The 72,089-nt window shown below is 33.9% G+C and overlaps 4 protein-coding genes, 1 long non-coding RNA gene and 2 pseudogenes across 10 annotated transcripts; 5 read left to right on the top strand and 2 right to left on the bottom strand.

Annotated features, from left to right (window-relative positions):
* Positions 1 to 13,850: 13,850 nt before the first annotated feature.
* LOC107935437 (disease resistance RPP13-like protein 4) lies at positions 13,851 to 17,229 on the top strand (annotated as a pseudogene).
* A 370-nt stretch (positions 17,230 to 17,599) lies between these two features.
* Positions 17,600 to 20,421, top strand: LOC107935421 (thioredoxin domain-containing protein PLP3B). 3 transcript variants are annotated; one of them, XM_016868031.2, is made up of 9 exons: positions 17,600 to 17,805; positions 17,925 to 18,018; positions 18,581 to 18,652; positions 18,751 to 18,798; positions 18,905 to 19,047; positions 19,188 to 19,260; positions 19,375 to 19,436; positions 19,739 to 19,836; positions 19,912 to 20,421. In XM_016868031.2, exons 2-9 carry the CDS (start codon positions 17,935 to 17,937, stop codon positions 20,016 to 20,018), a joined length of 687 nt encoding a protein of 228 aa, XP_016723520.1. In that variant the 5' UTR covers positions 17,600 to 17,805; positions 17,925 to 17,934; the 3' UTR covers positions 20,019 to 20,421. The 3 variants fall into 3 exon arrangements, 2 of the variants coding, with proteins under 2 accessions (XP_016723520.1, XP_040939933.1); XR_001694212.2 differs by lacking the exon at positions 19,375 to 19,436 and adding an exon at positions 19,437 to 19,543 and having other exon boundaries at positions 17,658 to 17,805; positions 19,188 to 19,329; positions 19,912 to 20,015; XM_041083999.1 differs by lacking the exons at positions 17,600 to 17,805; positions 17,925 to 18,018 and having other exon boundaries at positions 18,578 to 18,652; positions 18,729 to 18,798.
* A 5,577-nt stretch (positions 20,422 to 25,998) lies between these two features.
* Positions 25,999 to 28,624, bottom strand: LOC107935403 (transcription factor bHLH110). 4 transcript variants are annotated; one of them, XR_001694208.2, is made up of 7 exons: positions 28,105 to 28,624; positions 27,287 to 27,887; positions 26,956 to 27,096; positions 26,792 to 26,863; positions 26,585 to 26,654; positions 26,429 to 26,488; positions 25,999 to 26,317 (listed from the first exon to the last, which is right to left on the bottom strand). XR_001694208.2 is itself a non-coding variant. In XM_016868007.2 (7 exons), the coding sequence occupies exons 1-7, from the start codon at positions 28,230 to 28,232 to the stop codon at positions 26,201 to 26,203; spliced, it is 1,185 nt and encodes a 394-aa protein (XP_016723496.1). In that variant the 5' UTR covers positions 28,233 to 28,624; the 3' UTR covers positions 25,999 to 26,200. The 4 variants fall into 4 exon arrangements, 2 of the variants coding, with proteins under 2 accessions (XP_016723496.1, XP_016723504.1); XR_001694209.2 differs by having other exon boundaries at positions 26,792 to 26,857; XM_016868007.2 differs by having other exon boundaries at positions 26,585 to 26,650.
* A 3,030-nt stretch (positions 28,625 to 31,654) lies between these two features.
* LOC121211320 (uncharacterized) lies at positions 31,655 to 36,231 on the top strand. The gene is made up of 4 exons (XR_005906624.1): positions 31,655 to 31,942; positions 32,026 to 35,024; positions 35,119 to 35,200; positions 35,296 to 36,231. It is a non-coding gene; the product is annotated as an uncharacterized lncRNA (long non-coding RNA).
* Positions 36,232 to 49,118: 12,887 nt separating this feature from the next.
* LOC107935394 (mitogen-activated protein kinase 7-like) lies at positions 49,119 to 51,529 on the top strand (annotated as a pseudogene).
* Positions 51,530 to 52,477: 948 nt separating this feature from the next.
* LOC107935378 (bZIP transcription factor 11) lies at positions 52,478 to 53,825 on the top strand. The gene has a single exon (XM_016867974.2). The coding sequence runs from the start codon at positions 53,145 to 53,147 to the stop codon at positions 53,640 to 53,642; it is 498 nt and encodes a 165-aa protein (XP_016723463.1). The 5' UTR covers positions 52,478 to 53,144; the 3' UTR covers positions 53,643 to 53,825.
* Positions 53,826 to 53,917: 92 nt separating this feature from the next.
* LOC107935362 (uncharacterized) lies at positions 53,918 to 59,938 on the bottom strand. The gene is made up of 13 exons (XM_016867954.2): positions 59,700 to 59,938; positions 59,413 to 59,571; positions 59,061 to 59,312; positions 58,849 to 58,968; positions 58,502 to 58,582; positions 57,997 to 58,092; positions 57,682 to 57,777; positions 57,179 to 57,232; positions 56,878 to 57,081; positions 56,237 to 56,362; positions 55,845 to 55,910; positions 55,407 to 55,706; positions 53,918 to 54,614 (listed from the first exon to the last, which is right to left on the bottom strand). Exons 1-13 carry the CDS (start codon positions 59,760 to 59,762, stop codon positions 54,138 to 54,140), a joined length of 2,094 nt encoding a protein of 697 aa, XP_016723443.2. The 5' UTR covers positions 59,763 to 59,938; the 3' UTR covers positions 53,918 to 54,137.
* Positions 59,939 to 72,089: the final 12,151 nt, after the last annotated feature.

The raw sequence follows: 72,089 nt of genomic DNA, 5'->3' as shown, positions 1-72,089 counted from the left end.
ATTTAATAAGATATGATGTGGCCATGATATGTCTTAAACTCAAACGGTAAGTTCATAAGTGTTTGGACTTGGAAATTTAAGAGCAAATTGTAATAATTTGCTTTGGACAGCAGCAGTAACGTGATTTTAGAAAATCACTATAAATTGTTGGTGTGGAATTATAGGCTGAATAAAATATGTAATCAAAGCTTAATTAGTCTAGTTTCTTATAAAAGAGACCGTGGAAGCAAAGAAATTTCCTATAAAGAGATATTTAAAGTTGTGTGGGATAGTGTCAGAATGACTCCGAAATCCCCTGTTCTATTTTTGGAAAATCATTATAAATTTTAAAAAAATGGTTATAAGATAATATTTATATGCTTAGACTCCTTAATGAGTCTAGTTTCAAATGAAATCAAATAGAACACATTATGAATTCTGTACAATGAAAAATTTGATTCGTAGTGAAGAGTGGTCAGATTAGTCAAACAGTGAAACAGGGGAAAACTTTAAGAAAAATCTGGTATTTATTGGCCAAACCTAAAATTCTGGAAATTTTATGGATGGAAGATATACGAGTCTATATTCAGGGAAAATTAACAGCAAGTGATTTGGAGTTTTGTAGCTCCAGTTATAAATAATTTAGTGACTATTGCTCAGGAAAATAGCTCGTAGTGAATATGTGATTTTGTTGTAAACATGGATAAAACTTGTTTTAGTTGCTCATAAGCTATTGATTAAACCCATACGTGAATTCTAAATCGTGATATTGTAAAACGATATATGAGTGTTAGACGGATCTTTGATATTAAAATTTGTGAAATTGTAAGTTTATGAGTATTCGAATATGAAATGATAGTATGGCATGAAATTGAATTATTCATTGGAAAATGATTGATGTAGATTCGGCCAAGACAAAGTGTATACATGATAGTATATGTGGTATGTGAAGTATATTTGGATAATTGTCATGTGAATACATGAAAATTTATATTTTGATTTAAGATTTTATGTGATGAATGTGAATGTGTATATATGAGATAAGGCCGAATGGCCAATGTGATGAATGTGAACATGCATATATGTGATAAGGCCGAATGGCCAATGTGATGAATATGAACATGCATATATGTGGTAAAGCCGAATGGCTAATGTGAAATATGTATGAGATATGCATATATGTGGTAAAGCCGAATGGTCAATGTGAAATATATATATGAGATATGTATATGTGGTAAAGCCGAATGGCTAGTGTGAAACATGTAGGCGATGTGCGTATATTGTGGCCGAACGACCAATGTGAAAGGTGTGTATTATTAGATATTTGATGAGGCAAATGAATTACAAAAATGATAGTCGATGTGAATGTTGTAACATGTGATTAAATGTACATGAAACTTGGAAATATATTCTGGGTAAGACCCGATGACTACGTGTGGAGATTATGTCCGGGTAAGACCCGATAACTTCGTGTGGAGATTTTGTCTGAGCTAAAGGTCTCGCCAATAATCCGAGTAGAGGTTAAAGCTATAAGACTTCGTAATAAGAATTGCTTATAAATATATTCAATGCGAAAGGTTAAACAGGTATGTACTCCAAGTTTATATGTGAGCTTGATTTGAACTAAATCATAAGGTAGTTATGTGATGCATACGAGAGCAATCTATGAGACTATTCCTATGATTATGTGACATCGGATCAGTGTGAGAGGTTATGTGAAATCATACAATATATTTATGTCACATGAGCTCACTTTTATGTGAAAGTTTATCTGTCTATTGTATATGATGAGATGTGCATATTCGGTAAAGGGATGGTATGCCCGAAGGAGGAGTGAAATAAAATATACGAACAACTATGTTATAATTTGATTGTTATCTGTTGACACTGCTTAAAACTTACTAAGCATTGTAATGCTTACTCCGTTTACTCTGTTTCCTCTGTTTTATAGATCTCATTGCGAAGCTACAGGCTCGGGGATCGTCAGCAACTAGTCACACTATCACTATCCACCGCTTGTTACTATTATGTTTAGAATTATTTTATGGCATGTATAGGATAGACTAGTGACGGAAGAATATTTTTGGTTAATGTATATAAGCCATGCGAAAATGGCATCTTTTGAATGTTTACTTAGTGAAGTTTAAATTTCACCTCTGGTTGTGCTTAGTACTTATTTAAATGAACGATCTTTATTTCAAGAAAAAGTTCAAAATTTTACTGTTCTGACATGAGTTACAAGTCCGGTAATGCCCTTTACCTCTTCTGGCGACGGTTACGGGATAGGGGTGTTACAATTATCCCTTGCATGTAAGTCGATGTTGATTATATTTTTAGCAATTTTTATGTTTTTGAGATCGTTGTAGCTTACTTTAACTAACTCAGAGACTAATTTGCAAAATTGTTAAATGTTTAGAATTTTTTCATGGATGAATTTGTGATGTTTTTGAAGTTTGGTGATATATTATTAAGCTTTGTAGTTAAATAGGATTATTTTGTAAGGTGATTTTGATTAATTTTTAGTTAAAGGGTTAAATTGATATAATATTAAATTAAATATAAAATATTTGTGAACTTTTAATAAATATGGGCTGTTTTGGTACATTCCTACCACTTTTAATGAAGTAATTCAGAGTACTGAAGAAAAAAAATGTAGAGGATTTCCATGAATGAAAAAATGAAGTCCCTTCATACGAATCAGACTTGGAAGCTAGGAAGAAAAAGAAGACAATTGGGTGCAAGTGAGTGTTTGCAAAGAAAGAAAGATTTCATGACCAAGATGAAATGTGCTACAAAGCAAGATTGGTAGTGAAAGGTTATGCCTAAAAGGAGGAAATTGATTACAATGAGGTATGCTTTGCAGTTGTGAAACATTCCTCCATTAGAATTTTATTGGCTTTGGTGGCACAGTTAGATTTGGAACTAGGTTAGTTGGATGTAAAAACTACTTTTTTTACATGGAAACTATAACACCCAGTTTTGACGGATCTCGAGTTAGGCGGGTAACCTGAAAGTAGTTTGAGTGGCGAAGTCCTATCTGTCCAATAGATGCTTTCGGCGTATGGGTCAGACGCATAGTTGATGTTGGAGTATTATGTAAGGATTGTTCTATGAATGTGGTAAGTTGTAAAGAAGAAGAGATTGATAAGAATGATAAGGATTTTTGGGTAAATTTGGTTATCAAAGTACACCCACTTTATTGGGATATCAAGTTAGTTACGTACTAACGAGGTAGTTAGAGGTTTTGAAGCTTAATTTGGTAAGTCAATTAAGTCTCTTTCTTTATAATTTTGATGTTTTTGGAGTCCTAGAGACAAATATGACTTGATGTAAGTGGAAATTTTGAAAGTTAGAAGATTTTTAGACATGTTGAACAAATTGTTGAATTAGGGATTTAATTGAAAAAATATCAAGTTAGAATTGATTAAGGGATTAAATTGTAAAGGAAGTTATAAGTTTTATGTTTGAGGGACTAAATTGAAATAAACTTGAAACTAGGGTTTTACCATGGATGTCTAATGTTTAAGGTGAATATGATAGGAAATTGAATAGTAATGAAGTATGAATTGAGTGATAAAAGTAAAAGTGTTAATTAAGATTATATTGAAAATTGAGGTTTGAATTGAATAGAAATTTAATTATTTATTGTGAATTGTTATTATATTAATAATATAAATTGTTTAATTTCTGTAGCTAACGTAGTACCGGAAACATCGACAAAGAAAGGAAAAGAGAAAGTTAACAGGGAGTAATCCCAAAAATTTACGGTTTGTATTTCTATAAACCAAACTTAATAATTATTTTTGCATTCATTATATATATGGTAAGTGGTATAGAGGTAAGTATTGTTATTATTGTATTGAATTTATTTGAGTTGTGAATATCTAAACTGAAATGTATATTGATTGTTATCTAAAAATTAAAGTGAAATGAATACCCTACTAATTGTGTCGGGCTAGGTTGGATATTATTGGCATGGCATAGGATTGGAAGTGTACGGGAATACTTTGACCATGGGTTGATGAGGCACTAATAGTGCCATACTGTTACTTTGACTTGGTGTTGATGAGGCACCTCATGTGTCTTACTGTTTCTGTTACTTCGGTTTAATCCGATGAGGTACTATGTACAGTACTGCTACTGTTTACTTCGGCAAAGCCGATGAGGCACAATGTGCCATACTGGTGTGATGGTTGGATCCGTGTATTCGCCAAAGTCTGAATTATGTTAATAGGGGTAAATTTACTTTATTGGACAACTGAATGACTGTGCTACTGTACTGAAAATCCACTGTTATTGATTGAAATATTATTGAACTGAATGTTTCATTGAGAAAAAACTTTGAATATGAGTAGTGCTATTAGATTTGAAGTTAATAGCTTAAATGTATTTTATGTTAATAATGATTTAAGTGTTGGTTTATAGAAATACCACTGAGTGTATACTCAGCATACCATTTGTTTCCGTGCACAGGTTAGGTACGAAAGCGACTAAAAACTCAGCATCCAAGCCAAGCCCAAACTCAAATACTTGGTGACGAATTTCATTTTGAGAAATGGCATGTACCTAGGTTGTCTTTTGGAAGTCATTTTGAATGTGAATGTTAACAATGTAAGAATGATAATTGTTAACTCATGTATGCAAAGATTATGTTTATGATATGGTCAATTACATAGTTTAATTTGAATTGATTCAATTAGTACCAAAGTACACTGTCTGGAAGTTTTATGTTAAACACTTACTAATACACTAGAGTTGGATCGTAACATTGATAATTTTAATGTGAAATGGATGTATTTATTCATGTTTTGGATTGGTTTAAAGATTGAATTTTAAGTTGCTTGTTATTAAAGTTTGTAACGTTGGTAAACTTGGACTATAAAGTTTATTTTGAGTCCACACGGCCTGGCACATGGACGTATGATCAGACTGTGTGAGACACACGGCCTTTACACGGGCATGTGAGCAGGTTGTGTGTCCCCTATATCTAAAATAATGTAAACAGAATGCTCAGGAATGGCCACACATGCAGAGACATGGGCGTGTGTCTTAGCCGTGTGTAGTACACGGCCACAGCACACGAGCATGTGCCTGGCCATGTGAAAACTGCACTAGGTTCAAATTGAAATTAAATCCACAAGGGCTAAGCACACGGGCGTGTGTCTTGGCCGCATAAAACTAGTTTGTTCATAAGCAACAAGTTAGAGAAGTACACGGGTGGAGGACACGGGTGTGTCCTAGCCATGTGAGTCACACGGGGTGACAACACAGGCGTGTCTCTAAACCACATGAGCGTGTGGTATTTTTCATTAAGAGAAACCTTAGGAATTTTACGAAAAAGTTTATAAGCTTCTGATTGGGTTCCAATTTGTTCTTGATATATTCCATGGGCCTTGAATGTACACAAAAAAAGGGTTAATAAGATATATTACTAAACTATACAATATTTAATTTTTTATGATTCGTGTTATAAACTATAGTGATCGGTAATACTCCGTAATCCTTTTTCGATAATGGAAAAGGGTTAGAGGGTGTTACAATAAAGGTCTAAAATAATTAGGAAATTTCACCAAATAGGTAGTAAGCACATAGGTTAGGGTAATATTCAGTTACAAAAAGAAGAAGATAAATAGCACCTAGTGACTTTGTCGATAATGACAACTAAACGAGAAGTGGGATCCATTAAGAAGAGAAATGGAAGCTATGAAATCAATTTTGGTTGTGGTGGTGGATCTGCGAATGAGATCTAAGAGAAGAAGCGTAGATAAGTAGAAGCAGTGAACTCCACCGTTGCCAACCAGGATGGTATTGATTAGATATCAACAATAACAAACTTGAATCCTAACTGAAAGTAGTGAATCCTTGAAAGAAGAAAAAAAAGAAGGAAAAGAAAAAGAAAAAAAAGAAGGAAGGATAATGGTCGGGTGAGAAGGGCTATCATTGAATGAGTAGGGTAAAGGTGAGAGCAAAAATTGAAAAGAATAAAAAAAATCCTATTCAATACCTATTCAGTGGAGAGGGAAGGGAATGGTTATGCAGCCTCTTTCCTGAATAGGAACGAAATCAATGTAGACCGTAATAGAAATTATAACCAACCAAACATTAGTTTGATGGTGGGCCCATTGAATTGGGCTGTAACCTATTCCTATTCCTCCCAACCAAACATGCCCTTAGTGCAATTTGATTCATTAACTGCATCAGAGTTGTGAACTTGAATCTGTGAGCTCTTGTACTATATGTCAGGAACATAGGTTTGTTACCTGTGTTGAAGCTACGAGCTTTTAGAATATCACCTAGAGCGTAGGTCCACTAACTGTGTTGGAGCTACGAGCTCTTAGAATACCAGTTGGGAGCGTAAGTCTGCTAGTTGTTTTTAGATATTGCAATCATAAATTGGCAAACCTTTACAACATCAGCTGGGAGCGTAGGTCTGCTAGTTATGTTGGAGCTGCGAGCTTAACTCTGTAAGCTTTTAGAATATCAGTCAGAAGCATAGGTCTACTAGCTATTTTTGGAGGTTCTGATCATAAAGCAACAAACCTTTACATCATTAGCTAGGAGCGTAGGTTCGCTAGCTATTTTTAGAGGTTGCGATCATAAACTGACAGACCTTTATATAATACCAAGTACAAATGTTTATAAGGAAAAAAACATTTTATTCAAAGAGTAAGAAATTACACATAGTATTTTTTGAGGTGGGGGCATTCCATGTTAGTGGAAGAACCGTGCCCTCTATCTTTGCTAGCTTATACACTCCATAGTCAATCATTTCTTTGACCTTATATGACTCTTCCCAACTCGGAGCCATTTTCCCTTACTACGAAGCTGGAAAACTAGCCTCAATATTTCTTAGGACAAGATTGCGTACTTGGAACTATTTATTCTTAACCTTAGAGTTGTAGTAGCAAGTTACTTGCTGAGCACATGTTGCATTCTTAATTTTTGGTACTTCTCTGGATTCATCTACCAGATCAAGGTTGAGCCTGATAGCCTCTTGGTTGGCACCCTCATCAAAATGTATGGTTCTGTACGATCGTATGCCAATATCAGCGGGAATTACTGCCTCTATGCCATAAACAAGGGAAAAAGTTATTTCTCCTATCATGGTATAAGGCGAAGTTCACAAAGCCCACAAATTCCTGGTAACTCCTCCAACCAAGCTCCTTTGGCCTTACCAACTTTTTTTCAGGGCTGTTAAAATTTTTTTGTTTATCGCTTCTAACTAACCATTCATTTGTGGCATTTTAACTAAACTCTGAGCCAAAGCTATCTGGAGATCAGTACAAAATTTTTTAAATTTTCCTTGGAACTGTGTGCCATTGTCTGTAATTATTAAGCGAGGTACATAAAACCTGTAAACAATTGACTTCCAGAGGAAAGATTTCATTTGTTTCTCTGTAATGGTTGCTAAAGCTTCAGCTTCAATCCACTTAGTGAAATAATCCATAGCCACCACTATAAACTTCTTCTGTGCCGTGGCTACTGGAAATGGACCAAGGATATAAATTCCCTGGGTCGAGAATGGCCAGGGGCTTGACATAACCTGAAGAGGCTTCACTAACTGTCGTTGTACATTGGCCTATCTCTGGCAAGAGTCACGTGTGCAAACCAACTGATGTGCATCCTTTTGAACTGTAGGCTAGTAATACCCTTGTCTGAAAATTTTCTAGGCAAGTAGCTTTCCTCCCAAAGGATTACTGCAGATACCCTAATAAATTTCTCACATCACGTACTCAGCCTCAGATGGTGATAGGTATCACAATAGTGCATGTGAAAACCCCTTTCTATATAGTACACCTTCTAAAAATGTATACCTAAAAAATGTAGGACAAAAAAAATTAGTTTAATTTACCATGTAATTGAATGATTCAACAACTATCTATACATTGTTCAGACATCTAATTTACCTATTAGGAATTTTTCAGATATTTGAAGTTTGTGATAATGACATACCTTATAGCTTTGCGTTGTAGCTTAGCAATCTTCTTCTTATCCAGATTACCATGTATGTCCTGGAGTGTGCAAACTTGGGAGTCATCCATGTCTCCTCCTAATCTATGCACAAAACTTGTGCCATATTATAACTTGGGGTATCCTTGTGCTCAAGCAGGTTTTTCCCTCTTTGCTCAATGACAACAGAGGATGCTAGTTTGGATAAAGCATTTGCACATGTGTTGCCACTCCTTAAGAGTTGTTTTATGTAGACTTTATCAAATCCTGTGAGCAATTGGGTTGCAACTGAATGATTTTTTTCAGCACTGTTTCTTTTACGTAGTACTCACCATTCATTTACTTCGCCACCAGCTGTGAATCTATGTGGATGAACAGATCCTTCACTGCTAGTTGGTGTGCTAGCTGAAATCCTGATATTAAAACTTCATATTCTGTAATGTTGTTGAATGTTTGAAACCCAAAAGATAGTCTATACTGCCACTCATTGCTATTAGGATCAATCAGAAGTACTCTTGCTCCCAACCCAGCCTTGGTTGTGGAACCGTCAACATAAACAAGCTAGCTTTTTGAACTATCATTTGTATGTACACCCTTCTGAGATTGGCTAACTACTAGGTTGCGTACAACAAGTAGGAAAAAAATCTTAGAATAAAGTACAAACTCATCATGTATCATTATATAAATAACAAACTAAATTGTTGGTGTTTACCAATGTTCACATAAAATTGTAAATAACATGCACATTTAACTTCACAAAATATTAATTATCTAGTATTTCATGTTATAAGTTGTCTTACCTGCCAGGGCAATAGGCTTCTCAAAAGAATACTCCACCATGAAGTTAGCCAATATCTGCCCCTTTATTTTTGTTCTCGGGGCAAACTCCACTTCAAACTCGGCAATTTGATGCTCTATTTTGTTACCCTTTATGAAGTTTCGACTTTAGATAATACTTCTTTCCTAGGTTGATTAGTCGTAATGACAATTGGATAAACCTGAAAGTATGGACGCAACTTGCGAGCTGCAACAATTAAAGAAAAGATACACTTTTCTATTTTTGACTTCCTCAGTTCACCGTTTTGGAGTACCTTGTTGATGTAGTACACTGGAAATTGGCGAACATCCTTTGCTCTAACTAACACTGCTACAACTGTCTCCTCTGAGGTAGCCAGATACAAATAGAGGGTTTATCCCACTCGTGGTGACTTCAAAAGTAGTGGGGAGGTAAGGTATAAGTTTAGCTCTTCAAAGGCTGCCTTACATTCCTCAGTCCATGAAAATGAGGTTCTCAAGGCCTTGAAGAAAGAGAGGCATCTGCCATACTAGAAATGAACCTGTTGAGTGCCATGACCCTACCTATGAGGTGTCGAATATCTTTTATTATTTGTGAAGGAGGCATTTTTAAGATCGCACGAATCTTCTTTGGGTTCACCTATATTCCCCTTTCTAAAATCATGAAACCCAAGAATCTACAACCCATATATGGAAAGCACACTTTTCAGAATTTAGTTTCATGTAGTGGGCCCTTAAAATTGTGAATGCTTTTGATAAGTTTCATACATGTTCCTCTATAGATCCACTTTTCACTAACATGTTATCCACGTACACCTCAAGTTCGCATTCTATCTGTTCTCAAAAAATTCTATTCACTAACCTTTGATAGGTTGCTTTCGTGTTCTTGAGACCAAAAGGCATGACTCGATAGTAGAAAAGCCTTTATTTGGTAATGAAAGTTATTTTTTCTTGGTCATCTTGATCTAACAAAATCTGGTTATAACCTGAAAAGCATCCATGAAGCTCATGAACTTGTGACCTACAAAGGTATCAACCAAATGGTCAATTGAAGGTAAAGGGAAACTGTTCTTAGGGCACGCCTTGTTAAAGTTGGTGAAATTAATACTCATTCTCCATTTTCCATTTGCTTTCTTCACCATAACCACATTTGAGACCCAATCTAAATACTCAACTTCCTTAATAAAACCCGCTGATAACAGCTTAGCTACCTCTTGCCTCACTGCTTCCATCACTTGCGGAGCGAACTTTCTCTTCTTTTGCTTAATTGATTTTGCCTCTGGGAGTACATTCAACTTGTGGACGATCACCTGGAGGTTTACCCCTAGCATATCTGTTGCTGACTAGGAAAAAAAACATTTGAATTTGCCTTCAAACACCAAACCAACTTGATTTTCTCTTTAATTATCAATGTTGATGAAATCTTTACAGTTCTTTCTTCATTTTCATAGAATAGATGTAAATTCTCAGTATGCTCTATTGCCTCAAGTTTCTTACTTCTGTCTTCATTGATCCAAGCTATTCAAGTCCAATGCTTGACTTGCTAACTCTATCCCCTATGAACTTTGTCTCCTAGATACAGGCTCTCGTGCTTGTTTTTTAGATAACATATGGCACTACTTCGCAGTTCACTGATCTAATTGCAACAACCCGACCCCTGTCATTATTGGGAACTTGATTTTCATGCAGAACGTTGCGACTAACCATTTTTATCATCCTCATTATTGGGCACCCAAAGATTGTATTGTATGCCATGGATGGTCTACAACAAAAAAACTAAACATACTTCGTAGTCGTGTGCTCGCCATCCCCTAAGGTGACTGGTAAAGTGATTGAACCCTTCACCTCGACTGGATGGCTCACAAAACCATACAACAGGCTAGCTTTGGACAACGCTTGTTCTTTTAACCCCATTTTCTGGTTGAGACCTTTGGGGGAGCCCTAGGAGAATCACCTTAGGTCTATGCTCTCTGCTGCCTATCACCTTATGCTTGCAATGACTGGTTAAGGGGGCCCTACCTGCTGCGAGCTCCTTCTCGGTTCTTGAATTGCCTTTCTTCCCTTTGAAAAGTGTTACGCGACGCCCTTTTAATCTCTTCTGCCTCCGTAAACTTGTGGGCTCGCTCGTACAAGTCTGCCAAACTCTAGGTCTATTATCAGTTAAAGAGTACTGCACATGATCATTCTGTACCCATATGATAAAAATATCGATAGCCCACAAATCCTCTAAGTTCTCCGTGTTCAAGGTTACATCCTGAAACAACTTCACATATCTTGGAGAGATAATTGCACCAATTGTTGAGTAATTTTCCATTGTGTCCTATTAAAGGGGACAATCAAATATTTGTATACATAGTTACTATTCATGGAATTGACATTCTTAGTAGACTCTATGCATGTTGGACATGTATACTGTTCTGGGTTACCTGCTGAACTTCGTTGCCCTTACATGTGAACTCCTTGGGTATATACGAGCTGAGACCGCGAGCTCCCCTTGCTGACTTCGTACTGTAAGGCTTGCACACATCCATCTGGTGGGCCCTAGCCGGGTCGCGAGTAGGTGACCCAGACCTTATCTAATTTTCGGGTTGGTGTTCATAAGTATATAATAAAATTATTTTCCAATATTTATTTAGAAATATTGGTTGAAAATCATTTATATAAATAGTGATACAATTCAAATATAAAATTATCTTCTTTTCCTATTATACAGTATCAAAATTATCAAAACTTAAGGAGCATAATTTTTCCCTCCAAATCCGCCACAAAATGGCCTCTAAAACTGCAAATGCCAATCACGTCGATGCCAACAACACGTCCATTGTTATTGAAGTGATCCAATTCAACCTAACCGTCCAACTCCCCATTGCACTTATAAAAAGTCACAATTTCGTAACATAGAATGTTCAATTCTCCATTTAATGCGTGGTCATGAACCCGAAATGCCCTCATAACATGTTAATCCAACTATCGTTTCCACCATTGCTGTTGCTTCAACTGTCTAACAAGTTTGGGATTGTCTACACAAAGCCTTTGCAAAATATATTGCAAACCAAATTTTTCATTCTTCGAGACCAACTCCGACATGTCACAAAAGGCCTTCGCCCACATTTGCATTGTTTCTAATAATTTTTAGTTCATTTCAAGGTTTTTAATCGAATTGACAATAAGTTGTTGTAAATTACAACTTCGCTTATTTTTAATGCTTTTTATTTATTTTAGTGTTTTTTAGATTTTTTTGAATATAAATTTTTGCAAGGTATTTTATAGATAAAGGAATATCATATTCCGAAATAGCAAGGTGTGAAAAAGCTGGAAAAATGAAAGACAAATAGCCTCTTGAAGCTGCGACTTAACCTCGAAATCCGCACTTGAATTTCATATGTTAATTTTATTGAAGGCCGTGTGATCTTTCCACATTAGCTTAAGATGTTGCCCTAAAATCCTGGCATAAAAAGTTATCTCACAACATAATATGATTTGTGTATTGCTAAGAGCAAAAAGACTAATCTTTATATGTAAGCAAACGCCAACAATCTAAATGACGGTAACCACTACTATCTACATTGTTTAGTTGGATTTGAAATCGGTACGCTAGTTCTCTGCGAAGCAAACTACAATTACCTGATCTTCCACCGAAGTCGAGTATGGAGTAGTTGCCAGTGCACCTGCAGAGACCACATGGGTAAGAAACCATCTTCTTGAGCTACACACTCCCATATCGATTACAATGTTGGTGTCACCTAATGAAACATATTGCAATAGACTTTCATTATGTTCGCAATCAAGTGCAAATCAATAAGGTTGTTGTCACTCACACTCACAACACTAATCAACTTGCTGATACTCTTATAAAAGCTCTTGTTAAACCAGTATTCAATGGATATTTGATCCAGTGTTATTGCACACCAACCAACCTGAGAGGACTTGCTCTTCAACAATTTGATCATGCTTCAATAAATGTTGATAATTTTATTTTAAATTCATATTTTAATTTTTAGTTACTTCTCATTCGAATTTAAATTAATTTCTATTTATTAAAAAATATTGGTTGAGAATAACATGTATAAATAAGGACGTAATTCAATGATAGAAAATGTAATCCTTTTATCAAAATAATCTAACTTAATTAATTATTTACGAAAATGATTCACTTATAAAATCATGTACGAAAATGGCCCGTTTTGAACAGTACCATCCTTCATAATGGGTCAATCATTGGCTGGTTTTAAAAAAACGTTTAGGGATAGTATGAAACAATTATCTTTTTTAAATTGGATAGAAAAGGAGTAGCACCATGACTGCGGGTAGCAGTAGGTCTGTCCCTTTTGAAATTAAATTTAAATAAGAATTTTATATAGATTTTTTAAGTTTATTTTTTAAAATTGAAAAGGATTTATTTTTTTATTTTTATATTTGATAAGGATCATTTAAATTTAATTTCAAAAGAGTCAGATATAACATGTAAATAGATCAAAATATTAAAAAGCTTTTAATTGGGTGTCCCGAGTAGGGTTGGGGTTACATTTTTTCATTCAATTTAAAAAAGGTAACTACTTCATCAAATCTCTAAATATTTTATATAATTACATTTCAATCCTGTGCCGCCAACGACAATCACGGCACTGATGTTTAATTTTCAAAATAGATCATTTTCGTCCATGATTTTGCAAGTGAATTATTTTAGTAAATAATTAATTTATTTGAGTTATTTATGATTAAAAAAAAAAGCCTCCATTCATCTTCTTCTTTTCTTCTTATAACAATCAGGCATGAGTAGGGAACCTAAAGCCAATAAGACGGGTCAGTTTTCTCAAGCTAACATGCTTATAAAAGTTGTAAAATATTGATTCCAGGTGCTCAAACTTATTATTAGATAACACTTTTTTTTGCAAATTACTGACTCAAAACTTATAAATTTCGGGCGAGCAACAGGTTTAGTAGGAAGGAAGCGACTAGTTTGGGGGATGGAAGTTTCTCTTCGGTTTCATGGTCATTCAATTAGCCAAAATACGCATCGTTGACTAGTCTGCACGAATATTAACTGTTGTGCACCATTACACCCTCTTATAGCATCTTTTCTTCTACACGATTGTATTACATAAATAAAGGACTTTTCGGTAAATCAAGGTATGAACAAGATCCTTCGAACTATTCCATTCTATCCGCTTTGACATTCTACACTTTAACTTTTTATATTATTGGATTTGGGGTTTTCTCCTTAATTTGAAAGTGCCATAGATTTCTTGCCAGGAATCTCTCAATTGTAAGTTTGCTATGAGGTTTTGATTATTTTATCCTGCATACATTAGCTGATTAACATTCTGTTATCATTATCTATATTTATGTTTGATCTTTGATTTCATTTTATCTTTTAAATTCCTCCTTCATTTTGGCTATCATACCGCGAAGAACAAGTTCAGGTCATATACGTTTATAGGAGAAAACCTTCTAATTCTATTTCTCTTTAATTGATCCAGGTTGTTGTTTGGGGTGCTCATGATGAAAATTTCAGTGGCTGAAGCATCAACTTCCCCATACTTGGTTTAGTTTTCTTTTCTTTTGGAAGCCTTGAACAGATTAGATTTTGAGTACCCAGAGCTCCAAATTTTATTTAATCTTGTTCTTTCTAGTTTTCTCTTTTTTGTAAGGCAAACCCAAAAAGCATGGCGGATGCAATTGTCAGTGTGTTCTTGGAGAAGCTTTTAAACACTCTTGCAGAGGAAGGCCTCTATGTGACTAAATTCAGGGAACAATTTGAAAAGCTACAAACTGAGCTTCAATTGATGCAATGTTTCCTCAAGGACGCAGATAGGTTGAAGAGGAAGAACGATACTATAAACAAGGTCTTGGCCGTCCTGCGAGAGTTGATTTATGAAGCTGAAGATATACTAGCGGATTGCCAACTTCAGTCAAGGGATGATGCCTTATTCTCCAATGGCTGCTTAACTTGTATCTCTCCACCAATCCTTCATTTCAAGCATCAAAATGGGAAGCGTATCAAGGAAATTATTGGGGAAATTACCCAGATTAAACAGAACATCCAATCACTCCTTGGTGGGACTCTTTTGTTCCAACCAAATGCCATAAATGGAAAGGACCAAATGCCCAGATGGAGCTCTCAAGTGTATGATCACACTATGGTTGTTGGACTAGAAGCTGATACTAAGAAGATTAAAGACTGGTTATTTGAAGCGGCTCGTGAAGGGAAGCAGGAAATACTAGCAATTGGAGTTGTTGGAATGGGTGGATTGGGCAAGACCACAATTTCTCAGAAAGTGTACAATGAAAAAGAAATAGATGATCACTTTGATAGGAGAATGTGGGTTTCAGTCTCTCAGACATTTACTGAAGAACAAATCATGAGAAGTATGTTGAGAAATTTAGGTGATGCTAGTGTCGGGGATGATGCAAATGAACTGTTGAAAAAGATAAACCAATATCTCTTAGGCAAGAGGTATTTGATCGTGATGGATGATGTGTGGGGTGAAGATGTTGCGTGGTGGGGACGAATTTCTCAAGGGTTGCCTAAAGGAAACGGTAGTTGTGTCATCATCACAAAGAAGAAATGAGAGGGTTTCAAGGAAGATGGGAGTGAAGGAAACAAGGATTCATAGACCTAAATTCCTCAACAAAGATTACAGTTGGCTTCTGTTTCAGAAGATAGCCTTTGCTGCAAGTGAAGGTCAGTGTATCTATCCCGATTTAGAAGATGTTGGAAAAGAGATAGTCGACAAGTGTGAGGGTCTTCCCTTGGCTATCAAAGCTGTGGGAGGAATGATGCTTTGTAAAGCATCATACTATCATGAATGGAGGCGAATTGCAGATCATTTTCGAGATGAATTGGCAGAAAATGATGACTCTGTCATGGCTTCATTGCAGTTGAGTTATGATGAGCTCCCTCCTTACTTGAAGTCATGCTTCCTTAGTTTCTCTCTTTATCCAGATGACTGTGTCATAACAAAACAGCAAGTAGTTCATTGGTGGATTGGTGAGGGATTTGTCCCATTGAGAAGTGGCAGATCTTCAACTGATGCTGATGAAGATTGTTTCTCAGGGTTGATAAATCGATGTTTGATAGAGGTTGTTGACAAGACTTACAATGGAACAATTTTAACTTGCAAAATGCATATGGTTCGCGAATTGGTCATTAAAATAGCAAAAGATGACACATTTTCCGTAACAAACAATACTAATTGCCGCCACTCTGGGATTACCAACAACATGGACAGAAAGCAGCTTACCGCTAATCCGAAGTTAAGGGGATTGGTGTCCACAACCAAAAGTGGTGAAGTCAACAAGATTGAATCAAGTACTGCAAAGAAACTTAGTGAGTTCCGATACTTGAGAGTTCTAGATGTTTCAAAATCAATCTTTGATCAGTAGCTTGTTATTTCATATCGGTTCACTTCATCATCTAACTTATCTCAGTTTAAGCAACACTCATCCTTCGATTGAACTCCCAGCGTCCTTGGAAAAACTCACCAACCTTCAGATTTTGGACTTGAGTTATTGTCAGAATCTTAGAACTTTGCCTCATAACCTCATTACATTAAGAAAGCTCAAGGTTTTAGATGTCAGTAATTGTGGTTCACTTGAATGCTTGCCAAAAGGTTTGGGGAGGCTTTCAAACCTTGAAGTATTGTTGGGATTTAGACCTGCAAGATCTAGCCATGGTTGCCGTATCGGAGAATTAAGGAACTTGACACGATTGAGGATACTTGGATTACATCTAACACATGCTGATGAAGTTGAAGAGAACGAGGTTAATGCAATGGCGAACCTACATGATCTGGAGAATCTGTCAATAAGTTGCTTTGATAGTCATGGGAGTGATCTAACCTCAAAACTTGACAAACTCTATCCGCCACAACAACTCTATGAGTTGTCCCTCAAGTTCTATCCAGGAAAGATGAGTCCAGCTTGGCTCAATCCTATAGCACTTCCTTTGCTCAAGTACCTCTCAATCTCATCTGGAAATCTTGCAAATGTGAATCAAAACTTTTGGGGATACAACAACATTGTTTGGAAGATCCAAGGGTTAATGTTGGAATCACTTTCGGATTTGGAATTAGAATGGCCAATGTTGCAAGAAGCGATGCAAAGTTTGAGAATTGTGAATGTTAGTTGGTGTCCGGAATTGGTGTCTTTCCCAATTGATGATGTTGGCTTCAGAGGTGGAGTATGGATCAAGGGATAAGCACAAGCATTAAATCTAGAACTAATGTTGACATTCATGTCCACAAATGCAGCGGGTTTTATTATTATTATTATTATTATTATTATTATTATTATTATTATTATGTAACAAAGGGTACTTGATTAGATTTTCAAAATTTCTTTTTGAGGGTGGATTATCAAATTTAAAGATTTTAACATGGTTGTATATTCATATCATATAATCCTATCTACAGTCTAAATTGTACCGTGGGAGAACCTTTTAGTGCTTTGGATGAACAGCCCAATGTTGACATCAAGTGGGGTAATACAAACTTTATTTTTTTATGTTATGCATGTACATTTTAAGGTCAATGTTTTGAGTTCTTAATTGGCTCTCTCAAAAATATTATTTTTAAAATTCGAGCTTACATTGTTCTATTGAAAATGCAATACGTCTTATGGTTACACTCAATTAATATTAATTATTACTAACATTTTAAAGGCGGAAACAATATTTAGTATTGTCTTTAGGTCACTCAGCTTGCAAAGACTCTCAAATCGATCCATTATTTGTGTTTAGAGAATAATTTCATTAAATCGATTTGATATAAAATGACAATTAACTGATTTAGTTAACAAACTTGAATGATGAAACCTAAAATTAATTAGAAAATCCGAATAAATCTAAAACCAACCCGAGATGCGTGCCTGAACGCACCGGCATCGAAGCATGGAACTATAAAGGATTGAATTTGGGCCTTGTGGACCTAATATTAGCCTGCCGGCTACTGGGGCCGAATTAAGTCCGTCGTGAAACCGGTGCGTTTCATAGGAGATCTTTTCTCTTCAAATTTTCAAGATCCCATATTTTTCCTTTCATTTTTCTTTCGTCTTTACCCAAAAAAAGAGAGATTCCAGCAGGTAAGATTATACCTGGATCTGCTTCCTTCTTTAGAATTTCCCTGAAAGTCTCAATTTTTCTTTCTTTAAATCTTTTATGCATTTGATCCTTTCTGTTGCTTTTTGTTTTAATTTTTCAGAGAAAGAGAAATGGATCCGGATTCAGTTAAATCAACGTTGTCTAATTTAGCATTCGGGAATGTAATGGCAGCAGCTGCTCGTGACTATCAAAAGGTTGTCTTTTTACCTTAATTTTCTCTCTGTTTCTGGTTCTCTTTTATGTGTCGATTTGATCCGACCCGTTTATATCGACCAAGCTTCCATTGAATATTCTGTGTTGTTCTGAAATTTTGTTAAAATAGAACTAGATCATTACCCATATCGTCTGTTATATTGCTCCTCCCAAGGGTGATAAGTAGCTGCCCTTCAATGTTAGATATACTTACTAACTGGCATTGTAGATATTGCCTTTTGGACCTATTTTACCGCTGAGTCATTGAAGCTACTGTAATTTGTTGGCGAACTTGAATATAATAACTTGTGCGCACTTGTAGATAATAGTCATACAATTTTAAGATTCTGTTTTGGTCTAAAAAGGGGGTTTTCAATGATGGATTGGGAACTGTAACTTAATGGTTTTGGGTGTTTTGATGATGCTTTTTTTAAATGGCTACCCCAGGTTGACTTGCTGTACAAAATGTTATCTCTGATTATCGAAGTTAGCTGGTAACAACATACTTATGCCAAGTGGTATGTGTTTAATGTGAGTGAATTTGTGAATGTCATGGTCTTATAGGAGTTGCTTGCCCAAGAGAAGGCGCAGTCATCTACTGCCAACGAGGAGGTTGACCTTGATGAGCTGATGGATGTAAGTCTTATGAAGCTGTTTGTATTCTGTGATGGAGCATCTTTCATTCATTCTACGTCACTCTGCCTTTGTGTAGGCTCATGACTTCTTGTATACAGGATCCTGAGTTGGAAAAATTGCATGCAGATAGGATTGCTGCTCTCAAGGTTAGAAATTTAATGGCAATTCTTAATTCAATGTGATGAAAATCGTCTACAGATCTGGGTATGATTGTTCTGAAATCCTTAACGACACTAGGGTTTATTTGAATAGAAAGAAGCCGAGAAGCGAGAAGCCTTAAAGAGGCAAGGGCATGGAGACTACAGGGAGATTACTGAAGGAGATTTCTTGGGTGAAGTCACTGGAAGTGAGACAGTGGTTTGCCACTTCTACCATAAGGAGTTCTATCGATGCAAGTAAAGTATTTTTTTTTTTACTTTTCTCTGTCTGTCATGTACTCATATACACAGTAAGTGACATAAAGTTTGGATACACGTACTGTGCATGCTCAATTATAAATATGAAAGACTTATCAGTATTATGTACGGACATTCAGGATAATGGATAAGCATTTGAAAGCCCTTGCACCAAAGCATATGGATACGAAGTTCATCAAGCTGGATGCTGAGGTGAACATCAACAAGCTTTCTAGATTTCTAAAGCTTGATAGATATTTTTCATATTTCATTCTAGTTGTGGTAATTTTTTCATTGCAAACTTAAGATTCTGAACTTTTGTGGCAGAATGCTCCTTTCTTTGTTACCAAACTTGCAGTCAAAACTTTGCCTTGTGTTATAATTTTCAGGTCAGCCATCATCTCTTAGCTTCTTCTTGTTTTCTTCCTCACGTTTATATGATGAAGAGAAAATGAAAGATTTATGCTTCAAGGCTGTTTAGTTCTGTAATGTTTCTGTAAGGAACTTTCTTCTACCTAAGAATTAAACACTAGATATAGAGATGAACACTTGATGTTTTGCCATGGCTTTTTATGCTTCATGGCTGTTTAGTCTTTGTGAAAAGTTTTGCCATCAAGTGTTAAAAGTTAGAAAACAGTATCTCCCTTTTTATTACATCTAGATAACTTGAACCATTGCAATGTTTTGTCAGAAAAGGGGTTGCTGTAGATAGGCTGGTTGGGTTTCAAGATCTTGGTGCCAAAGATGATTTTGCTATGAGGACACTCGAGGTTGTACTGATAAAGAAAGGTAATGAACTTTTGTCTGGTTCAACATGCAATTCATGGTATTTAGCAGTGATGAAAACCATGTATCATTTTACAGGTATAATTAGTGAGAAGAAAAATGAAGATGATGAGGATGATGTTTATGATGAGAGTAGGCGCAGGACAGTGAGATCTTCCGTGAATCATGACTCTGATTCTGACTGAAAAAGAAAAAGAAATTGCTATCTTCTATCGGGTTCCTTGTCTCAAGAGGTTCCTTTTGCAGTCCCTTAATTAAATATAGGAACATGTTGGTAAGAGATGCTAAGCACTAATAATTACAATGTATTTTGGTTTGGCGCCGGCTTTTACGGCATGGTTCTGTGAGAAGTTTGAATTGTATCCTAAAGAGAGGGAAGCTGTAGAGATAGACCATTCACTATATGATATTTCCCAAGTAGTTGTAATGCTTTATCGCCATAAAGGTCATTGATGTATGCTTGTGCTATCTGCCTGGTTATGTATGAAGTCTTACCGTTGTTTTGACATTCAATTGCTGCTGTAATTTGCAGCTAGTTCTTAGCATTCCATATTTATGAATGATATGCATTGGAGACGGTTTAATCAACTTGCATGTAGCTTATAATTTGCTATATTATTGCCAGATGAGGTGCAAGGGCAACCATGACTGTAAAATTAGCGCTTTTCAAAATTGCCGGAGGGCATCAACCGAACTTTCCTTTGATCCAAAGAAAATACATATGATTAAATTGTAAATTTTTCTAGTTAAATGATCAGAACAAAAATTTAGCATAATTTGGTGACTAAGATGTAGTTTACTTTAACGCGTAATGAACTGTTTTTGTTTTATTAAGTTCTTATCTTCTTTATAAAAAGAAATCCTGAGATTAGATTTCGGCTCTTGACATGGATTGAAAATTGGGATTACACCAAAGCTGTGGGCTTTAACTTAGACATTTTTAGGTCATTTGACTTTAATTGGGTCTTGAAACGGATTAATTTGGGCCTTTTTGGACTAAACTAATACTAGCCCGATTTAATCGTAAGTAATTATCTATTTAAAATAAAAACTTTAATTTATTTAAAATTTAATTTTTTTGGTTAATATTCACTCTCCTAAGTCTAATTTAAACATAAATTAATCTAATTCAAAATTAAAACAAATTTAAAACGAAATAGAATAAATTTTGGTTTGAATCGGACATTTTGAAAAACTCAATTTGGTTTTTAATCTTAAATTTTCTTAAAAATTCAATTTAATCCTAAACTAAATAAAAAAATTTAATTGAGTCTCTAATTTAATATAGAAGCCCATTCTTGTAAAATTCAAAGTCAAATCATAGTAAAAAAACGAAAATAATGTCTAAATAAAATTTTGAAAACCGAGTCGATTTGTGATATTTATAGTAATAAACTTTTCTCAAAATATACATATGCTTTGAGCCAAACAGATCCTTGTCGTTCTCAACTTTCAACCGAACAACGTTCCTTGTTATTCTCATATCACAAACTGCTTTGAGTGCGGGCTCAAACAATTCGGAATCAAATACAAAACTAGAAATAATTTTCTTACTTTCAATAGAAAAGTAAATCTCTGTCTTATAGACATCGGTAGAATTGTTATTCTCAGAAAATGTAATTTATACTTAGAAATAAATTCTCACTATTTTCAAACAAAATAACAATATCTCAAAGTTGTATACAACTTATTGTGTTTTTAGCTATACTAATGTCATCCACTTATAGGCGGAAGTGAAACCCTAGTTGAATTAGTAGAATGCATTTAATGGCTATTTAAAAGGAACACAATCTCCTAATTGAACTAGGAAAGAAAGGGGTTAATAGGGTGTGCTTTCCCTCAAAGGTATTATGATGAGGATCCGGGCCTCTCCTGTACTAGATCTAATTATGTGTGCTTCCTAGTCTTTTAACCCAGTACTTTATAATTTAATCCAACCCAATATATATATATTTTTTATTTCTCAAAATAGACATTACATATTAATTTTTTTTTGAAATTAAATTAATTTCTCAACCCAATTCTTATTTCATTAAAATCATGATAATTTTACCGTAAAAATTTTTATGAGAAAATATATTTAATTTTCTGCATTCAACGAATTCAAAATGACCAATTAATTTAATTTCATTTTCGAACTTCAATTAATTAATTAATAATTAGAAAAATTATAAATCAATTATGAAGTCATTTTCATACTAAGTGAGAAAACCATATTCATTTTCAATGTTTTCCATTTCTCTAACCCTATCATTTCTATCCATTTATGTTCATTTCATTCAACATGCAATTCATTTCTGGTTTCAACAAGCTAACAGATGGACCAATTAGATATTTGTGATTAGGGCTCAAATGATTTATAATTAAATTCCAGGTTTTCACCTATTAATTGTAAACTCATTTAGTCATGAAGTCATTCCACTATAGTATCATGATTGAGCTCTCTCTAATGGCATACCATTACGAAAGCTACTCGATTAATTCTCATCCAACAACCTTGTCATAAGTGTGTTAGCCTCATAGGATATCCTTAATCACTTTGGAATAAATATGCTCTCCCAATATGATCCTATTTTATCTCATAGTAACAGTTACATCTTTTTTCATGAAAAGTTTAGCACTATCAAATAGTAATTAAGTCATTCATAACAAAGACAAACGACCTATGACCACGTTTACTTTTCATCTATCATGTAATGCCAACAAGAGGATATCATTTACCCATTTTTTGGGTTATGAATTTCACTATTGTGAATGATGCTACATACTGTAGAAGTTGTATACCCAATGCACCAACATTTAGTTCCTTATCTATTTGAAGTCAGGCTTTTACTTACATAAAAGGATACGAATCACTCATACATAATCATCATCCATTTAGGATTAAGGTATGTCACACTATGAACGTCACAAGTGAATAAATCCATAAATGGATTTAGGATCTATTTTGCTTAGGTCTAGTCTGATGCACTATCAGTCCAGTCAGTACATATGTGTCTATATCTTTTAGGAGTCATCCACTCTGATACTCATGACAAAGCATTTTCCCAATTGGACTTGATAGACGACATATTAGTTTTTCAATCGGTTTACTTATTTTCGATTAGACTAATGACATGTATAGGTTCGTCTACTAATATAAGTTGTCTTTTCGTATTACGATCTGACCATGTAATACCACTTAGTATTAGTTAAACATTAGACAACTAGTGAGCTAATATTTACTTCTATTTACTTTACATGCAAGAATCACGTGAGGACAATATACAAAGGGTGTTAATGTAATCCATGAATAATTTTATTAACCAATCTGTTCGAAAAAGTTACAAGTGTACAAGCTAATATACTACACTTAGGGTACCAAATCCAACACACCTACCACGAGTTTGTTGGAAAAAAATCTAGTTTGAGATTAGTTTTCTTGCACAACGAAAAATAAAAAAATTTTAAAATCGAGTCGATTTGTGATATTTATAGTAATAAACCCTTAAATGAATTTACACCTGTGTTTTCGGCTAGACGGATACTTTTCATTCATGGCTTTCAACCGAATATCCTTCTCCGCTATTCTCGTACCATGGTTTACTTCGTGTGTGCGCTCGAATGATTCAAATCAAACACAAAATTAGAAATAGTTATCTTTACTTTTAGTGTGAAAATGAAAAATCTCTTATCAATAGAAACTGACAAAATTTGTTATTCTAGAAAATATATTTAATAGTTGAGAATAAATTCTCTATTTTCGACCAGAATAATAATATCTAAAGTTTTGTAAATAGTCGTACCAATATCATCTATTTATAGGGATAAGAGGTAAAACCTTTGTTAAATTGTAAAAGTTTATTTCAACTAGAAATACAAACTCCTAGTTTATCTAAGAGTATAGAGGGCGGCAACCCTAGTTAATAATACAAGGGTTTGTTGTCCCCCTCATTAACTTGAGGGGCTTTTGGGCCTCTCCCATATTGGGTCTAATTACAAGTATTTTTTGAGCTTTTAATCCAATACTTTATAATTCAATTCAACCCGATATTTGTTATTTTATTTCCCAAAATAAACATTTTAATATATTTCTAATTAAATAATCTTCTCAACCCAATTCTAATTCCGTTAAAATCATAACGACTTTACTATAAAATAATATATAAGAAAATATATTCAATATTTCTATATTCAACAGTTCACTATGACCAAATAATTTATTTCTATTTTTGAACTTCATTTAATTTGAAAAACATAAATTCATTTGCGGGTCATTTTCATTTTCATTTTGGAGAAAACATAATCATTTCCAAATTATTTCATTTCTTTATTTTCATTTTCATTTTGAAGAAAACTATAATCATTTCCAAATATTTCTCATTTCTCCATTTTCATTATTTCTATTCATTTCTGTTCATTTGATTTAATATGCAATTCATTTTTTATTTCAACAAGCTAGCGGATGGGCCAATTGGACATATGTGATTAAGGCTCAAATGGTTTATAATGAAGTTCCAACTTTTCGCCTATTGATCTACCGTAATTTGATGTGGCAAATTAGGCTTCCCCAATACACTTGAGGACCTTGTTTTCAAGCATAGTAGCATTTCTTTATAGTTTTTCTTAGTTTTAATTTTTTATTTAATAAGTGAAAATGCCTCGTTTTTCTTGTTTTGATACCCAAATTGGCTAGTAGTGCCATTGGGGGCCTTGACATATAATTGAGTGTTGTAGGGATGTGTTGGAGGTTGGAATCGAGTGAGAACATCACCAAAGCAAAGGGTATCACGATATCCTACCCTTGGAATCATGATACCTCCAATGGGCCCCAAAGATGGAGACCACACAGTGATGTCGCAATAACCACCCTAGGGTATCATGATATCCACATGCTTTGATAACCTCCATTTCAAGACTGTCGACTATGTAGCAATACTCCTACCCAAGGTGGACACTTGGAACCACGAGGAACTACCTAGAAAACACCCATGAATGGCTCTCTCTTCACACCACTCAAGTGTCTCGCCTCTTACTAGGCCACTCGTTATTAGTAGGAACACTTTTACCACCAAAAGAAGACCACCAAGGGACTACTGGGGCATAACGACCTCGTACTACCTCAGTAAGAAGAATGTTAGAGTAGTACCACACTCAACGACAACCCACATATGACCTTGCCACCTAGCCGGCCGCAAAATCATTATATCTCGATTTTGTCGATGATGTGGCACTATTGGGAACGAGACCTCCCTCCATATAAATACCATGTAGAACGATGAAAGAATTATCTTCAACCCTCATTAGCAATCTTCTTCAACATCCTATCTCCCTTACTTGCATGTTATCCTCCTATCCCACTCTCCTAATTTTTTTTTTGACTCTCCACCTATTTAGGAGAACCGGCCTCCTTTGCACCACCCCTTCTCCTCATTTCTTTTCTAATACATTGTATCAACCTTACTTTTTAATTGGGTCACGATTCTTTTCTTAATAGAGATAACGAATAGAATTATTTTGATAACATAATTATATTTTAAACACCACTCTTGAATAATTACCAAAGTAGAAAAAATGGTATAATTTAAAGAAATTTAACATACAACCCTATACATGCCATTTATAACCATAGGTTAAAACATTGAAAAACCACCAAAACAGATTGATGGATAGTGTGATCATGCTCGGACAATGTTCTCAACCAATCGAGCTTTTTGATGACTTACAAAGAAATGAAATAACTAACATAAGCATTAAGCTAAGTAAGCTCGTATAATATGAACTTAGTCTTACCGGACATGCAAAATTTAAACCATTCAAACATGAATTCATTTATATGTCAATTGCACATCTTTCATTTCTATACCATTTCTATATACACACATTTCAAAGGTTTGCAAATGAATCAATAAGACATATAAATACAACCAATCTTGAACGTGCATAATAAGCTTTGCCTTCCAAATTCCATTCAACACTTAATTCACCATCATCAATAATTTTGCATTTAAACCTAAATATAACTATGAAAAAAAAAACTATCGCCGGATTAGTCCCCATCTCTTGTACTTTTTACCTATGGACCGCACACTGCTTTTCATTTTTCGTGCAATATTGTTGTATCCTATTGATTATGCATCCAAATGAGAAAGTTTGTTTTTTTGCTAAGTTATGCCAAGTTGATGATTCCCTAATAATCATTCATTTTCATGGAGGTTGACATGTATAAATGAGCCAGCCAAAGCTCTAGGTCTCCACAACCAGACCTCATTCCTACAGTCCTACACCTTTAGTTTATAAATCTTGATAATCCCAAAGGCCAAAATTACTATTTCTTATGTACAGCCTCAAGTTCTTAATTGGGGCCGCGGGGGGGGGGGGGGATTGTCTATACCCCACCAGTGCAACTATTAATAAAATATGATGCTGAAGACTGGGGCACCAGGCATAGTCCTCTACTTCTAAGGTCACGCTTCTGCTCTTCCTGTCCTTCCACTCTTGAACCCTGCCAAAAAAAAAACTATTAATTTTCCAATTAACGATGATTAATATTAAGTTCCAATGCCATTTGGCTTGCAACTGTGTGGTTTATTGAGATAGCCAGGGTATTTCATACCCCTTGCATTGTTCTATAAAACTTGCTTTGCGATGACTTCATAAATGGCACGCTCAGTGTCTGCAAATGGAAATTGAAGAAAATACTTGTTAAGGACACCAAAGCAACTATATATATATAGTGAAAGGAATCAAAATAACCAAGAGTGAAAATTACCTGAACTTGGTCATGAAGGAACTGGATGTACCCAATGGCTTCTGATAACACAGTAGCTGTATCTGTCTGGCTATCACTCAAACACAGAAATTTAAATATGCAAGTATGGCCCTATTAATATTTTAACTTCTTGAACTGTAAAATTCTCACATCTCAATCAGTATTTAGTGGAATGGTGATCAGGAGGTAACATGGAATGAAATGTACCTTGCCAAAAGGTGCCACTAACTTCTGAAGAGCAGCGACCCTGTCTCCTAGTTTCTCTTTCCTAACCTGTAGCTAAAAACCCAAAGTCCAATGTACGGTAAGAACTGTAAATTTGAAATAAAAACTACAACTCGAAGAGTTACTAAGTGGAATATCAGTTCCACCTTCAATGTGGGACATGGGGATCGTGACATTGAAGACCTATGCTTCTTAGCATCCGTATGGGTCGATTCCTTTGTATCAGAAAAGCTACCTGGCCTCTTTGTACTTGTAGTTGTTCCGCTAACAAAGGCTGATACCTTATGCTGGTAGAAAGGAAAGCAATTCATTATCTCAGCATGTTAAAGTGACCAATAAAAAGCTTGAAACAATAGTAGTGTATGTAAATGAAAAAGGAACTCTTTCATTGCTGGTGATAGTAGTAGAGAACAGGAGATTTTAAATGCATGAAAATTCAAAGTGGCAGAAATAAGAATAAGAGAGAAAGATACCCACTTTGGAACCGGTGGACGTATCATCACTATGTTCTCTTCTGTGATCAAGGGATTCATGGCCCATAAACACACTTCTGTTTAATTTCCCAGGAATATCGATTAAAGATTGATTACAACTTCCACCATCATATGTTGAGGTCAAAAGATCCAAGGATTTCAGGTTCAGGTCCAAAGAGCTAGAAAACAATGTGGAACACAAATCCGAGGTTGAAATACTTGTACTTTGAAAGATGTGATTGAAATCGTATCTGCTAGCTGATGACGTAGTTCCTAAATATGGTGGCGGATGATGATCATTGCTTTGCAACTCTCCTGAGGAAAGTTGCAGCTCAGTCATGTTGTTAGAAATGGGGAAACTGCTGTGCCATAGATTGTCATGATGAGTACTTGAATATTGTGGATGGTGGTACATCATCTCACTCAGTTTGGGGAAGGAATCCGACATCTCATCTTTGATATTTGCAATGAGAAATTCACTTGCAGATTGTTGGATGAAGCTATCTTGGTTCATGGAAGTCCTTATCAAGGGCGGCACTTGCCATGGATCCCTTGATTTTGATATGGTTTCATTCAGATCCCTATTGTATTTACTACCAATATTCCTGCACGAGAGATTGACATAAATACAACATGTATTCAACATGAAAACTTTACTAATATACTATTATACTGAAAATCACAGAAACCCCATAGGCATGTTTATGTTGCATGAACAAATCCAGAAGACTACACGTAATAATCAAAGAAAAGTTAACAATAAGTAAAGCTCAGACTGTAACAATGGAAACAACAGAAACTTTATCTTATTTAGGCACTTACGGGAAGAGGTTTTGATTCCATTCATCTATGGTTGAAACTTGATGGCTTGTTGGAGTTCCCAGAGAGGAATACTTAAGATACTGCTCTTGAACCTTATTGCCATGAGGATGAAGATTTGCAGATTCCATGATGATTCTAGTAAGTTTAATATATTATTAACCCTTGAAAAAACGAACCAAATAAACTAACATCTCCCTTTGGTTCAATGAAGAAGCAATATATATAGTAAACCACTTCAGCCTTTAACCCACACTTTTCTCCCTTGATTTCCTCTACCTGCAACTGCATGCAAAGTCTCAGCTTAAAGCAACAATCTGAAACAAAGAAAAAAGATACCCTCTTTTTGCAACTTCAGTATGGTAGTGATATGATATTGGTTAAGTTTCGTGTTTTGTGCTTGCTATTCTCTGCAAGATCACATATATAGATGGATAAGACATGATTTGATTGAAACCCTGATTTGTTTGGAATTGGACTAAGATGAGAAAATTTTGTTTGAAAATGATCTTTCCTTTATCTTTTGTTCAAAGACTTTTGTATTAAGCAAAATATATATAGGCATATTCGGAGCTAGGGTTTTCATTCTAAAGTTAAAAATATTAGGTTATTAAATCACCACCATTACAAAAGAGAAATAGTAATCCTCTTTTCGGTACAATAATAGTAGAGTTTAACTTAGTTAATTCATTTTTTAAAAATTGGAAATAGAAGAATAAACTATAAAATAACACTTTCTAAGAATAACAACTAAAATATATATATGTATTTTTTTTAAAAAAAAATAGGGTTTGGATTTGATGTATTGAAATTATATAAATTTATATAGTGTGAGTGAATTGTATTATCAATTAATTAATAGATAATTTTTAAAATAATTAAAAATGATATATATAATGGATCATATTTAATAAATCCATAAACTTTTATTCCATACTCATCGTTTAGAATCTTGTTAATTAAAAACTAGCCACTGTTTGATTGAGCTGAACTTTCGGAATTGTTTGGATTAAAAGAGACCTAAATATAGAATAAGTAATAATGACCCAGAAAAGATAGGTGAGAGGAAAAGATGATAAATATATGAAAAAATAAATTATGGAGATTATGGGACAGATTGCTAACTTGTCGTTTGCCTATTTCTCTCCTACTTTCTCCATCATCCGTAACTTTTTCATGCTTTAATTTTCGGTCCTCATTAGAGGTGTAATACAGTCAAGTGGAGTCCGAATATAGCTAAGTTCTAGCTTGAGATCGAGCTTGAATCGGAATTTTGAACTCAGTTCAATATTTGTCTTTAACTTCATTTATTAATTTTTTTACTTAACTCAATAATTAAGGTTAGGACTAATAATATATGTTAATGACAATAATAAAATATAAAAATATGAGAAGTTTGATAAGGCCCACGAGTCGTTCAAGTTAAGTATTATGAAGTTTGAATTCAACTCGACTAATAGCTCGAGCTGCTCAAACTTGAGATTAGGTCGATAATTACCGAATCGAGTTCAATTTTTTTAAATCAAACTTGAATAGCTTGCGAGCACTAATGTCTTATTTACGCCTGTAATTCTCATCTTTCAACATTGGGTTATTTTTTTGCACAAGTACAGAATTCAAATTATTTGACGCACGACACCAAATCAATCAATTTTTGTCTAAGTTTATATATAAATTATAATAAAGTAATTTTAATATATGAATTTTTTTTAGATTTTATTTTGAATTTAGATATAAATATATTTTAATTTTAGATAAATTATGAAAAAAAATTCGGAATTCAGTTTTTTTATGTATATAATCATTTATAAAACATGAGGTTGGACTTGAATTCTAATTAAATTTTGTAATCTAAAGATTATTCAAGTTTTTAGATTTATGGGGCAAAAACTAACCAATTATTGGAATAACATTGGGATTCCAAGATGCAATTTGGTATGTTTATAATTAAGAACAGGATTTGGAGTATTAAATTCAAAGTGAGATAGCACTTATCAACTTGCTCAACTAAGCATTTCAATTGGAATCCTCGTTGGGATGCATTAAGCTTTGACATATATTTATAATTCAAAATATACATCTTATATTATAAAAAAAACAAAATAAAATATTGTTAAATGCCATAAAATACGATCATCTCACCACTACTAACATTACTTTTCACAGTCATTGTAAGCAGTCAACCGTACTCAACCATTTCTTTAGTTCCCTCTTTTCACTGTATTTCGCACGCGAAATTTATTATTTATATATTTACATTATATTTATCAAAATTAAAGTATTTATTACAGCAGCAATAATTAATCTTTTAGTTGTGATTCTAAAAAAAAAAGTAAATAATTAATTATAAAATATATTTCATTAAACTTTTAACCACATAATTAAGAGTGAAGTGAGTAATGATGATATAAAAATTTTAAACCTTAAAACTCTAACAACAAACATTCAATTGTTAAATAAACCCTTTTGGACAAAATTTGGAATAATAGAAGGTAAAAAACTCAAAATCCAATTTTAAAGTTAAAAAAAAATAAAAACAAAATCTAAATATTAGGTAAGTTATTGAAGATCAATCTAATTTATTGACGATATTTATAAATTAGATATTACCATGAATATAGGTATAGGCATAGGCGCCTAGCCTTATTTGTCTTCTCTCCTTGGTTAAATAAGATTTAATAACAATAAGGATATGTTAAAACTTGTGGAAGAAATTAAGAATGGCGGTGAAATGGAAAAGTAATAATATAGTATAGAGAAGTGGCAAAGTAGAGCATGAAAAGTAGGTGTAATTGGCTGAATTATTAAGAAGACAAGGCGTTTGAACCCTAGACGATCTATGCTCACTTTTGTTAGCATGCAGAAAATCCAGGTATGGAGGACCATGCTAGCTAGTCATTTTTTATTTTTATTTTTTTACATTTCCTATCCAGCAAATGAAGTCACAGCGCATACATCAAATTCAGGGTCCATTTACGTATTTTATTTACAAGATAATTAGACTATAATCTACCTCATGATAAAAAACTATTAAGGATTTTTATGTTGTGTTTAGCCTTGTAAACATGGAAGCTTTCAAGAAACCACGACATGTGCCAAAACTTTTAGAGTGAGTGGGTATAAAAGTCAAAACTTTTCATAATTGTTAAATAAGGATGAAACGTTTCTTATGTGCTTAAACAAAGGTTTTTCACACACTTCACTTCACATTAGTTTGTAATACAAAATTAGATGAATATCGGTCTATTTAAAATAGAATATATGAAAGATAAGCTAAATAACTAAAAAAAAATGAAAACATAATTTCAAATCTAATATGCAACATTTAAAAGCTTTTTCTTCTTATTTTTAACATGATCGGGTATTCATTAAATAAAGACAAGGATAGCAATTAATGGGATAATGTACCGTCCCAAAACCACCACAAACCTTCCAAATTCAAACAAAACAGAAATTAAAGAAAAAAAAACAACAACAACAACAAAACAGAAAACCCCAAAAACCCTATCATTTCTTCCCATATATCCCGAAGAAGACCAGATGAAATCCTCTCATGTTTAAGCCAAAAGACTATTGCATGAACAGATCCTTGCTATCAATAGACAGAGAAACACTTTGGAAACTATTTGGATTTTGGAGTAATAGATTAGAGAATTTCCAAAAACCAAATCCGAGAGGAGCAGATTAAGTTTGATAGAGTTATCGTTGCCGATCTCTTTCAGCCGTCCATTCCACCATCTCTAGCGCCTCCTCAATCCAGTACCGCGGAACCGAAAATCGACGACCTTCTCCCGCCAGAGTGTGCGCATCGGTGTTGGCTATCCTTCCAATAAAACATAAGGTGACTTTATAAAAAAAAAACCAATTTTGCCTTTACATCTCGAACAATCGGGTTTAAAACTAACTTATCAAGTTTGGATGAAGCCACCTTCTTAATAATAGTGACTGAATTGCCCTCCAGTTGAATCGATCGAAACCCCAACTCAGCCGCAAAAGTGACAGCTTGCTCACATGCTCGAGCTTTTGCAACGAAAGCATCTGAAACACCATGGTGAGGGTAAGTACGTGCAACCATGATAAATCCTACAGGGTTTCAGCTAGTACTCTTGATGCTTTAAAGGTGTTTTTTACAAAAACAATTTTAAAAATAATCTAAAATCTACATTAAAAGTTGGTGTTTGGCACCACCAACATGCGACGTTAGTCATCTACATTAAAAAAATTAATTTTTTTGTGGAGCCATGTAGAATAGCACCATTTATATAAATACTAGAGAAATATTATGATTTTTAAAAGTATAATGAAAGATTTTAACAATTTTACTTTTTTTTTCTGATGGAGCCAAATAAATTGACGCTACCATAATTTAAAAAATTTTCCAGACACCCTATTGGTTATTTCCCTATTCACAGTTTCAAACTGTTTTGAGGTAAATTTTTTATTTTTTTCATCAGATTCTTTATTTTGTTTTATTACTTATTTATTTATTTAAGTTTTTAATTTGTCCTTATTTTTTTATTTGTTTATTATTGATTTTAAAAAACTTAAAATGTATATTTGAAATATTTTATAATATTTTTTAAAAATTTTAAATATATATATTTGAAATTATTTTTTAAAATTTTAAATATTATTTTTAATTTTAAATATATTTTTTAATAATATAAAATATTTAAATATTTTAAAGATATTACCTTTCAATTTTATTATTAATTTTATAATATTTTAGATGTATATTTTAAATTTTAAATATTTTTTAATTTTACATATAATTTTTAAATTATGACTTTTTAATTATTTTTAAAGATATTCAAATCTTTTTAAATTTTATTTAAATTTTAAAAAATAATATTTTATTTAAAAAAATGAAATTTGAATTAATTAGAAAAAAATAAAAAAAATATTTGTTAAAAAATATTTATTTGTTAAAAAAATATGACTTTATTCAAAATATATATTAAAAAGTAAAAATTTAAATTAAAAAATTAAAAAAATATATTATAACTGGCCACATTGTGTCAATGATATCAGCAATGTGACCAATCATAATCCTAAATATTAATTTAAAAAAAAAGGATCAATAAGGTGGGGTTTGGTCCCCCTTAGAAGGAAGGAATAAAAGGGGAAAAAAAGTAAGTTCTTTAGAATTTTTATTTTGTATTTTTATATTTTATAGTTATTGTAATATAATAATTAATTATATTGTATTTATGTTTTTTTTATATCATGCAAATATCAAAATTTCTTTTGTAGTAAATACAAATCACACTTCATCGAGGATCAAAGAAATAATAAAATTAATTATAAATTAAATAAAAAATCATTTTATTTTTTCGTTTTGGATTAGTCGTTTTGACCTAGAATTCATTGTCAAGTCATCTGCAACTATTTGTTTAGTCAAAAAAAACAATTAAGTTTAATCGAATCGTCTAGTTTCTTATAAAAAATCGTTTTAGATTTTCATTTTTTCTTGCTAATCGCTACTCTACTTAACGTCTTTTGATTGCATGAGATTGATCTCTATTTAGTTGTTATTATTCCTTTTTAACTATTTTCTTGTATGAAATTAATCTCTACATGTTAGTTATAATTTTTTAATTTTAGTACAATTCATAAATTTATATATTAATTTTTTTAATATGACGACCTTTCTGGTTAATTTTACTGTTTATTGTGTCTGGTTCCATTTGTGGGGTATAAAAAAATTATATTTGTCTTTAACGAGTGAATTTTTTTTAATAAAAGTTCTAGTATGTAAGATAAATTTTCGAGTTTGAATATGCCTAGTTTATATTATATGTAAAACTCTATGTATTATTATAGATATCAATTCAATAAAAATAAGTTTTTTTTTCTTTTTATATTTACCAATACCATCTATAGATTTTTAGGACATTATTATTATTTTTATGTACTTTTTGTAGTTATGTAGCTGCCTTTAGTTTTAATGCTTAACTATGATTAGGACATAATAATCACATTTGAGTTCTATGTGTTATTATTAATATTTAATGAAAAATCTCCATTTTATTATTAATATATTATTACTTACTTAATTTAACTTAAATAAAAAATACTTAGAATGGCTACGTTGGTATAGTATAAGTTTGATGTTTTTGTTTTCTCAACCTTTCAATTTTACTCTTCAATATATAATTTTATATTTAAATTATATAGATAATTGATTTATCATATTTTTATAAAAAATTTACCATATATGATGGGTATCGGGTTTTGAGGTCACCGTTTCATTTTCCCAAGTACGATCCGGACGAGCGGGTCATGCCATACTTACAGTTGGCAGGATTTGAGGACGTCGCATTGATCTGGAGGATTGACCTAAGGGCGAACTTAATATCCGCCTTGGTTGAGCGGTGGTGTATGGAGACCCACACCTTCATTGAGTGCACTATTATATTGGAAGACGTCGCTATGCAACTTGGGTTACGAGTTAATAGTGCTGTGGTCACGGGTCGAAGCAAAGTGTTGGAACCTTTAGTACTATGTCACAGATTACTTGGACGGTCCCCTAATGATGGGGAATAGAATTTTAGATACTTGACATTGGCATGGTTGAGAGCAAATTTTAAACAGTTATCGAGCACTGCTACTGAGCATGAGGTGATGTGTGCTGCTCGAGCTTATATTATACAACTGATTGGGGAGGTACTTATACCGAACAACACGTCTAATATGGTCCACTTAAAGTATTTTCCTCTATTGGAGGATTTTTCGCGTGCCGATAGTTACAGCTGGGGATCGGCAGTGTTGGTCATATTATACTATAAGCTTTGCCGAGCAACAAAATATGGGGTTAGTAACATGGCTGGTTGTTTGGGCCTGCTGCAATCTTGGGCTTTATACAGGATGTCATTTCTAGCAGCTGTTAGGCACCAACCATATTCGTGACCACTTATAAATAGGTAAAACTAAAATTATACTTAAACATTTAACGACTCATAAGTGTGGATAATATTTTCCAAAGTTTAACTGCTAACGTGTTTGTTTCGGTTCCAGATGGGCCACGTCTTTGGGAATTGGTACGAGCCAAACATTAATTATTTACCGCCAAATGATAGAGGCAAACGCTGGAGAGAAAGTAATATATATATTAATATGGTTTAAGTAACGTTGATTTAACTTATCCATTTGTAGTATGTGATGTGACTTGACTCATTATATTATATTGTGCAGTTCTTGTGGACGTCATATTTTGCACTGAACATTGCAACCTTTATTCATCAGTGGGTTTGCGCTGAAGCCCATATGTGGTGCATTAACACGCCAGTGCTCAACTTCTCAACCGCTGAGTGGTACAACGGTGATCGAGTTATGCGACAATTTGGGTGTAGACAATTTGTGTAGGTCGAGCCACAACAATTTGCTTATGCCCACGGTAAGACCATGAAAAAGAAACATACAACAAATTGGAGCATGTAACATTAATGTTATGTAGCACTATGGAATGCCCGGTATGACAGGCGGCCTGAGATGGACTCCTGCATGTTTGAATTTAGTCCCTCGACTAAATACATGCAGTGATACATGACTCAATGATGCATTTATTTATATGGTGAAAAATTTATGATAGTACCGGGTCACGACTACAGGCGTGGAAATCAACCTATAAGGAAGCTAAAGGATCAACATATGGCGAGGCCCGACTCGGAGAACCAACCTTTGAACACATCGGACCAATGGGTTGACGTTTTTTGTGATGAGTCGCAGAGCAGTTCATGTCACCTGGACATTGGCGGTTCAAGTTCATATCACCCGGACATGGGCAGTTCAAGTTCATATCACCCGAACATAGGCGGTTCGAGTTCATTTCACCTAGAGCAACCACCGATATCATTTGATATGTTTGGTAATAACATGTACTCCACCCCGCCTCAGGCCACGTTCAATCCAGTTGTTGATCCTCCTGATGTGTACAATACATCCTAACATCCACCCCGTCAATAAAGGCCCGTAAATCGTTATACCCCGAACGACGATATCACTCCCGGTTCTTTCCAATTTTGATTTATATAAATTTCAAGTGTTATGTAATATTTGTTGTATTGGTTTAGGGTTCCATAACTTATATATTAGTCTTTTTTTATATAATTTATAATATATTTTAAAGTATTAAAAGTTGCAACTGTTAATTTTAAATAAAATCTTAACCCTAAATAATAAAAATTTTATTTCTAAAAGATCATAAAATGCAAACAACAGGTACAACATTTAATATCTTTCAGACCGTGAAGATTAACCAGTGTAGACGTTTCTATAGGGACATTTGCTCTGATTGTGGCCAACTATTCTACATATGGTGTAACACTTTGGATCGACTTATTCTCATATACATGTCGTTCCAAATCCTCATTGTTGTCGGTCTACATTTGACTCTCCTACATAGTGATCGATCTAGCAACATCTCGAACGCAGGCGGTTGCACTTCCCATGTCGATACATCCCTTAATACGGGGAACTCGTTACCCTAAATACGCAACATACGTTCAAGTGTGTACACATCGTTGATATATTGTTCGACATTCAAACTGTAGGTAGTACACACTGCAACCACATGCGCACACGGGTACCTTAGTGTTTGGAACATCCTGCGCTCACACTGCCTATGTCAGATATCAATTTCATAGGACAGTGGCGAGATCCCCGACCAACGACCGATATACTTTGTCACTCGAAAATTTTCCAAATTTTGGGAATATAGTTCTACATTCATCGACCTAGCCCTTTGAGAGTTCTCTTTCATGGTATCCTTGATTTTTTCGACGTGCACATGTCCTGCCTATAATTATTTTACTTGTTTTAACCCTATTTTTGGAATTAAGGTTGCTAGCCTGTAAAATATGGCTGAAAAAACTATTGAAATTGGTAAGTGACGCGTACACCTCAAGACAGAGTTAACAGCCTCAACGAGGTTAATTGTCATATGACCATACTAGTACCCCTCGTCAAAATATTAAGCCCATTGCCACGGCTCTATGCTACCCAACTACTGTCTGACAAAAGGTTTGGATCTCGTCAAATCAATTTCTAACCTCACCAACTTATGTCTGAATCAGTGTGCTTCCAGCTTGTATCCTACGTATGTATTCCAATAAAATGCATTACAATCCCAATTAGGAAATGGACTCGAAATATTTACAAATACGAATTTAAATATGATATTTTTACCAATGTTCAAAATTCATTTGCACCAATATTTGTTCTTGTACTCAATGTGGAAGTTGACAATAATGTGACGAATACAATAGACGAGCCTTCACGGAACCTCAGATTGTCGAATCGCAACAACAAGACCCTTCGACCTATTGGAGATAATGCAAATGTTGTCTTGCCTGACAACATGTCTTCGCAAGTTTCAAATGAAATATGCCCACAATTCGAAGTTCTTCGACTCCATGATGGCAAAAGCAATTGATAGTACATTCGTTACCGTCTTGTGCAACCGCAATAAGAAGTATTTACGTGTATTTTCCATAAAGCCATGTTCTATCAACTTGCACTAGTGGTTTGCAGTGGAAGAAGGCCCTAACACATGGATCGAAAGTCCAGAATAGTCTATGAAAAACTCTTCTCCCTAGTTTCAATTGTCCATTAGGGCCTATATAAGGCAACGTTTGCAAGTCCATGAAAATTCTTGGGATATACTCACCATCGCTGAAATCCAACCCCAGTCACCATACAATTGTTGTATAGCTATTTGTTTCGCCCACCACACTTTCCTGTATGACACTCTGTACTGAAATCGAGCTTGTATGTCTGCAATCAATGTCAACATAGGAATGATTGGGCTATCTTTTACTAGTGGCATGATGCGGTTGCAAATACTTTTGACATCCAATTTCTGGCGGTCTTAAGACATACGTGCGATAGTACATGTATGATGCCCTTCTAATTTTAGTATTTGCCATTGTTGAGTCCTCTGTATAAATGCAGCTCAAACTCGCCAACCACACCCATCACCGGCTCTCCAACATTCCCCAACATATAATGTTGTTGTAGATTTGACAACCTTATAATCAATCGACAACTTCATGTTGTATTGTTTGATAGCAAACATATATTCCACCATGTTCTCAAACTGTTGTCCAACGAATAACTCCTCGAACTGTGACTTTGATGCTAATCTATGAACAGGTACTATATCCGCGTACTTAGGGAACTCGGATACATGCGCTGCATCTGGATCTACGTTCAATATTTCGCCCCCAAGTTCATTTCGTAAAATAATGCCATGACTCGGGTTACTGAATGAAGGGTCGTGAACATCTTCAACCTCCTCCGGGCCTTCATCATCATATCGTCCAGAACCTCATCAACATCAGGGACACTAAAATCTTCAACGTCTTGATCAAAATTTTCACCATTATTGGTCATTTCTTTGACATTTGCCTCTATGCTTATTATCACCTCCGGATGTATTTATAGACGGAGACTAAGGGTAGGGTTGTTATACGAACTCTGACCATAATTAGGATTTTTGGGCATTTGCGATGTCCTTTCGCATTCTAATTGGTCTGTCCATCCAACATTAAAATTAAAGTCAAATTTGCGATGTTGACTTATTGGACTAACATTCTCAATAGGCTCTATGTCTACTAACTCAGCAAATAATTCAACTGGTTGGGGGTTCTCACTCCTAGTCGACCACCATATTTTCATCATAGTGCCCAAGCCATTATCATCTAACAGCTGTATCTCACAAAATTTGAACGGATCTATAGAGATTGGAAACTTGTAAAATAATTTGGACATCGCCCTTCCACAACGGATAGCTATTTTCGCACTGATCTTCCTTTTCATTTCTGCTAGCTTTACATTTTTTTTTGAATTGCAAACCTACTCTTTGCCGATCTTGAAATGCACAACCAACATCACCTTCTACAATTTCACCATAAAAAAGAACATAACCAAAAACATCTCATTATTCATCTTCAATAGATTTTTTGAACTCTCCTACCGAACACAACAATTTCACCATTCTATATATGCTAGAGAACCAAGAGGTGGAGTCAGGCTCCACCAAAATAAAATATTAAATATTAAATTTTTATATTAAAAAAATAAAAAAAATACACTATAAAGTGATGGAGCCATCCTAAATGGCTCCACCAAATAAAATATTAAATTTTAAAATTTTAAAATTTTAAATTTAATTTTAAAAAAAGTTTGAATATATTTAAAATTAATTTCAAAATTAATAATTAAAAAATTAATAATTAAAATTTTAAAAATATTTAAAATATACATTTAAAATATTATAAAACAAATAATAAATTTGAAAGGTCATATCTTTAAAAATAATATATTTTAAAATAAATTAAACATATTTAAAATTTAAAATATACATTTAAAATATTACAAAACTAATAATAAATTTGAAAGGTCATATCTTTAAAATATTTAAATGTTTTATATTATTAAAAAATATATTTAAAATTAAAAAATTAATATTTAAAATTTTAAAAAATAATTTCAAATATATATATTTAAAATTTAAAAAAAACATTATAAAACATTTCAAATGTAAATTTCAAATTTTTTAAAATAATAATAAACAATAAAATAAATAAGGATAAATAAAAAACTTAAAAAAAGTAAATAAAAAAAAAAGAAAAAAGTAATAAAACAAAACAAAGAATCTGACGGAAAAAAAATAAAAAATTTGCCTCAAAACTGTTTGAAACTTTGAATAGGGAAATAGCCAATAGGTATCAGGAAATTTTTTTGAAATCTAATGGCGCTAATTTATTTGGGTCTACCAGAAAAAGGTGAAATTGCTAAAGTCTCCCTTATACTTTTAAAAATCCAAGTATTTCCTTAGTATTTATACAAGTGGCAACATTCTACATGGCTCCACCAAAAAATTAAATTTTTAATGTAGATTGCTAACGTGGTATGTTGGTGACGCCAAACACTTTGGCTCCACCAACTTTTACTGTTGATTTTGGGTTATTTTCGTATTTTATCAAAAAATAGGTTATTTAAGTAATTAATTAATTTTTTAAGGTTATTTTTACAAAAAAGCCTACTTTAAACAACACCATAGATTTGACAACAGCCCAATACTTCTTCCCTACGGAAAGGTGATAGTAGCTCTTCGTTCATTACAAGTGAAATTCTTTGTTGAATATTATCATAAATTTTTTATGCATCCCCTACCATTGAAGCCGAAAACAACTCTACGAAATAGCTCAAAGCAATCGTTAGCAGATCTTCTCCATTCATTACCCAATGACCCTGCTCATCCTCAAGACCCAGAATTTTATTTTTCCTTCTCCAAGTCGAAGCACAAATATGAAATAAGGTAGTATTTTTATCTCCATTTACAAGCTAATTAATTTGTGCCTTCTTCTTCCAGAATAATTCCTCCCTATAAACTTCTAAATTCAAGCCAATTTGGACTTCCATAAGTTCAGAAAGAGTGTCTTCCTCAAAATCACACTCATACAATTCTGTCAGTCTTACCTCTAAGTTACCTTTATGTGCCTCCATTTCTCTTTTACTATTCTTGCATCACTATCGCAACCGTTTGCCTAACCCTTCTAACTTTAACTGCAAAGTGTCCAATGAAAAGGACAAAAATTGCCTAACTTCCTCCGCACAAGACCCTTCCAAACACCAATTGGCATCAAATCTAAATTTAAATCGTCCATTAATCTTCATTTCATGCTTCTGACCAATTGTATCGACAACGACAAAACAGTGATAAAAAATGGGTCCAGTGATTAACAGAATGGTCAGGAAAAGAAGTTCACCATGCCGTATTAGCCACTCCCCAATCAAGTCGTTCTCGAATATTAGTTATAGGTAACAACTCTATTTCCCAAGTGAACCATTGCCCTGTGAACCCCAAGTCACTCAAATCACAATCTTGTAAAATTTATCTAAAGGCCTCCATATTTCGTTCAAATCAAAGTCAACCACCTATCTTCTCAAATGAATACACTATCTTATTAGAGTTTCCAACCACCAACCATGAAAGTGTCTAACACTGACCCAATTGGCAAAGTAAATTCCATGACTCACCACGCCTTCGATCTTCAAGGTGTTCATAAAAAATGAATAAATCGCCAAGTTATCCTGCCCTCACCATCACTGACTTTCGTATCAATATAGTGTTGAGAATAACTTCTTAAGTTCACCACACAATCTTGACTCTAACTCAAGGACAAACCCCCTTAGAACAAATAGCACCAACATCAATTCTATTAGCAAAACCACACTTATGTCTCACTACTTTCATCCTCCTTACACTAACTTCTGGTATGGAAACAAAATTTGGGGACAAATATCTTTCAACTTATTCTTGAGAAGATTCACTGTTTGTGGGTGTCCCAGACCACGAACATTCCAGGTTAAGGTTTTCATTATACCCGATTGCCCTGCATCGTAGAGCCAGTCGATCTTTATTCAGCATTCCCAAACACCTTCGAATCCACATTGATTGAAATAGATGATGTTGCACCTAATGTCAACTGCATTTTTTTTACCATTAACAATTAGAATAGGGTTATCCTTAGCATCCGAACCCAATTTCATAGGCCGTGTATATTGTGGCCCAATAGCATTTATGGTATTGTCCCATTTTGACAATACTCTATGTGGCAGAGCCAATTGCATGTTGGTTACTCCTATCAGATTGAGATTAGAATTTTGATAGATAGTTCTGGAAGTACCTCCATGATTACATCTTATATCCCTCCTTTCTTTATCCAAATCTTGAGTTATAGTCCCATCTGACTCTCTCAACTAGCAATTGACTACCACCATCCGTCTTCTCACTAAGGCTTTTAGTGAAATATCCCAACCAAACACAATATTAGACATCTCTACCCTCTTTCTCACTGGACAAATTTTCTCAATGTTGAAGCTTACCACAAATGAAGGAAAAAAAAACTAACTTTTTCATACTAAAATTTAGCTTATATAGATTGTGTAGTCCCTAGTGTAACCTTCCTTTTTTTTTCAATGGAAACCACACGCCCCTTTAAGCCTTATAAACTACTTCCCTCCGAAAGACATCATTTTTGCATCATAGTCCAAGAACAAGCCCAAGAAAGATCCAAACTGTCGTGCCATTAACTCTGACATGAGCCCTGGAAGCAAATCATGTACCTAAACCCAGAAGTCTGCATAAACTGAGAGAATCAGGCTCGAATCCTCCCCATGCATGCTCTTATGCAGAATGAGCAATGGTTATTGAAAAAAAAAATGGTGTCCCTTCCAAAACCTGATTCATATCTACCTCATAAAAGAACTAGAAAAGACATTGCTTGTCACTAAGATCTATGATGGAAATACCACCAATGGGATGTCATAGATCAGTCATAGTGTTCCTTAGTGAAGGAAAGTACACAACACTCTTCGTCAAACAAATATCCATTAAAGATAACTTGTAATCGTCGACCAACAACTCACCGTTTTCCTGGAAAGACTCCTTCTCACCGTCAACAAGATTTAGATTCACCATCTCATCCTCCATTTTCACTATTGAAAAACAATTGCAAACGTGCCAAACAGCAGACAAAACTCGTGCCAACCAACAGACTTAAAAGAAGTTTTTTTAAAAGCTTTTATTTGATTACATTTAAAAGAATAAATTTATCTTTATCTAAAAATTACCACCTTATAAAAGATTTTATCCTACTTTAAACATTTAATCTTGATTATATGTTTTTTTTTACTTTCATTTTAAAGCCTAGAGGAAATCGAAACTTAACAAATTCTTCGTTACATGTCATGTAGCTTATTCATACATGTGTTAAAATTTTTTTTTTGGAGGGGGACTAGTGACAATAGGTCAAGTTGATAACATCAAACCCCAACATCAATTATCCAATAAATAAAGGCACGTTGCTATCTTAAAAATCACCTTCCATCAATTCCTATTTAATAAAAAAATTTTATGTAAAAGTTTGGACTCAATATTAAAATGCTAAATTTATCTTTTTAATTTAAATACTAATATTTCTAGGAAATGTGATTCTCAATGCATATAACAAATTATAATTGAACTCATGTGTTTAATCTAATGACTAAAGACTATTCACCCATAAAATCCATCCAATTTTGAGCTTCAAGGAAGCAATTAGTAGACTTTTATTTGAACAACTTTTTTTTTGGATGTAATATGATCCCAATTTGGACTTAACTTATATTTGCAGATAGTGGTGGAGCTAGAAAATTTTCTTTGAGGGGGGCCAAAATTAAATTGTAATTTTTTAAGATAGTAAAACTGTAATTTCATCATTTTAATACTCATATTTATACTTTTTAAAGAACTAAATCAAAATTTTATTATTTTGTGGGGGCAAAGTGTAATTTTACCATTACTAATTTAAAATTTTATAAATTATAAAAGGTCCAAATGAAATTTTTTTCATTTTAGGGAGACCGAGGCTCCTGCCAGCCCCTTGGCTCTGCCACTGTTTGCATGGTCTTACTCAAAGAATCATTTCACTATAATAGCCATTCATATAAGGAAAAATTATTTAAGCTCAAGGAATTCAATGAATTTCTTTAAAAAGGTGGTTGTTTTGGAAGATTTGAGGGAGTTTAAGGAAATGGGTTGTTTTGAACCTAGTTGGAAATGGTTGTGTTAGTGTCATTTCTGTGATGATCGAAGGAAAATGGAGAGTATTAAAGGAAGCAACTTTCATGGTGAAAACTTAAAGTTAAGGCTTTAATATAACAAAGAGAGTTTTTGATTTAGTAAGGGCAAGCTTGAAATTTTTGAAAATGTGAAAGTGGAAAATTTCCTTTGGTTTAGTAAAATAAGGTCATGTGACCTCTTAACTATTATAAAAAAAATGTGAGCTGTTATTTAAACTAAACAATTGGAGAAATGAATATTAGATGAAGTTAGTGACTCATTCACAATATTTAGCGTCCAATGAAAACAAAATGTATAGAAATACCCAAATTCGGTGCAAAATCGAGAAAGTATGGTAAGTGAGCAAAAGGTTAAAGATAGAGTTCAATAAAGGGAGAGAAGAAGGAAGACAAGGGAGAGGTGTAGCCCCGACGTATTCTAGCTTGTCTTTGATTAGTTCCTCTTTGTTTCATTTATGGTTATGATGTTTAAAATAATGACTTGGAATTTTAGGGGGTAAATAGGAGGTCAATTTTGAGGTTTGTCAGGAATGTTAGAAATAAAAGAAAGGTTAAGATGATTTGCTTACCAGAGACAAAAACGGAAAGTGTTGACACTCAAATAGTTAAATCTTTGTAGGATTCTGGGCAATGGTCATGAAAGGGCTAAAGGTTTTTATCGTAATGTAAGGAAATGATTTTTTTAGGCTAAAGATAGGGTCACATCATCGAGATTCTTATTGCTTATTGGTGTTGTTAATAATAAAAACTTCAAAAGCAAATTGGTATGCTACAAAAAATGTTAGCATTTTCTTAAGTGCCTTAGTGTGTCAGTGTCGATTTCATTGTTGTTAAATCTTTGGATGAAAAAATCAGAGCTCTATAAATCAATCTATGACAGGTTTGTTTGGTTTTTTTTTTAATTTCATTAATGTAATGAAGTTAGTTGATTTACCACTGAAGGGTGGAAGGTTCACTTGGTGTAATAACAAGCTTGAGGCCTCCTTTAGCAAGTTGGATAGTTTTTTTTCTCACTTAATTTCTTAAGTGGGTGTTAGATCTTTTCAATACATTCAATCTAATCAAAAAGAAATTTCCTGTCTCATATCAAAACCTCCCTCCCTTATCTCTTTTGCTTTCAGCTAAAACCTTAGCTTATCTTACTAACTTGGCCAGTTTGGTTGTAACACGCCAAACCTGACTCCTTTAGAAGGATCCGAGTAAGACATGCCACTGCAGAGGAATTATCAATTTTTTAATAAAAAATAAAGTATACTTTGTAAACTGGGGTTTTGTATTAAACATTTAATACAAATAATAACATATATGTAAGCCATGTGTCGTATAAGCTTTAATAAGAAATTTTTTCATCGTATAAAATATAACACTTGAAAACCATTTCATATCTCAAATGAAGCTTCACAAAACCATAGTTTATCAATATAGGTCTCGAATAAAAATTCTTCTCAAATTACAATAAGACATCACCCCCCATAAGTCATGCATAATATAAAATAACAGAAGTTTCACAGTAAAAGATGTCCTCTGGCGTAGTCTAACAAAATGTCTCCTTTCAACAGTAATCCTATGAAGGAAAACAACATAAGTTCAAAAGAACTTAGTGAGTTCCAGAAGAAGTCTTATCATTAACCACTAATACTTCAAGCAAATCACATAAAAAAATCAAGCACAACCATATAGTTCGCCAAATGGCGAGTACCATACACAGACAATCTATTTGTCGATTTACTATTCCTTTAGTGCATACACTACTCCCACATGACCATACAAATAAACCTTCTTCATATCAGCTATGTTCCCAAGTCCTTAATCAGATTCATATCATATATTTCATTCATTTTCCTTTGTTTATATCATTTCTCATGATTTACCAATCTGGTTTGCAACATACATTTGCCCTACCATAGGCTACACAACCATTTTCATGTATTGTGATCTGTCAGTTCAATGTACATTCCATTGAAGGCATCACCATAAATATTTTTTCCTTAATATTTTTTCCATGATCCAATCCATATCATTCTTGACAGAAACAGAAGGTAGTGGCCTAAGCATGAAGAATGGTTCTTACACTTTAAAACAAACATTACAGGTCCATACTGACAACTTTGAGCAACCATTTTTCATATATGCACACTTCACCTTTACAGAGCATTAATACTTACCTTACATGAAATATTAAACATGAATACCACACACATGGAAGTATGAAGGAACTCACCAGAAATACAATAAAGCCTATATAGCAGGACCTTTAACTTTATCACTCAGACCTTCTATAATGTCTTGAGCTAAAATATAAATAATTAAACTTATTAGATCGTTACACCATTGAACCCAAACATGCATGCAAGAAACATTAACATTTAACTTAGAATCAAGAAGCTTCCTTCCTTACATACTAATCTGATACTTATGCATTCAGAGTTAAAAATACGTAAATAACTATGAAAATAACCTAAGGTTCATCAGTATTTACCATAGAGCTAAAACAAACGTAGGAGTTGGTTGAATATAGCAAATCCAACTTCAGACAGGTTTCTGGACTTAAACTTTTCAGTGAATCCAGAGTAAATCAAGAAAAAGATGGATGCAAAAGAAAATACAAAGTTTTTCAGTGAAGACACTGATATCATTATATACCTAAGCTCGGAGACAAGGTTTAGTGGAAGGATTAGATTATTCCACTAACACTCTTGATTTTCGTGATTAAGTGCACTTATCATCATTTAAGTCTTATTAGTTATAGTATCTTAGTTCCATTCTAACCAGTTCTTACTTGGCTAACTAAACTGTCTTATTAAAATAATAACAAATCTGTTAACTGCAAACTTAACGAATTCGCCTAAACTTTTGGGATGGCATATACTCAATAGAAGAATTCGCCAACCCATAGGTCTCGCCAAAACACATGATTCCCCAATTTGCGCATACACAAAATAATATACTTAAACAAAATTAACATCTTACTTTCTCATAGCTACGCTTAATACCATAACATAATAAACAGTAACTAGGTATAAAGACTTCGTCGGGTGGACTGTTACATTGGTAGTCAGTTGCCTTTCAAAAACCTTAGTTCCCTCTTTCCTCTTTTCCCTATTTTCTCTCCCTTTCTTTTCTTTTTCCTTTTTTTATTTCAGAACATTAATTCTAATTTTCTCAGTAGTAGGCTATGAGGTGGCCTCTATTGCTTGCTTATATTGGTCGGGTAGGACTGAATTTGTTTGCCTCTTTTATTTCTTTGTTGGTTTTTCTTGGCTAGTTGTGAGTCTTTTTTCTCTCTTATATGCTTGGCTTCTGTGCTTAAATTTTTATTTGTCTTTTCAAGTTCTAATAACCCTTGATAGGGAGTGTTATCGATTCTCGGATATTAAATTTACTAGTGGCAAATCTCCAAGCACAAGTGGTTGAAAAGCCTCTAATCTAGGCTTTGATTCCTTCGTTTCTCTCCATGTTTGTAGTTTGATGATGACTAGTGCTCTAAGTGTTTCTCCTTCTTTACTTTGATTGTAATGTGGTTATATTGTTGTTTACTGTTGTTTTAGTTGTTTTTATGTTTGTTTAGTGTCAAAATTTGAGCTGGTAAAATAGGCCTAAAAGCCTGCTCAATAACAATTCAAATTTGAGAAAGTCTAAGCTAGTAAAAATTTAAGTTCGAGATCGATCTATCCTAAGCTTAAGATAAGTCTAACCCAAAATTTTTTTAAAAAAAAAAGTAAAAAATTATAACTAAATAGCTACAACAGTCATTAATAATAAATATAATTATATTATACTTTTTAAAATAAAATTAAGATATAGATAAATTATAATTAATTGTTTTATGGAAATGTAATTATAAACATTAGATTATTATATGAAAAATAATTTATAGAAAAAATAATTAATAATAAATATTTATGTTAAATTTTAAATAGAAACTATTTTAAAAAAATAAATAGAAATTAAATTTTAAATGATAAATATGATAAATAGCGGGCTCAGGCCTTAACAACAAAAAATACTAGTTTATTTGTCCCTTGTCCTTACAGAGCCTAAGAGCCCTCGAAATGTGGGAAAAAGCAATCCTGCCCACTGAGTTAGATTGGGCACAAGCTTAGGCAACTTTGGGCATGCATCACATCATTCAAATTAAGCATGAGAGTGTATCTCGGAAGGTCACCTCTAATCTATTTTCTGTCTCCCCGATTTCATCATCTACATCCATTTCTTCATAAACCAATCTCAACAAATACAAAAATTTAATATTCCAATTTTATAAATTAATAATTAATTTTAAACCATTTTCCCTTAATAAAAAAATTTAAAACTTGTTTAGCAGTTAAAAGGGAAAAGAAAAATAATTTAATATTCAAAAAGAAGAAGATATTTTTAAATTTCATAAATTCATACAATTATATAAATCCAAATATATAAACATGAAATCAACTCAAAGTTCAACTCCCAGATCTCAAGCTAGAGAAACATCCTAAATTCAAACGTGTCAATTAGGATAAAAATAAATTATAATTAATCCTTATAAATAATTCAAAAATTATAAAAAGTAGAAAATTAACATTGTTTATGAATAGCCTTCTTTCTTTGATATCACAACATTATTTCATCTTCTTTATCTAATATAAAATAAGTCAAATTATACTATTAGACTCTATACTTTAAGTAAGTTATCGATTTAATACCTATACTTTAATTTAGTTATCTTAGTCTTTGTACTTTTAGAATTTTTAAATTTTAGTCCAGACTAAATGGCAACTATTAATTTTATTAAATTTTATTATTTTTAAAATTTTATACGTCAAATATATTATTGTATGTATAATATCATGTCAGCTTGCCATTCACACATATTACTAAAATCAGTTAATATATTTAACAACTGTCATTTATCTTAAGAATAAAATTTCAAAATCCAAAAAATATAGAGATCAAATTTTCAAAATTTAAAAAATACAGTTATTAAAATTGATGAAATTAAAGTACATGTACTAAATCTAGAACTTATGCAAAATACATAAGCTAACAACAGAATTTAACCTATAAAATATATAAATAACCATGTAATAATTTTAGAATAAATAAAAATTTGTAAAAAATTATAATTAGCTCGATACAAATATAAAATAATTTAAACTCGAAAAATTTAAATTCAAAAGTATCTGAACTTGAATTTAAAGAAATTGAATCTTAATAAACCAAACTTAGAAAAAATTCAAGCCCAACTCTAATTCAGATTAATCGCGTGAACTGGAATTATGGAGGCTTGGGGATTAAAGCTTTTGGCGGTCGTGTACCTTCTCTTTTCCGCCATGTTCGTACCTTCCTTTGGTGAAGGTTTACTGTAAAAAAGTATGATAAATAATTTCAATCCAATAATCCTTTATATTGATCTTCATTTTGCTTTTTTTGTTTTTTTTTTTCTCCACGTAGTGTCTCGAGTGCAATTTTAAGCAATGAAAAGGAAAGACGTGACAACTTCAAATTACTAAAAAAATATGTACTTAGTAACCATCATCTAAAGTAATTTGTTATCCAAAGGCCACAATGATACGTGTTTTATTCAATCTGAATCTTTCGTAAATAGTTGCAATTGTGGGGAATATGGATTTCGGCAAACCAAAGCAAGCCAGGCGGCCTAAAACGGTGGGCACACGTGGGCGGCAGCTTTACTTGAAAATAGAAAGAAATCCAATGTATCGTTGAAACAGTCACAATGGGGAGTCGATGATTGAAGGAAAAGCCAAGACTGTAGTTGAAAAGAAGAAGCATTCCTTCCACGTTTTTATCAGCCAAGCCAACTTTAGTCATTGGGATGGCAAAGCTTTCACCTCCATTCTGACTCTCCTATGCTACTGATAGGAATTATTGATGGAAAACAAAAGCTCTAGTCAATTTTAGTTATTTCTTTCCTTGGACTCTCAAGTAATGGTTAAGAACCTTAGAAGGCTCCCCCCCCCCCTTTATATCTTCTCTTCTCTCTTTTGTCTCTTTGATCAGAAATTTAGACTCAGATAAGGTCAATTGTCTTTGTTTCGGATAAGAATTTTGCATAAAGACCCAACTTTCATTTTTGGGAAAGACAAATGAAGAGGCTTTCTGTTTTTCTGCAGTGGAATGGTTTCAAATTTGTGAATTTGGAGTTGGGTTAGAGATTAAACAAAAGAGTGGGAACAAGGGTTTTTTTTTTTTTTTTGGAAAAAGTGGAGGTGAAAGTTTGAAATTTTACAAGGGAATGATAAATTTTGAGGAATTTGGAGTTGCTGATTGATTAAATAAAAGGGTAGCAGAAAAGGTCGGGTTTCCTGATTTTCATTATAGGGAAAAAGTGAAAATCAAAACAAAGAAGTGGAAGCGGCAAGTAAGAATTGATTCCAAACCCTTTTCTTTTCTTTTTAACCTTTTGGGTTACATTTAAGTTTGTTCTTTTTTTTGTTAATGGTGATTTTGGTGATGTGGGAATTTCAGGGGAATGGCAATGCCAGTGGAGCCACCGAATGGGTTGAAGCCAATGGGGAAGCATTACTATACAATGTGGCAAACCCTATTCGAGGTTGACACAAAGTATGTTCCAATCAAGCCAATAGGAAGAGGATCATACGGCATTGTATGCTCATCAATCAACAGGGAAACCAATGAGAAAGTGGCTATAAAGAAGATCAGCAATGTGTTCCAGAATCACGTTGATGCGTTGAGAACTTTGAGGGAGTTGAAACTTCTCAGACATTCTACATGACAACGTGGTTGCTTTGAAAGATTTTATGATGCCAACTCAGAGAACCAGTTTTAAGGATGTTTACTTGGTTTATGAGCTTATGGACACGGATTTGCTTCAGATTATCAAGTCTTCTCAGCCACTTTCTAATGATCATTGCAAGTATTTTCTTTTTCAGGTACTGGGAAATTTTCCCTTTGCTTTCAAATGTGTTCATCAGCTTGTAACTAACCTTTGGTGTTATATTATAGCTACTACGAGGACTGAAGTACCTTCACTCGGCAAACATCCTGCATCGAGACTTGAAGCCAGGGAACCTTCTCATCAATGCTAACTGTGACCTCAAGATATGTGATTTTGGGTTGGCTCGAACCAGCAGAGGCAATGAACAATTCATGACAGAGTACGTTGTCACCCGTTGGTACCGCTCACCCGAACTCTTACTCTGTTGCGACAATTATGGCACCTCCATTGATGTTTGGTCAGTAGGATGCATCTTTGCGGAGATTCTTGGTCGGAGACCTATCTTCCCCGGAACAGGATGCCTCAACCAGCTTAATCTAATTATTGGTGTCCTCGGAAGCCAGCAGGAGGCTGATCTTCAGTTTATTGATAATCCCAAAGCCAGAAGGTATATCGAGTCACTTCCTTTCTCTAGGGGCATCCATTTGTCTCGTTTATACCCTCAAGCCGATCCTTTAGCCATAGATTTGTTGCAAAGGATGCTTATTTTCGACCCGTCCAAGACAATTACTGTCACAGAAGCACTCCAACATCCTTACATGGCAACACTATATGATCCAAGGTGCAATCCACCAGCCCGAGTCCCGATTAATCTCGACATTGATGAAAACATGGGAGAAGAAATGATTAGGGAGATGATGTTAAGTGAGATGCTTCACTACCACCCAGAGGCTGCGTCAAGAAATGCTTACACCACATTGTTTTAGCTTTGCTTACAGAAACAGTATTGGTATTGGTATAGAGAATTCTACCTTGGAGCTTACCAATTGAGCAAAACATTTTGTCTTTTAACACCTTGTTAATTAGTTCGGGTTTTGAAATAAAATAAATCGAGTTGAAATAGTTTTGGATTTTTACTTTTCCTGTTCAAGCATTAAGGCTTAATCAAGGTTAAACACAGCTTTAAACCCTGGTTAGTCAAAACCATAGTTGTGGCTTGAAGGTTCCTTCAAATATATCAACTTAATCATAGCTTGCGCCCACATTTTAGTCTAAAAAGTAAAATAAACAATGTTTGCAATTTGCAGCAACTAGGAATCTTCTGTGGCATATGCATGTGTTTGAAAGGATTCTAAATCAAATATCTGCTGTTGTGTTGAACGACTTAATTAATTATTTATTATTTCCCTCTGGGAAAAATTCAAAAGATTAATGTGGTCAGTTCAAAGTCTAAACCAGCCAGCCAGCCAGCCAACAATTTCAACATTGTTAAAAGAAATTAATGAGTTGTGGTACATTGGATGTCCAGATTTTTTGGATTCTTAAAATATTTAAGTAAATAAAGGTAATTAAGAGATGAATAAAGAATTTACATTATATACTACTGACACAGTAAACAAAAGATTAGTTAAAGGGAATCTTAAATATAAAATTGTTTTGAGAGCGCCATAATCAGCTCCTGGGTCTTTGCAGGGTCCACATGCTTTACACCAGACCAGCCATGAGCTTGAAATTTAAGAATAATAATGGCAAACATAAAACACTAGTGCCTGCATTTTTTTATGGGGACCAATCTTCAGAAATCCGACATGAACGCATGTGACTTGTACGGCTTATATAGAGACTCCGTGAAGAACAGTGTCCTTTTTCCCATGGAAGCACTATTGGTTTACTTTACCATTTTCTTGAATTAGCTTGTTAGAACACAACATAAATTGCAATCCAGAAATGAAGATTTACTGCAACCTGCCAGGCTAGCAAGAAAACGACTGTCTGAAGCCGACAGAAGTAGAAAAAAAAAAAAAAACCCTTAACATTACATGACACTGTTGTAGCCATTCATTGTTTTTACAGTGGGGTAACTCAGCAAGCTTGCCAACATCAATTTTGCAACTGCTACTTGCTAATAAAAAGACCATACTTTCAACTTTCTAGTTTTTATCTGTTTTAAATTTCCAGTGGGCATTTTCCTGTCTATAAAATTCACAATAAAATACTTCATCAACCTCTTTACTTTCTCATCTCATCTTGATTTCCCTTTTAGCTTTTAACAAACTCCTTTCTTTCTCTAGATCTCTCGTCCTTCCATGTCTGGTTTTCTTTTTATCTCACATTAATATAATCAATATCTCATAGTTCTTTTCTTGTTGTTTCTCTTATTTGTGTGTTTTTGAATGCTCATCAACATCTTGTTCCTGATGTTTGAGGACTCATGTCTCCCGTACTCAGTGAAATCCTCCTTTCTGGGTTTATGATCAACTCTACTCTGAGGCGCAGGACCCATCTTGTTCAATCTTTCTCTGTTGTTTTCCTTTACTGGTTCTACGTTTTTTCATGAACTCTCTCTCTCTCTCCTTCTGATTGTAACCCCATAGCCCGCCCTTATTTTCTTCAGCTTTTCTTCACCATTTTTCATATAGAATTCCATATCTGAGTTTCTTTGCATAATAAAATTTCTGGGTTCTGAGGCCAGTTGTTGTTTCTTTTGTTTTGTTTATTATAATTGTTGTTGTTACTTATGGCTACTTCAAGCAGTGGAGCATCCTCAGGTTCAAGCACGCTGAGAAGCTCGAGTTCATCGGAGGATTTTCAGCCGATTTTGGATGAAAGGAAGCGCAAGAGAATGCTATCCAATAGGGAATCTGCACGTCGCTCTCGGATGCGTAAACAGAAGCACCTGGATGAACTGATGGCCCAAGTTTCTAATCTCACCAACCACAATAACCAGATCCACACAAGCATCAATGTCACCACGCAGCTTTACTCCAACGTTGAGGCTGAGAACTTGGTTCTTAGAGCTCAGATGACTGAGCTCAGCAACAGGTTGCAATCTCTCAATGAAATCATTCATTTCATAAACTCCAGCAATGGGGTTCTCCAAAATGACACTAACTTTGACCAGGCGGCCTACTGTCATCCTCATCATCAGCTCAATGATGATAGTTTAATGAATCCATGGAATTTTTCCACAACCAATCAACCCTTTATGCCTTCTGCTGACATGATGATGTATTGATTGATTAATCAGGTCTTTGCAGTGTACCCTGGCTTTCTGGTTGTTCATTGATGTTGCTCTTTTTATCTTTTACTAGTGCTTTCAAATGCCCCAGAGTTCTTTTCTTTTATTTACCTCGTTTTACTTGTATTATTTATGTTGTATTTAGAAATTCAAATTGCAATGCAGATGCATTTTCAGTTACACTGCGTTTATTATTATTATGAATGTAATAAATACCACCACAATCAATTATGATGATTGAAATTGAAAAAAATAATCGAGACTTCACAAAATTTATGGTAAAACTTTCTTGAACTTCAAAACAAGTTACATGATCCACCTCCATTCTCAATCCAAATCTGCATAACATAAATCATACAAAGTCGAGAACTATGAGCCTAAAAATCTTCGATCTCTTGGAATTCCAGAGTGTTGTAACTTCTATTACAGCCATCTTTCACTCAACTGTCGGGTGATCTTTGGTAGTCAAGACTATAAAACGAAACTGCTTTTTTACCGTGGACCAGATGAAGCACGAGGTTTACCCTTCATTGAATTTAAGTGTTGAGTGACAAAGAGTACTCCCATCACAAGTAAAAGGCAACCGACCAGTGTGCTGAAAAAGAGGGCACCGGGTTGTCGTGTCTGGACAAAACCATATACTCCACTTGAGGTTACAAGAATAAGGTCAGTGAGCCCATCATTCGAGAAGTCCTCGGCAATCAGGGCATGGGAGGGCGGAGCAGGAAGATCGATTGATGTTAATACACTTCCTCCGGGAGAAATAATTACACCTGTTTGGTCTCCAGCAGCAAGGATCATTTGCTGATTGTCATGCACTCGCAATGAGATCGACTTGAATGTTGGAACCACCATACCGCCTTCCATCATCCCTGAAGGTGAAGGAAGATTTGACCATGTAGCATCTGTCAGGAGCTGCCATTGCCAAACAGCATCATGTCCATGCAAGCCAGGAGAGTATGCAGTTACCTGCGAGGATTAATGCATTCTAAGTTCCAAAACTTCAGCTTACGTAAAAATCTAACAAAATGAAAACAATACATGAATTACTGAACCCAGTAGTTGCAAGATTGCACAATACCAGCCAAGGAGCTTGTGCAACTACGTCAGCTTCACAGAGGAGTGGCTACTAGGGGGGGAAGTTTCAGATGAAAGAGTTACCTATAGGGTGTGTCCATCTCTATTACGTGGAATGCTTACATCTATCAGGAAAGAAGGGAGAGGAATAACAGGATATACGGCAGGTTACCAGAATCCTCTGTCAAGATCTTGCATATATTAAGGAGGCTATCAAAATAAGACTAGCAAGGACAATCAAAGCAAACTTCTTGTAAATAGGAGTCTTTGTATAACTAGGGGATTAAATGGCTCAGCCTTCTTTCCATTTTTTTTTTTAATATGATTCATTGTCCTCTAGCTAGATGGGCTAGAAAAGTTTTGACCTACCAGTTTAACTGCTTCCTTCGGATGATAAATTTGCTTTCTCATCCAAAAAACCACAGTAGTAAAGGTATCACTCATTCCATGTTCACACGTAACATGAAATAAGGACAGATTCTGCCTAATAAAGTACGTAACTAGATATTCCAAAAACCCAAAATCTAGGAAGGCTTTTTTATAAATTTCAAATCTATAGGTTCAAATAAATGACAAAGATATTGTTCTTTTTCTTTTAGAAAAGAATCCAGAACTCAAATGTATGCATCTTCAATCCAATGCCATGGTAGCTACAAAAACATTAGACACAGAACAGCAGCATACCTCTCCTCGATTTGTCAAGAAAATAACATCACCATGGCTCCCCTTACGATGCCTATGTCCGTCACTTCTGGGGATCAGAATGGGTGTCGCAACTTCTAAAGAAGCAACATGACTACTTCGACCAAAACCTCTGTAGAACTCTCCATGCTGGAATAAATTGAAAGGGGAATGATGACATATTGAAGCATTAAATAGTTGTTCTCGAACTGGTACTCCAGAGGTTGCCACAGCCCAACAAGGTCGCAGCACCTCCATTGATCCGCTAATAACTGTCTGCTCAGCACCATTTCCACCAACAGCCTGAGGAGAACAAATATAAGTGGTCACTTCAGAAGCAGTTAGAACATTCGTACTAATAGAGTCGTTTTTAAATATGAGATGCACAACAAAAACAATTTGGTACAAGGTAATATAATAAAATAAAAGAGAAGTCCGCACCTGGACATGATCCAGGACTCCATCTCCATTGATATCAGCATGAAGGCCTCCTTCTTGAAGATGAAGCTGATGAAATCAATAAATATTATCCATCAATTCAGTATAGCAATATACAATCTTGACATATAGCATGAATACATTGTATTTAAAAGCTAACAGTAGGTACATTTGACAATTGCAATGCATATTTCATGAGGGAAGAAAAAAATATAACTAAAGCTGAAAATTAGATCAAGAAAAGGTTTCCGATAAAAAAAAAAAAGAGGCTGACTTTCAAATTACAAAAGTAGCATTTCATATTAACAGACAGTGAAAGAAATTTAGACACAAATTAGTTCAGCCATTCTCACAAAGCATTATATTTAAAAGCACATAGTGAGAGTCACAGTCACCTTGCATACAGTTCGACCAGATGCCAAATGAACAGCTTCAATCCCTTCCTTTTGATGGGCCACAACAACGTTAGGAACCCACCAGAGCTGGGTGTAGTTTGTTATGGTTGGAATATAAGCCACTGGCTGCAACAAAAGAGTAAAGAAGAAAATTATAGGCATTTATAAGATAAATTCCATGGACTGTTTCCTTCGTGAATCAAGGAAAAAAACTAATCATTAAAAATTTACATGGTAAACATATCTTGCAAGGAAAAACTCAGTTTGGAATATATCTGGAAATCACAAAAGAGAAACTGACAAGATAACAAAACTGAGAGGTCATACAATATAAGCAATATCCTTCAGTAAATAAGTTTGTCACAGGGTTGGGTCTCCTAGTGTACAAGACCAACTAAGTGGAGCAGCAAAAGGCGGCAATTAGATGCATCAAAGTCAAAGAAAAGTCGCAACAAAGGAGAACATAGATATATAAGAAAAGAGGTGCATATGAGGTGTCATTCCAATGAACTACAAGATACATAGCATCACAGCTAAAATGAAACCAGCCAAATAACTGAAAAACCTTCATGTCCATACTCTCCTCTAAACTTCTGAATGAATGTTTTGACAGAAGTACGCAATCCCATTGAAAAACTTACCTTCTTAGATTTTGCTGAACCGGCATACTTGGCAGCTTTTCCAATCAAGTTTGAAATTTTTTTTGAATCATCCTTCCCTGGAGGATGGTGTTCCTCAGGCTTATGAAAAGGATATGTTGTTGACTTTCCAGGTACTCTTTTCAATGTTTTCCTCTTATGTCGCTTGAAATGTGACAACTTCAACAATGTATCTTCTCTCCTATCCTAGAGAAAACAGATAGATGTAACATGAATCCCTCACATTCTTGAGTATGAAAAGAACAGAGAAGTTCATAATTAGCATGTACTAATAATAGCTTACCCAATGATGTGGCATAACTCCAAGGATTGATTCTCTAAATTCCCTGCATTCAAACTACAGTTCACATGTCTAAGAGATTCTATACTTGAGATTGATTCAACTAGATTGGAAAAAAATCAAAAGATTATCGCATTGGGAAGCATCTAGATAGGGGAAATGCTTTAAAAGAAATAAACATACCAACGCAATTAGACAAATATCCACAACTTAGATTGGTTAAAAGTTACAGAAAACTAGAAACATGAGAGAAAAAGTGTGCTTTAATAGCAGGTGAAATGAGACTCGTATTTGACTGAAAATTTGACTCACAAAACAAAGATGAATGTAACCAGGAAAACATATGTGAAGCTAGAAAAAAACCAGCTGCCTATGATTTTTACTTGAATAATGACGAGTCAATTAACAAATAAGATTCAGCTACTAGTATCTTTTTTCCCCAAAGCACTTAAAGTTTATAACCTCCTTCAGAGATATATAATAATCCAAATGGCCTTAAAGCATACCTCACCAGGTTGACGAGTGTTCAGAGCATGCACATCAAGCTTGTAGTTATGTTGTGGAATTAGCTGTGATGAATCTGAAGAATGTTCTTCAATATTCTAAACCAAAAAATAAAATGATTATATCAGCATGTAGCAAAGGAAAAGATAGCTGATAAAGGCACCAAACTTGCAAATAAGGTGACAGCAACTATAAAGCAGCACTTATATTCTCCCAAAAGCTTAACATTTGGTGAAAGATATGCAGAACTGCAAAGAGAACTACAGAAAATAATGATGAAAATTTTAAAAAATATTTCTGAAAATAAAGAAGCATACCTCGTTCTTTCTAGACCATCGAAGTCCACCTTTTCGTCCATCAAATGCATAAAAAGCAAAATGACGTAAATTCACAGTTCCAGAGTTTTCAGAAGCCTATATAGGATATGTATCGGTATTCAGATCATGAAACTAGGAGTGACATCCACTTATTTCTAATGCTGCAGATTTTGTGCATAGAAGTGCAGGAACATCAAGGAGCTCAAATAGAGAGAATAATAGAAATCATTTTGAACTTTGACAGGTTCAAATGGTTAATGCCAGAATGACAACTTCTAGGTATTTGACAGACAAGTTTAAAAAGACTAAAGTAGCAAAAAGAAAAAAAAAATGGAACATAACAGAAGGAAGCACTCAAGAAAGTGTGTGAAATGGGGGGCTGTTCAGCAGCAGAGTTAACATGCCTGGGTTATATTAAATCTCTTTGCATAAACATGGGAATACCAACATAAATAATAGTAAGCAAGCAGATGTTTAACATCGATGGACAATGATACATCCATACCTCCTTTTCATTTGCACTTCTTCTATGCTGCTCAGCACTTCGTTCTGCCATCCCAATTTCTTCAAAAGGATCTAGGTATAACTGATAATGTTAAGGAAACTTGTTAATTAACCGAAGAAAAGTAACATAAAGAAAACCACTTTACAAACCATATATCCAAGTCTTGGTAATATTAAACACTGCAATGCTAAAAAGTTATTAAAAAATCAGTTCCTATGTAATCTGAATCTAATAGTTTTAAGAACCCAGACTTGGTGAACAGAAATGTACAGCAAGATTTTAAGCTTATAACTGGAGAAGGGACAGTAAGACGACGTCGACAACAACAAAAGCTTAGCTTAACATACATGGGGCTGCATTTCCATCCTCCCACCAACAATGACTAAACCTGAATCCCCATGCTTCAAGGTGTAATTACTTATCGAAATTGCAATCTCTCTATGGTGCGCATTATGTGGAAAATCCTCCTGAACACCACAAAAACCCAAGCCTATCAGAAAAACACAATTTGAGAACAAGCTACAGAATAGATCAAATTCAAAACCCCAAGTACACAAACCTGCAAATTATTCTCCCATAACTTTTTTAGATTATGGTCAAAACACATAACAGACCAACCCGAAGTAACAACAACCAGGACCTGTTTCTGAGGTTGCCCAGACTTATAAATTCGATCTATAACACCTGTGGCCATGGCTACGGGACGTCTACCAGAAGCAACCCTGATCTTATCAGGCAACAAAGACACCTCTGCCAGCAAACGCGCTTCACTGAATCCTTCATCAACACGCCGTGCGTGTGGCTCTAATACCTAGTAGGTTCCGAATTCAATCAAATTCATAATATAGAAAAAAAATAGTTTTTCTTTGCCACAAAAATAAATTGATTTATTCTACAAAGAATTGAATAACCTGAATTTTGGCATCGTGAGTGGCGACGAGGACTTCCTTTTTTCCGTCGCCATTCAGATCGGCAACGAGAGGCGGGGGGAGACGTTCAGCTTCGTATTTGATCGGGTATTCATCGGATAAATGATACCACGCTTCTCTAAACGAAAAATCTCCCTCGTGCTACACAAAACAAAGAAGGAAGTAAAAAAATGGAGTAAAAGTATAGAAGGGAATTAAAAAGCCCATGTGTTTCTAGGGTTTATGGTTCCTGAGATGAATAGAAGTGAAGAAACAGGAAATAAACGAACCTGAAGAGAGAAGAATATGGCGAAAGCAGAGAGCATAAGAATAGCTAAATCTCGTTTCCTCATGGGATTGAAGGATCAATGTCTGACTGGGGTCAGCTTAGCAAATCAGATGTAATTGTAAAACACTGGAAGTGGAAAAAAACCGTCGGGCGGTTCAAGTTTCAACTGACATAGGAAGACAAAGCATGGACTGGATCAGATCTTCGAGTTAGGGCCGGAAAGGAAACATGTCGGGTAAGAAATGGGTTCAAGCCCATAGAAACATTAAAGGCCACAAAAAATGTAAATTTATTTTGGGTAAACAACAGCATTAGTCATCTAACTATTAATGTGTTTCTGTTTTTGTCACCAAACTACAAAAATTTTCAATTTTGTCACTAACATTTTTTATTGTTTTTGTTATTGTCACCCTCAGTTAAATTGTTAACAGAAATAATGGCGTGACCTGGTTTAACATTTAGCCACCGACACTTATACATACTATTAGTTTGGTTTTGATTCTAAATAATCTAACAAATTTGATTCTTTATATTTACAAATTCTATCAATTTGGCCTTCAAACACGTCTTTATCATAAATTGAAATTATAAATCAAATTTACAACTTTGACTATGCACTTTTTTATAAATAAATGTTATTATACTATAATAAAAATGTATAATATAATATTTTCCTCGATATATATAAATAATATAATATTAATCTCTTATTGTATATTTTGGTTGGTTTTATATGAGTGCAATGAACATTTGAGCCCTTTTATTTTTGAAATTATTTTTTACTGAATTTTTTTAGAGTCCAAGAAAAGTAAACTTCTTAACTTCTAACACCTATATATCAAAGCTAAAAATAGTTTAACCAATTGAAGTTATTTTTAGTTAAGTCCAAATTTATTGAACTATTTTCAAACTATTTTTAACTAATTCAATCAACTTACATTTGCTATATTTAGCCACTGAAACTCCTATAAATACAGCCTCCATGATTTTATGTTGCATGAATTTGGTTATTATTATTAAAAAAAATAGTGACTTTAAATTGAAGTTTAATAAAATTCTTAATATAGTAATAATGTGAATTTACTATGGACTTGATTAGATTTATCTTTAATATAGGTTGAACTAGACCTTGAGTTATATATATATATATATATAAAACTAAGGGTTTAATAATAAGATATTTATTTGTAACTACAATAAGAATTTCTTGTTTACCATGTTATTGTATTTGATTGAATATGCAAGTTTAATTTATTTACTTTTACTTGCATGTTTATATATAATTGAATATATGTGTGAGAGTTAAATTTATTTTTAAATGTGATTTATGCTGAATAAATGGTTACAAGCCTAAAATAAATTTTGAGAAAATAAGGAAACAAATGAAATTATTTCGTGTGGAAAATCCGTAGTTGTTGTTAGAAAGAAGTGTAATAGTGGGAAATTCTATGTCTAGGACCTAAATATGCTATGAGTTATTTTTTTAGAATGGAAAAATGGTCTATTTATAGGTTAAATTTGTAAGTCAAATAATATTAAAATAACCCGCGCTAATCAGAATTTAAGTGGGAAATTAAAAACAGAGTTTAACTAGCGAAAAAAAGCTGAAAAATATGATGCATAACTCTACAGATTTCCACCTTGACTCGTATTTCCACAACGCCTTCTTTGCTAAAGCCAGCCATGAGCTTATCTCGAACTATGCAAGATATTAACTGAGTCGAAGCTATGATTAGAAGCTGGAAGTCTTCTAGTCTTCGTCTTGTTCACTGCCAAATCAAAATTGACCCTGGTTTGATTTCCACGAACACAATGCATTATCTTTTCAAAACCTACATTCAAAAGAGAACCTCTCTTATATGAAACAATCATACCTTTTTCCCTCTTATGACCAAGTTGTCTCTTCTTCAAACAAGTCTACTTCGACTCTTTAATAAACAAGGGACGTCCTGTTTCACCGGTCACCATTGATTCTTCCAAAAATATAAATATTGTCAATCCTTTTACCTTTCACGAAAACAAGAGCCCAAGGTACCTTAATGTCGCTTAACTAGATGTTAATTTTACAACCCTTTGAGTTTGAAATTCCCAAAGGAGATAAGATTCTTCTTTAAGTCAAGCAAATGTTTGACATCTAATAGTGTCCTAATTGTTTCATCATGCATCCTGATCTTAACAATACCAATATCGGTTACCTTGCTGGGTGAACCATTCCCCATGCATACAACTCCACCTTCAACTGAATTGTATGTAGAAAACCAGTCCCTATTGGGATACATGTGGAAAGAACACCTTGAATTCAAGATCCACTCGGATGTAAACTTGGAGCTTTTACTTGTTGACACCAATAAGAAATCATCACCCTTGTCATTGGCCAAATTAGCACCAACTAAATCTTCCTCGTTGCTCTTAGCAACCCTTTTATTTCGCAGTTTGTAACAATTTGCCTTGACATGATCTAACTTCTTACAACAACGACATCTCTTGTGTCATTTCCTTGATGCTACCAAAACCGAAGTTTGCCTATCTAACTTGCTATCCAAACCAAACTCATTGTCGAGCTTGTCTTAGCTCAATAGATGACCCTTCACATCCTCGAATGAGAAATTATTTGTCATAAATCAAAGTCTCCCTGAAAGACTTGTATGAAGGAGGTGAAGAGCACAATAATAGCATAGCCTGATTTTCATTGTCAATCTAAACCTCAACATTTTTTAAATCATTCAAAAGAGTAATAAATTGACTGATATGACCTCTAAAGTGTTCACTTTCATCTATGCAGAACGTGTATAGATGTTGTTTCAACACCAATTGATTAGCAATAAACTCTGTAGCGTGAAAGGTTTCTAACCTTTTCGATAAGATGAATGTTGTTTTCTCTATCAAAACCTCCTTCTCAAGATTGCTCTAAATTAAAATTGTCGTAATTTGAAACTTGCCACAAATTGAAATTCGTTGTAACACCTTTAACCCGTATCCGTCACCGAACTAGGGTTAAAGGCGTTACCAGACAAATCGGAATATTTTACGAACAATTCATATACATTATCCACAATCATAACAAACATCAAACATTACCATAGACTCCCTTATATAGGTCAACGGGACCTTAAACATGCTTTAAAAAAGGGTCGGGACTAAACCAAGTTCATACAAAAATTTTCGAAACTTAAACAATTTTCAAAATTGTACAGGTCATACGAGTGTGTCTCAAAACAGGGCGTACATACTGACTTGTTCACATGGCCACAAGGCACGCCCGTGTTCCAAGCCGTGTGAAAATTAGGGAGGGCTACTGACTTGGGTCACACGGCCAGTCACACGCCCGTGTGTCTAGCCCGTGCTCGAATATGACTTGGCCACACGACCTAGCACACACCCGTGTGTGCGACAGTGTGGTCTATTCAGGATCATTTTGAAATGGCCCTCGAGCAACACGACTGAGATACACGCCTGTGTCCTTGCCCGTGTGGGCAAAAATAGGTCATTACAAGGCCAAAATGCCACCCATTAAGGGTCCTCCCTACAAGCAACAATTAAACATCAATTGCATACCAAATGCTCAACCATTTCACAACCAATACATACACCAATCATGTCATGTCATTATCAACCAATCTCATGTTCATAACACATACCAATTCATGTCATTCCATAAGCTAAAACATACCAAAACATATGGTTTATAACGTTGATACATTTCATTCATTCTCATACCAAATCCTTACCCAATTCTAAAATGTGCACATACTAAAACTTACCAAATTGATCATTTCTTTTGGCCAACCAAATGCATATCATAATGGCACATTTGCATCACATATCATAATCAAATTCAATCCATAAGTTCAAACACAAACTATTCATATCACATGGCATGATATATACATTACAAAACATATCCAAATACTTCTAGCCTATACATGCCATACTTTTATATTCACAATGTTAAAAGGTACCAAAATAAGGTTCGATAGTGTGATGACGATCCTCGAAAATCCCCGAGCTTCTGGTAGCTTTGATATCTATAAAACAGTTGAAAAGCACACAAAGTAAACTTTCAAAAGCTTAGTAAGCCATATACAAATAAACTTAACATTCAAAACATGAAAGCATCATCAAATTACATATACTCCATGGCTAAATACTATCTCAAACCACATAGTTCATATACATTTAACATATTCCCAATTTATTTACACATATAGCATATTTTCTCATACTTATAACATGTATCATCACTTGTACATATGCTTACCTTTTATTCTCAAACATAGTATACATTTCAAACGTACCTAAATCGGATACACATCACATATAATCATCCACTTCTCAGAATGCTCGTTGAACAGTTTAGAATCATAAAGATACGCAGATAGCTCGGAAAGCTCGTACAATGCCAACGTCCCAGGCGTAGTCTTACATGTAATCAAATATCGATGCCACTGTCCTAAATAGGGTTTTACACGAAATCAAATACGATGCCAATGTCCCAGACGTGGTCTTACACGTAAATCATAAGTCGATGTCAACAGATCCTATGTCATAACATATGTATCCTAACTATTCCTAAGGTTCGTACGGGGCTTTTCGGACGTCGGAACTTTGTCGATACTTTCTCGGATGTCTCATTTTTCTCAACTCATATATTTATTCATCATAGTTCAATAGCATATAATCGATAGTAATTCAATTAAAAACACATTTATTTGTATATAGACTTACCTCGTACAGTTATGATTAAAACGAATGGCTATTCGACGACTTTCGACTTTCCCCGATCTAATTCTATTTTCTTTGGTTCTTGATCTATATAAGTTTAAATTTAATTCTTTTATTCACCAAATCATTCAAATCAATCCACAAACACACATTTAGGATATTTTACAAATTAGCCCTCATATTTTCATATTTTGACAATTTAGTCCCTAATCATAAAAATCACAAAATACACAAAATTTACATATACTCATGTTAGGCCGAATTCTCATAGTATTCATATAAGCCCATATGTTTAATTGATTTCACATTTTAGTCTCTTAATTTACAAATTCATCAAAAATTCAAATACAAAATATGTTAACCCAAAACATATATTTCATTTACCAGCAACTAACTTCACAAAGCTTATAATTTCATCAATTGCTCAACTCAAAATCATCAACAAAATCAGAAATTGAGACATGGGCTTGATAATATACAAAGCAACAATTACAAAAACGTAGAAATTATCAAAAACGGATCAAAACACATACCTTAATCATATATTTCCTTAGCCGAACCATAGAGTTCTTTTTCTTTTCTTTTGTTCATCAATTTTCGGCAATTTCATGAACATAATGGCTAATTTTAATGTTTTGTTTTAATAATAATTAACACTAATGTTCATTTTACCATTTTACCCTTGCATTATAAACATTTAAAACATTAATATCAAGGCCATTAATGTCATTCAATACATTCCATGGTCAAATAACTATATAAGGACCTCACAATTAAAGAGACATGGCAATTAGGCATTTTAACAAATAGAATGCAAATTTTGCATTTTTTACGCATCCTTTTATCAAATTAAACACACAGACGATTAAATTTTCATACGAAACTTTCACACATGTCAATTCACATATTATAAGCACAAAAAATAATATTAAAATATTTTTTTGACTCGAATTTGTGGTCTCGAAACCACTATTCCGACTAGGGTCTAAACCGTATTGTTACATTTGTGATGCCATTAAACTTATCAATATCAAATTAGCACCAGCTTAATCTTTCTCGTTACTCTCAGCAACCCTTTGTAACAATTTGCCTTGATATGATCTAACTTATTTCAATAACGACATCTCTTGTCTCGTTTCCTTGATGCTACCAAAATCGAGGCTTGCCTATCTGACTTGCTATTTGAACCAAACTCATTGTGGAGTTTGTCTTTACTCAACAGATGACCCTTCACATCTAGACTTGTTCATGGGCTGGGACACCCAGCTTGACACGAAGGCCCGCTTGAAAAGTGAGAGGGTTTAGGCAAAAATATAGGCTCGAAAAATGGGTTTGGGAATAAAAAAAATTTCCCGAGCCCGGCCCGAATTCACTAAATGCCAAAAAAATTGTTATTTTATTTATTTATTTTAATGATATTTTATTGTTGTTTTCTCCCTATTTTGCTACCATTTCACTATTATATTGCTACTATTTTGTTGTTATTGTTTGAACATTGTATAACACTTTTCTTATTGTTAATCTTGTTATTATTTTAGAGATATTTTCTTGTTAAGTTGCATCTATCTTAGTATTATTTAAGTATACATATTTTTTAAAATTTATTTTCAATTTGTTCAGAAATATTTATTTTACTATTTTTAGTATTTTTGATGTATTATATATATTTAAAAGTTATATAAAAAATAATATAATACAAAAAAATTAATATAAGCGAGTCAAACCCGGGTTTTAGCATTTTTATCTAGGCCAGGCTTGGGCAAATTTTTAGGCCTATTTTTCAGACCGTGTTGGACCTAGCAAACAAACCTTACTTTTTGCTTGGGCCCAGCCTAAACCCAGCACATGATCACCTTTATTCACATCCTCGAATGAGAAATTATCTCCGTCATAAATCAAGTCACCCCGAAAGACTTGTATGAAAGGGGTAAAGAGCACAATAATAGCATAGTCTGATCTTTATCGTCAATCTGAACCTCAAAATTTTTTAAATCATTCAAAAGAGTAATAAATTGACTGATGTGTGACCTCTAAGGTGCTCACTTTTATCCATGTGGAACATGTATAGACGTTGTTTCAATACCAATCGATTAGCCAGAGACTTTGTCGTGTGAAGGGTTTCTAACCTTTTCCATAACATGAATGTCGTTTTCTCCATCAAAACCTCCTTCTCAAGATTACTCTAAATCAGAATTGTCGTCTTCTAAAACTTGCTATAGATTGAAATTTGTGATGCCATCAAACTTATCAATATCAAAACTTATTATTGCCATCTCTGAACGGGTTGATTGAGGAAATCGAACTAACTCTGATATCGATTTGTTAGGGATAAACTCGATTAAGCAACAAACAAGTAAAATAACGAAGAAATTGAAAAGATTGAACACAAATATTTTACATGGAAAAACCCCTCCAAAGAAGATAAAAAATCATGGGCAAAGATAATTTCACTAAAACAACAAAAATAAAGAGTACAAAAGATAGAGATAAAAATAAACCCCAAAACCCAAAAATAAATACCCTCAAAATGTAAACACAAAATTCTCTAAAAGCTTGAAAAGCTAATACCCAATTATGTTATGGGTTATTTTTCTAGGGTGGAAAAATGGCCTATTTATAGGCTAAATTTGTAGGTCAAATAATATTAAAATAACCTACACTAATCAGAGTTTAAGTGGGAAACTAAAAATAGAGTTCATCTGGGAGAAGAAAAGCCGAAAAATAGGAGGCATAACTTCACACAAGAACATAACAAAATAACAAAGAAACAAAACAAGATAGATGAAAAAGATGGGAAGTGGTGTGTAAAATTCCAAAGGAGTCTTGGAAACCAGATAAATCTACCCCTTCAAGCGGCTCTAATTTCCTCTCCAAGAAAGAAAACTTGGCAAGAAAAAGCTTGAATACAATCCCCACAATCTAAAAAGATTGTTAATACTTTTCTAAAAGAAAAACTTAAGAGAAATTCTATAATATCCCGAATTAAGGCCTAATCGAAATAGTGGTTTCGTGACCACAAATCCAAGATAAAAATAATTATTTTAAAATTTTTTTGAGGTTTATGATATGATTGCATGATTGTGTGAAAATTTCGTGATGAAATTCTATGCATAAAGTGCTTAAGTTGAGATTAGGGACTAAATCGAATAAGTTGCAAAAATTGCATTCTAGAAGTTTTTAGTATGAAATTGCTTTGAAATATTAGTTAGGAGGTCTTAAATGGTAATTTGACCAATTTTAAGTTCATGGACAAAATTAGGACAAGGAAGGAATTTTTGGAAAGTTTAGTAGTAAGGGCATTTTGGTCATTTGGATATTAAATGAAATAAAAATAGGAAAAATAACCCAAAATGATCATCTTCTCCATATTGTTCTGCCGATTTTTGCTCTCCTCCATAACTGGGGTTTCTTCAACTTTCAAATTCATAGTAAGTGATTTCAAGCCCCGTTTTTAATGATTTTTATGTTTTTGAAATCCCGGTAGCTCGATTTAGCTTATGTTAACAATAATTCAACCTATGGTTCATATTTGGAAAAATACCCATAGGTGAAATTTGTGTATTTTGGTGTTTTATGACAGAATATGAGGTTTTAAATTTTGTTAGACAACTTGTGCTACTCGGTTTTGAGTAAAAACAAGTAAAAAGGTTTAATCGGTAAAAATATTTAGTAGTCATAAATACATGTTAGAGTGAGAATTTGATGTTGCCATAGAAGGGAAAAATGATCAGAATGTCATAAAACATAATAATAAGGGATGAAGTTTAATTCCCGAGCCTAGGGGCAAAAGTGTAATTATGCAAAAGTTTAGGGGCAAAATGGTAATTTTGCCAAAGTTCGTATTAAGGACTATTTTAATGAATGTATGTATTAAATAAGATTAATTTGGTATTATAGATCAAGAGAAACGAGATTCAAGTCGTGATCGGGGGAAAAACAAAGTTTACGAGGAATAGGCTCGATTGTTAAAAATTTTGTACCGAGGTAAGTTCATGTGTAAATAAGGTAGCATAATTGTTATTTTTAAGTTATTGATGTTAAATATATGATATACTGATTTTTATCATGAAATATATGCTTTGTGGTTATTTTCGAATAAAATGCAAATTAAGTGTATTATTTGTTAAATATAAAGTACTACCGAGTATTGGTTTCGGTATTTTACGGAAGATGGCAAGGAGATGTGTTCGAGGAAAATCCCGTTTGAACTTTAGGAATAGATTAGGATACAAGTGACATGTCACTAGGATGGTTGAACATCCGAACTCGTTGAGTTGAGTCCGAGTTCACTTATGGATGTGAAATGTCCGAACTCGTTGAGTTGAGTCCGAGTTCGTGAAATGTAACTAGGCATCCGAACTCGTTGAGTTGAGTCCGAGTTCACTTATGGATGCGAACGCCTGAGCTCGTTGAGTTGAGTCCCAGTTCACTTATGGGCGGGTTACAGGGTAGCTTGGCTACAAATGTGGCACTTATGTGCAAATTATCCATGTATCCGAATTATATTCCGATGTGTTCAACGGGTAAAATTTCTAGTGAAATGGAAGAACACTTAAGATGCAGGTGACATATTGGTAAGTATTGTGAAATGGACACTTTGGACAGGTATGTACTTAACCCTCGGGTTGAAAATAGATACAACAACGATAAGGTGGTAAGATGATGAATGATGTTTAAAAATGTGATATATGTTTTGGTGATACCATGCTAAGGTTGTTTGGTATAATTGTATGGTTATGTTATTTGTTATTTGCATATGAACTTACTAAGCATTTATGCTTACTCCCTCCTTTTCGTTCATTGTAGTTTTTAACAAGCCGGCTTGAGAATTGGGATAGGTCGAATACTCGTTCACACTATCCGAAGGCCTAAATTGGTAAAATGGCTTGTGTGTTTTGAATGTGGCATGTATGGCAAAATACTCACTTTGTGTAAATGATCTTATGATATGGCTATGGTTGGGAAAGAAAAGGGTTTGTAAATGATTAGCCATTGGAATGGCCAATCTAAGTCATATTTGATGTTATGTATGTTTAAAATGCTATTTAGTCCATGAAAATCCTTAGTAAAGGGAAATCTGCCATAAAACAGAATCTGACAGCAGCAGTGATGTAAATTTGAAAAATCACTAAAAATGGTAGAAATGGAATTAAATGATGAGTAAGTTATGAAATTTAATCTTAATGAGTCTATTTTCATATGGATTGAACAAAACAGGTATATGAATTATATTTTATGAGATATTTGAATTTTTGTGAAACAGGGCCAGAGTGATTTCTGGATCCCCTGTTCTGACTTTAGAAATTCACCATAAATTGTACCAAAATAATTAGGTGGTGTATTTTATATTCTTAGAATCCTTATTGAGTCTAGTTTCAGGAGAAACAAACAGAATAGTTATTGAAACTCTTTACAGGGAGATATATGATTTGTAATACACAGAGGTCAGAGCAGTCGAACCCTGAAACAGGGGAGACTTTAACTAATATACTGTACTAATTGGCCAGACCAAAAATTCTAGAAAAAATTTAGTAGATATATATATGAGTCTAGTTTAAGGAAAAATTTACAGAATTGGATTTCAAGTTTCGTAACTTGAGATATGAATTTTTAAGTAACTGTGACGCAGTTGGACAGCTTGTCCGATTTTGTTTAAGTGCTCAAATAAGTTTAGTAATGCCTCGTGCTCGACTCCAGCGACGGTCTCGGGCGTGGGGGCGTTACAAATTCTTAAAAAGTTAAAACTCAAAAAGAATTTAATTAAATCAAAGAGAGAAGTTGCTGAATCGATTATTAATTGTGTACAATAAATAAGCCTTTATATAGGCTAGCTAAATACATCTAAAGAAAAACTCTCAACTATACTGAAACTTTAATTGACCTAAATAAGAAGTAGTTTTAAACTAAACTTTCTTGCTGACATAAAACTCCAAAATAACTTAAAATACTTAAAAAATCCAAAATTTAAAATAAATAATAAAATAATAGGACCTAATAAATACAATGTTGGGCTCATATATAATAAAAATTAAGCCTAAAAATTAAATCTAATATGATTTAAACTCGAATTAAAAGCTCGAAACTCATAATTTTTGTAATAATCCCGTCCAGAAATTTTACTTGCGTAATCTTCACTAAAACAGTCATAACTCGAGCTCTTGAATTCAAAATTGAGTGATACAAATTGCGTTTCGAAGCTAAGAGATAGGTCTTCGAATGCTATGAGATATCTCAACATAGAAATGCCATGATCCTATCCAAAAAATCGTTGCAATTTGACTGAGTTTCCAAACTTGAAAATTGGCAACTTTAATGAATAGAATTTAATAAATTTCACCTTATCCGTGCATGTATCAGTTATTTATGCAGTAAGATTTTCCCTATGAAACGCCTTGTAACACTCTTAACCCTTATCTGTTGCCGAAATAGGGTTACAGAGTATTACTGGACTTTTCAGATCAAATATGAACATTTCATAACATTTAATACACATATCAAAAACTAATCATAAATCACTCATATTGTCCCTTGTATGAGCCCTCAAGGCCCAAAATACGCATTAGAAGTAAATTGGGACTAAATCGGAAACTCAAAAAATTTTTCCCAAAATTTCAAAATTTTTCCCAAAATTTCAAAATTTTTCTTAGGTGCAGGTGACACACGCCCGTGTCTTAGGCCGTGTGGGCATTCAATGTAAGGCAAACGGCCGTGTTCCAGCCTATGTTCATACCTGTGTAGCTCTCTAACTTGGGTCACACGGCCAAGCCACACACCCGTGTGCTAGGCCGTGTGTAAGGTGTAGAGGTCACACAGCCAAACCACACGCTCGTGGGCTAAGCTGTGTGCAAAAACCTAGGCATTCTGTTTCTCAATTTTAAGATACAGGGGACACACAGTAGAAACACACGCCCAGGTGCTAGGCCGTGTTTCACACAAGGCTAAGACACACGCCCGTGTCTCTGACCGTGTGGATGAAAATAAGCTATTTTAAGACCACTTTTCTCACCCATTTTTATATCACCCTCTACACAACATTTTCATGCATCAATACATCCCCAACAAGCAATCAACACAAGCCAAAAATCACATTTTAAGCATGACATAACATCCCAAATACTCAAACTTACCTATTTAATCCATCTAATTGGTTTATCAAAATCTACTTGATGCGGTCGTTGAGAGCACCAAAAATATCATATTCCCTATAAAATAGTAAAAATAATAGTAAAGGGGAAGTAGGGTCGAATCCTCAAGTATCGAATTCTACGAATGCTCGTTTCTTGAAATCCTGGACAATTTCTTGGCCAAGAAAACCTGCATTCCTAAAAAATTAAAAAAAAACAGAATTTAAAGAATTTCGAAATAAAATAAAAACAGAATTTAAAGTTGAATTGAAATTGAGAAATTAAATAAATTACGAAAATTAAAATGGAGAATATAAAAATAAACAGAGTTTGAAAAAAGAGAGAGTCTCTTATGTGGCGAGATTCCAGCCTCCGGTTGTCTCGATCCGCCTTGGGTTCAATCCTTGGCCTTTAAGTAACCCTTCTCGAGCAGGATAAGATAGTTATAGTGGAAGAAGACGCCTACGAATACCAGCTCCAAGAATTTGGACTTAAGATTTGGTGGAACATGACTCTAGCCAATAATCGCTTTTGTGGGACTATTT

Source organism: Gossypium hirsutum, chromosome A12 (assembly GCF_007990345.1).
Source record: "Gossypium hirsutum isolate 1008001.06 chromosome A12, Gossypium_hirsutum_v2.1, whole genome shotgun sequence".
Lineage (NCBI taxonomy): Eukaryota > Viridiplantae > Streptophyta > Magnoliopsida > Malvales > Malvaceae > Gossypium > Gossypium hirsutum.
Note: the sequence above shows the minus strand (reverse complement) of the source record. Positions and strands in the feature narration are given on the sequence as shown.

Bases quoted from the DNA above. Each gene is read 5' to 3' on its own strand.
- LOC107935421 (XM_016868031.2), top strand. From the start codon at position 17,935: ATGGATCCGGATTCAGTTAAATCAACGTTGTCTAATTTAGCATTCGGG. The intron at 18,653-18,750 runs GTAAGTCTTATG...TCTTGTATACAG, and splicing joins ACCTTGATGAGCTGATGGAT to GATCCTGAGTTGGAAAAATT. The intron at 19,048-19,187 runs GTAAAGTATTTT...ACGGACATTCAG, and splicing joins AAGGAGTTCTATCGATGCAA to GATAATGGATAAGCATTTGA.
- LOC107935403 (XM_016868007.2), bottom strand. From the start codon at position 28,232: ATGGAATCTGCAAATCTTCATCCTCATGGCAATAAGGTTCAAGAGCAG. The intron at 27,097-27,286 runs GTGGGTATCTTT...CCTTTCTACCAG, and splicing joins ATACGTCCACCGGTTCCAAA to CATAAGGTATCAGCCTTTGT. The intron at 26,489-26,584 runs GTAATTTTCACT...TTCCATTTGCAG, and splicing joins TCCTTCATGACCAAGTTCAG to ACACTGAGCGTGCCATTTAT.
- LOC107935378 (XM_016867974.2), top strand. From the start codon at position 53,145: ATGGCTACTTCAAGCAGTGGAGCATCCTCAGGTTCAAGCACGCTGAGA.
- LOC107935362 (XM_016867954.2), bottom strand. From the start codon at position 59,762: ATGAGGAAACGAGATTTAGCTATTCTTATGCTCTCTGCTTTCGCCATA. The intron at 56,363-56,877 runs GTAAGTTTTTCA...CTTTTGTTGCAG, and splicing joins GTTCAGCAAAATCTAAGAAG to CCAGTGGCTTATATTCCAAC. The intron at 55,707-55,844 runs GTGCGGACTTCT...TGTTCTCCTCAG, and splicing joins GAGTCCTGGATCATGTCCAG to GCTGTTGGTGGAAATGGTGC.